Genomic DNA, 72,089 nt, shown 5'->3' with positions numbered 1-72,089 from the left:
AAAAATTAAAAAGAAAAATAAAAAATGTGATGTTTTAAAATGTTGTAGGGAGAGGAAGTTGTGAGAAGATTAATTGTGTCGAAAAGAAGCATGGAGAACATTAATGTTCCTATCACATTTTTTAAGATGATAAAAACTTGTATTAAATTGCTACTAAATTAACGACCTGTTAACCTCAACACGTGAATCCCAAATTAAAATTAAAAGGGGAGACTACATTAAAAGCCAAAAAGGCCGAACATCGAAGCTTAATCTAGGCGACGTAGAATAAAATCAAAATTTAAATTAATTTCGATTCATGTATTCGTATTAATTTCACTTAAACGGACAACACTGGTCTGTTGGACACACTGTTTATTAAAAAGTTAAGTACAGTATTTAAAAACAAAATAAAAAATCTTTAACTACTCTTTATTTACTTCAAATTTTCACATTTTTTTTTGTATAGCTATAAACGGTTTTTTAAGAACCACATTAAAATGTTTATAAAATATGCAAAAGTTCAGCAATTAGGCCGTCTTTCCATTATATGCTTATTAACCATTTGGTCTGTGTTATCCACGCAACATTATGTTCTGATATAATAAACCAGCCTTTATTGATGTAAAGACACAAAAATGTACGGTTTCTGGAAGGGGCCATTATTTTCTCACCTGTAAACTTTATAGAGCAACATACCGGGCTACCAGACGCTGTTTATTGTCTCACAAATAAAGTATATAAAATAACGTAGTGTTTTAGGGTAGTATTCAACAAGTTTGTAACAAGTTTGCAAGGATTAGTCCACAGATTTTACATTAGGCCAAATGAATTTAATATGAAAATCACATCTCAGAAAACTAAAACAATAGTAAAAAGCAAATAACCAATCAGATGTAAAGTAGAAATTGACAGCATCAATAGTAAACAAGGAATAGAAATAAACTACCTTGGAATTACAATGGAGAGCTATGGAGACCTGGACAAAGAACTGAGAGATCAAGTACAAAAAGCAAATAGACTGACTATATAGACTAATACTATAGGGCGAAACAGACACATTAACAATAAGATGAAGTCAAGAATTTATAAAGCCAGTGTAAAATTAAGAATGTCATATGCATTAAAAACAAGACCCGACACAACCACAACACAAAGGCTATTGGAAACGGCGAGTACTGAGTGAAATTACAGGAAATACGCTAGGAGATCGAAAGAGAAATGAAGACATTACAAAAAAATGTAACGTTTAGTCCATAAACGAATGAAAACTAAATAAAAAAAGAATGGAATGACTACCCAAGCAGAATGGGGCAGACCCGTGTGGTCAAAATAGCAAGAGACAAATTACAAATCGGCAGAAAAAGTATCGGATGACCGCGCAAAAGATGGAGTGACAACGTTCCATACAGGTATTAATCTGTCAATTAACAAGTAGAATTGCTTATAAAAAGAAAGAAGAAGAAATAGAAAAATGCAGTGTTAATATGCCTGCTAGCTTGGACCGACTGCCAATTTATAGGTAACAAGTGCTAAAGGTAGGCATGAACAATACTTATTTTTCCTAAGTCTTAGCTTATTTTTATGTATGATTTGGAAAATATTATATAAGGTACTACAAATTAATAATTAATATTTCGAGACTCATTTTTGTTTGCGGTGACTTTAATCAGACGCTTTAAAGCTTCCATAAGAATCATGAAACTTTACTTATTTTCTCACTCATGATTATTATATATGATACTCAGAGATCTAATGCAATAATTTTTGTAAGCAGCCAGATCAATCGGAAGGACAAACATACTCTCAGACTCACACAAACGCTCGCTATATATAGACAACAGTACTTATTTTTCTTAAAGTCTCAATGTTTATTTTTATGTATATTTTAGAAATTGTCAATATGCATATCAACCTGGTAGGCCTACAGAATCAACGGTCGATGATCTAAATAGGCTTATATTTGTCAATAGAGGACAAAGAGATAGCGATGGCCGTTTTTTAGATAATAAAGATACATTTATTAATGTTACCACCAACTCGTTGGTTAAAGCAATAAGTAGACTAGCTACACCTGTGGTAATATGCAGAAGATAAGGGCATCCCTGGAGAATAGGATAGTAATATCCACTTTAAATAAAGCAGTTATCAAAGCAAGAGCAGGTGTAGGCTATCCACAAGGAGAAGTTCTGTCACCTCTACTTTAAGAAACCTTGGTAGATGATCTTAAAAATCTGTCCACAAAAACTATTAGTGTCTAGGAAACGCTGACGATATTGCAAATTTGCCCAGGTTGTACCTAGAAGAATGCAAATAGCCCTAAATGTTGTTGATAACTGGTGTAAAAAAGAAAAACTGACAGGTAATGCTCAAAAAACAGAAGTTATCAACTTTATTACAAAGACAGAATTATGAGGCTAAAACCAGCAGTGCTCAGAGGAACAGAGATTCTATTTGCCTATGAAACAAAATACCAAGATGTCAATTCTTATGTTTACGTATCTTTTAGAAAATATTATTAAAAATTAAGAATGAATTCTGCCAGACTTATTTTTTAGACAGTAACTTTTACCAGATGTTTTAAAACTCAAAAAAAATAACGTGACTTTACTTTTAATCTCAGTCTTGATTTTTATAGATGATAGTCAGTCAGACTAATCGGAAGTGATCGGAAGGTTGTGATATTTACAATGTACTTAAGGCTTAGGTTTTCCCTTTTTCATAACCCTACAAGACTCAGTAATCTCTAAACAATCAGGTATAATAAACTCTCCCAGATATTTAAACATTTTGGATTGTTTGACTTTTTCTTGTTGTATTTTCATATAAGATGGTGTATTCTTGATATTTGTACTAAAGTTAGTTTTAGTGAATGCTATTTTTAGACCAGATTTTGGGCAAATTCATTAAAAGCTGGACAATTCAGCTTTTACTAAATTGACGAGATCAAAATCAGAACTCATAAGAATATTAAAAAAAATGGAAACAATATTGAAAAGGTTCAGACTATGTATAAACGAAAATTAAACAAAACACTTTGAAATGGGAGCAAATGACATAAAGTCCGAAGATAACCTAAGAATAAGTGGCGGAAGTAAAGAATATTGTTTTGAAAAAGTGGATCAATTCGAATACCTTGAAGTGACTGGTGTAAAGCCAGAAAAATACAAAGAAATTGGAATGATGGAAAAGAAATATATTACGCAAGATATAAGGAGGAACAAAGGACAATGACGGCGTATGCAGAAGAAGAACAAAAAGGAGCTAATGGAGTACTACAACCAACCAGACACCATACATAAAGTAAAAGTAAAAAGAGCACGTTGGATGGAACATGTTTACAGGATGTCCATAAACAAACATGCAAAAAAAGTATTAACAGAATGAGCGCGTGGATAGCGCAGACGAGGAAGACCAAGAAAGAAGTGGTTAGAAAAAGTTAAAGCCCATTTAAGAAGACTAAGAATACCGGACTGTGCGAAAAACACGAAAACAGAGATAAGTGGAAAAAAATAGTGAAGAAAATAGAAGCCATGGGCCTCTAGGCCTAAAGAGCTGTTATATATTCATTGACATTATTTGCTCACATGAAGTGCGTGGGCATCTGCTAAAGACAAGTAGTCGCCTTCAGTTTTTTTTGTCCAAGTTGTATTTCATAACTTGAAGGTATAGTTTTTGTCCACGCTATAATAAAGCTCTATAAGACACAATTAACAGTAGAGAAGCAATCAGATCAAATTGGATTTCATATTAATCTGGTAATTTACTCTAAATCGGACTATAAATTTTACCTTAAATATGGAATTTTTTAAAAGGCATCAAATAAGTTTGCATTAGGTAAATGTTTTTTTTTTAAGCAAAATAAGACGAGATTATACTTTCATACAACTAGTAGGCTATTGATTATGTACTTTAGAAAGAAACTACAACTTTAAAGGAATTTTCTTATTTCAGGTAGTCAATGAAATTTCCTCCTGAAATCTGATCTTTTGAAGTTGAAAATAATTTTTTTGACAAAAATATATTTAAAAAACGAAGTAAAAAAAAAACAGGAACAGACGCAATTTTGCTTTTCTGCCCCATAACTTTTTTCCACGGGGATATAGGTTCCGTTGACTAAAAAAAATTATCCTTTCTCTTCAAAATGTCGTTGATAAAAGCCTTTGAGATTTAAAGTGTCGAAGATAAGATTTTTCAAAGTTTGCCACTCACACCATTTTTGGGTCATTTTTCTATTTTTCTCACAAATTGTTCTTAACTCTGCGCGGCACGGGTGCGTGTCTGTGAGACACGCATTGTTAGTTCTAATGCGCGGGCACTTACACTATACAGCGTAGTAGCATATGCGCCATGCCGCAGTTTGATTCTTAAGTCCCTGAGAGTTGGTGCAGTGCATTTTTGTCCACGAGACACTACCCGAGCTTTGCAGTTACAAAATCGGAGAAGCGGTACGTTAACTCAAACTATTACTGTAACTTCTGTTGAGATAAATTTTTATTATTTTAGGTAGTAAATCGTTTTAAAAATGGATCCTTATTTAGTAGAAATAACTAGACTACACAAGTTGTATGATGAAGTAGAAGCCAAGGATGATTTAAAAGAGAAAGGCTTTTCTGACGAAGAAGACGATATCTGTGAAACATTACACCATGAAAGTGACACAGAAGAAGAGCTAGATTTTGAAGATAATCCAGAAATTTCGGCTAGCACTAGCATTTGTAGAGGTAGTAATAGGTATTCTTATTATACATCATAAGATGGTATTACAAAATGGAATAAACATGTGTCAAACCAGCAAGTGCGAATTAGAAGTCACTATATAATGTCACATTTGCCTGGTCCCATAGAAAGTGCGAAAAACGCTAGAACGCCTACATAAACTTTTCATTATTTTTTTAACGATCAGATGATCAACATAATTGTCGAAAATACCAATATTTATATCTCTACACTTGTAACTCGTTACAAAGACTATTATGACGTGAAATAGATGAACGTAACAGAAATGAAAGCTCTCTTTGGATTGCTGCTTTTAGCCGGAGTTTTAAAAGAAGGTAGATTATATCTTAAGGAGTTTTGGTCAACTGACGTAATGGGAGTGAAAATATTTCCGGCTGTGATGTCTTACAGAAGAATGAAATTTTTACTTAATTCACTACGTTTCGATAATATCAACACCCGCAACGAAAGAAAAAAGATTACTAACTTAGCACCGATTCGAGAACTGTGGGAAACGTTTGTTGGCAATTGTAAGAATAATTACAGCTTAAGAGAGTATATCACGGTAGATGATATGCTCTTTGTATTTAGGGGAAGATGTTCGTTTCGCGTTTATATCCCAAACAAACCCGCAAAGTATGGGATTAAGGTATTTGCAATGGTAGACTCAAGAACATTTTATGTGTCAAATTTAGAAATATACGCAGGAAAGCAGCCAGAGGGACCTTTAGCAATTAGTAATAAAACTAAAGCCTTGGTACTCAGGCTTTGCGCTTCGATATTAGGATCAGGTCTCAATTTAACATTTGATAATTGATTTACGACCATATCTCTTGTTAATACACTTCTAGAAGACCATAACATAACTGTAGTTGCTACCATCAGAAAAAACAGTAAGGAAATTCCACTGGAATTTTTAAACGGTAAATTACGACCAGTGAATTCTTCAATGTTTGGTTTTGGGAAAAATATTACCTTAGTATCACATATTCCAAAACAAAGGCAAAGTGGTTTTTGCTGTCTTCTCCCTACATACAGATGATGGAATTGATTCCGAAACTGGTAAAAAAATAAACCTAAAATTATCACATTTTACAACATCACAAAAAGTGGTGTATATTGTGCTGATCAAAAATCAGTTGCCTACAATGTTAGCAGGAACACCAGAAGATGGCCGTTGGTAATATTATATAATATAATAAACATAAACAAGTCACAATATAAAAATAAAGATAAAGAAAGCGAAGGAACGCTGGCTGAAGGAGAAATGCAATGAAATCGAAGAGTGCGACAGAAGATATGACTACCACAACATGCACAAAAAGATCAAAGAATTAACAACTAAAAAGAAAACCAATAGTCCCCACCCGACACTAATAGACGCAGACGGTAACCTTATATCAGATGACTTGAAGCTCATTGACACATGGAAAGATTACGTAGAACGACTTTTTAACGATAAACGCAGAGCGACAGTGGACCAAGATGACGTTATGACTGGACCCGAAATACTAAGGTCTGAAATGGAAAAAGCCATTTCATCGCTAAAAAACGACAAAACACCAGGTCCCGACAACATACAGGGCAAGATCATAAAACTCCTATGCGAAACGGATGACCACTTCCTCGATTTTCTGACGGGCCTTTTTAACACCTTTTACGACAAAGGGGAAATTCCGGAGTAGTGGCTTCGATCGACCTTTGTAGCCATACCTAAAACACCAAGTGCAAAACACTGTAATCAACACCGCTTAATAAGCTTAATAAATCACATTACCAAAGTTTTCACCAAAATCATACACAATAAAATATATAACAAATGCGAAGCAAATATATCGGAGTCACAGTTCGGATTGCGAGGCGCATTGGGCACAAGAGAGGCGATCTTCAGTCTGCAAGTTTTAATTTAAAGATGCAGAGACATGCACAAAGACGTCCACTTGTGCTTCATCGACTTCTCCAAGGTGTTTGACAAGGTCAAACATGATAAACTCATGGAAATGCTCAGGAAGATGCATATTGATGGCAAGGATCTGCGCATAATAACCAGTCTCTATTGGAACCAAAGTGCTGAGATAAAGATGGGCAACTTACACAGTGGGAAGATAGATATTAAAAAGGGTGTACGACAGGGATGCGTCCTCTCGCCGCTCCTGTTCAATATATACTCTAAACAAATCTTCGGAGAAGCACTGGGAGAAGTTTCGGAGGGTATCAAAGTAAACGGAGAGGTAATCAATAATATTAGATATGCTGACGACACAGTTATTATCGCAAATGACTGCAACGAGCTTTAAAGACTCATGCAAAGCATACACACAACAAGTCAAAAATATGGTTTAGAACTCAATACAACCAAAACTAAATGCATGCTCATCAGCAGAAAACAACAACCTCCGATGCAATTGACATTAAACAACCGAAAAATAGAACAAGTGGAGACATACACATACCTTGGAACCACAGTCAACACAAAATGGGACCAGTCAACAGAAATAAGATCTCGAATTGAAAAAGCGCGAAACGCGTTCAACAATATGAAAAAGTGGTTCACAAGCAAAATCTCAATGGAACTAAAATTAAGACTGGTCAAGTGTTATGTCTTCCCGGTCTTGTTCTATGGAGCAGAGGCATGGACCACAACGGAAGCCACCCTGAAGAAACCAGAATCCTTTGAGCTGTGGATATATCGCCGTATTCTTCGGATATCCTGGACAGACCACATCACTAACGTGGAAGTAATGCAGAGAATAGGCAAAAGCAAAGAAATAATCTTCACCGTAAAGAAACGGAAGCTTGAGTACTTCGGACATGTCATGAGGCATACTAAGTACCGGCTGCTAAAGTTAATAGTCCAAGGAAGAATCGACAGTAGGAGAGGACCGGGAAGAAGACGACACTCATGGATGCATAACCTGCGACAATGGTTCGGACTAACATCGACCGAACTGTTAAGAGGTGCCGTAAACAAAGTCAAAATAGCCTTGTTAATAGCCAACGTCCGAAACGGATAGGGCAAAGGAAGGAGAAGAAGAAGAATAAACATTGCCGGCATCAATGGACATGTAGTTTGCAACGCAAAGAATCCCGACGAAAATTTGGCTCAAATATGGCTGAATATTTATCTCAAAAATGTTGGTCTTGATTTAGTTAAAGAAAGCATTAATTGAGCGAAAAACATGCACTTAAAACGAGAAACGCGTGCTATTGCACAGCGTTTAACGAGTTCAGAAGTGGCGATACGACAATCAACTGACGGTATACAACATGGAAGATGCTACTACTGTCGAAATCGGAAAATAAGATATTGTTGCAAAAAACGTAGAAATTGGCTTTGCCTGGAACATGTACAACCCATGTGTCAAGATTGTGTTACACAAAATTTTGAAGTTTGAGAAATATTTGCAAAAATTTACCATTGTCTTTTTTTGAGGTTTGCTTGTATCAGTTCCAAATAAAGAATTGTTGTTTGTTTAAATTGATAAAATATGTTATAAAAGAAAGTAGACAATAAAAATTGCATTATAAAATTTTTTTTTTCTTTTTTTGTAAAATATTTAAATACATAATAATGTGTGTTAGACACCACCCGACCTTTGGTGTAAAACAAATTCACCCGTGCCGCGAAGGGTTAAATTTTTTTCTACGCAGTTTTAGGTATATGCAAAAAAAAGTCCCAGTTCCTTCTACTGTAGAACATTTTAAATATAGTTAATTTTTATTTTATCAAACTTACAATTGCATATACCTATAACTGCATCGAAAAAAGTTATAGAACAATGTTTGCGGAAATATAGGCAAAATGGCCAAAAAATAATGTGAGTAGCAAACTTTAAAAAATCGTATTTAGGACACTCTAAATCCTACGTAATTTTACTAAACAATATTTTGACGAAAAAGGATAGTAGTATTTTTCGCGCGTGTTCCTTTTTTTTGCTCCGTTTTTTTTAATACATTTTCGTAAAACTCTATTTTTTTAAATAAAATAATTATTAGCTTATAGGTACAATATACAAATGTAATCGATCTCTACATTTTTATTTTAAAAATGTTTTTTACAAATTTTATAACGACTGTAAATATCTAATCGTTGCGTATTAAGTATAATAATTATATTTATTATAAAAACTCTTTTATATAGATATGTTGGACTATATTTTCAAAGTATTAATTAAATGCTACCGAAACTAGTAATAATTAAAGTAATTAGTAATATATTATTTTAATTATATTGTACAAAAAATATTTAAATAACAATATTTTTCATTATAGGTTTTCAATGTTGTAATTGATCTTAAAAATTGACTACAGGTCAATCAATCAGTCAAAAAATTATTAATTGTGATGGAAAACAAACAATAAAACCAAATAGGCACGTGTTAAACAAGACTATTTTTTTTAGTTACATTGGACATTCAATTGATATTTTTTAAAAGTAAAACAAATAGAAACAATGGTGAATATTCTGAATTATGATTTAAAAAAATAAATTTAATTGCATAGTAATCCACGTTAATAAATGTATAATAAGCACGTATAAAAATAAGGTTTTTTTTTTCCTCCCTGGTTAATATCTTCTCCTCACATAAATTTGGATCTATTATCAGAAAATAAGAAATAAAGCCATCGTCATCTAATTAATTCTAAATATCAAACCTTAATTCCCAATGTACTTTCTTTAAACAGTTATTCATAGATGGATCTAGAACAGAACGTTGTGTAGCATCTGCCTTTGTAACAAAGGATAAAATAAAGAAATATAAACAAGCGGAGACTCATACTATTTTAACAGGAGAACTCTTTGCAATATATAAAGCCATATGTCACATTACACAATGTCCTAAAACTAACTTCTTAATAATTACTGACTCACTAAGTTCTCTAGAAATCATCTCAAAAATCTATTCTTCCCATCCTGTGGCCAAACCCATTAAACAAGAATAGCACAACCTAAATCACAGAAACATTGCTTTCCTGTGGGTGCCATCTCATATTGGAATCACGGGAAAGGATCTAGCGGATAAGTATGCACGAGAAGCCTTAGAGAATGCAACTATTGAGTTCTATCCAAAAACTCTAGCGATAGATCTCAAATCATATTTCCACAGCAAAATGGTTAACATATGGAATAGCAGATAGCACAAAAATAGGCGAAATTACTTGAGATAAAACCAATATTTCAACCAACGTCTGACCGTTCCCCCAATCGTTTTTCTCAGGTTATCATCACACGACTGCGACTTGGTTATAGTCGCCGTATGCATGGACATCTGATGACAAGGGATCCCCAACCAGAGTCTTATGCTTGTGGGACCGCGCTAACAGTAAAACACCTTTTAAGCCACGTTTACACGATAACAATTGGCGAGACAATTGTCATTCTACAATTATCATCACGTGGTTGCGGATTGTCGGAGGCCAGTCCAGTTGAAGGAGAAGATGTTTATACGGGGCCAACTATTGCCATGGCAGTAGACAGCTAAAAAATGGCCGACTGCTCGTCATCTGTTGTGTCCGGTGAGGGAACTGGCAAAAAACAAGACAGCACTACTGGCCTACACCGTTCACACGGCGCCAATTGTCGCAACAATTGAGATTTCGAGTGGTGGGGGGCTCACTGTGCGCAGCTCATTGTCCTCAGTCTACTCTCGGAGACAACTGAATTTTGGGCCAATTGTGAATGCAGTTGGCAAGGCAATTGGCCTAAAGTGTTTAGACGAAGGCAATAATTTCATGCCAGTCAGTTGTCTTCTGACAATTGTTTCGCCAATTGTCATCGTGTAAACGCGGCTTTAGTGGAGTGCCCGTTACACAGTGCGGAAAGATGTAAATTCTGAATCCCGGAGAATTTGGAGAACTATTCTTAAAGTGCGGTGCCAAAGTGATTATCCAATATCTAAAGCAATAAACTATTTATACAAAATTTAATTGTTACGTTATTCAATTATTGTTGTTACTTTTTCTTTTTTCGCTAATAGCCTTACAGGCTGATGCGAAATTTTAAATAAAAAGAAATAAGATTTTTTCTATATGGATAACAAAGATTATGATACCAGCTATATTATGTACGGAAAATATTTTATACATCGTTTTGAGGTTGGTTAGGGAAAGGTGGGGGAATATCGACTAGTTAAGATAAAACTGTTATATAGTCTGTTTGCTATAGCTTTTACGAATTTTAAACTTATAATATGGCCATTTAGTTCATTTAGTTAACCAATTACTGCTTCAAAAATATTATACAATTACAAATATTTTAAAAAGACATATTTTTGAAACTCAAAAAATTCAGGTAATATCGACCAATCGGGTAATATCGACAATGGAGATGGGTAATATTGATCAAAGATGGACAACTTTAATGGTTATGTTTACTTAGGTTTAAGTATAAAATACATAGTTTTTTATTTTTTTTTTAATAGTTACATTTACAGTTTGAGCAAATATAAAGAGTAGCAGTATCCGCTTCCGTGCAGTCTGCATAAGCCATGAGACCACAGAGACGACATCTTCACCATAATTTATTTGATCCAAACTCCGAACATACTGCTCATAGTTGGATTTCTCGTGTTTAGTGTGCTTTCACGCCATTAGTCTTCTTCTTGACTAATGTTTCTGTTTTTTATCTTAGTAGCTTCAATTGTCCGTTTAACTTTTTCAACCTCATTCTTCTTTTGCTGTTTTTGTTTCTTATTTTCTAATTATTTTTTTCTGTTATTTTAACGGTGTTGATGTTAAAATGGTCGATTGTTGAGTTCGCCTGCTTCTAGTTTTTGTATAACTACTGACTGGTAGTGCTGGTAGAGGGCATAGTTCACTTTAAAGATATACGAGATAAGCTTTCATTTTTTAGCTGCACAGATGTATCGTTATAGTCGCTCAGACCAATGTCTGAAATTTCCTCTAATACTGATTCAGATCAAGAATATTCTGCTGATAGTGCTGCTTTTGGTCTCAATTTTTTTATTTTGTTCTACACTGGGCCCTGGCAGTTCATCTAGGGGAACTGGTGTTGGCGATGGTGTTTGATGTGTACCGGGCAGATAAGACACATTATCTTGATATTGTTCAACTACTGGTATATATATATATATATATATATATATATATATATATATATATATATATATATATATATATATTATTTTTTCTTTACAAAAAACATCGGGATTGAAGGGAAAGATCCCTGTGGTTCGAAAACAACCATTTACAGCCTTCTCAGTAGACGCAGCCCTATTAAAGGCATTTGTAACAAGTTTTGCAATGTCTGTTATCGTTGTATTAATTTGCTCATATTTTTTTTTGTTTTATATACTTGTAACATTCTTGGTAGTAAGCTAAGAATAGAGAAAAAAACGTAATATCTAGAGGCTGGGAGGTGTGTGGTAGCAGTGAAAGGAGATTTATTCCGGTTTCGCGACAAAAATTGTAGGAAACCAGACTTAAATGCGTTGTATAGTTATCTAGCACTAAAAGAACTGGATGGTCTTAAGAAGCATTAACGTGCTGCTGAAAATGTTTCAACCATTCCAAGAAAAGTTATTCCATTATCCACCCTAATTTGGAACATCTGTATATTGCCCCAATAGGACCGCTTTTGTCCAAACCTTCTTTCATCCGATTTTTTCTATAAATAAACATAGGTCGAATATATTAACCTAAGTCCGTAAATGAATAAAACCAGTCTTTTCCACACATTTCCGTTGCCATTTTAAATGGATGTTTCATTTTGTTTTGCTCTGTATATTCAAAAACCATTTGACATATGGTACGGAACTTAAGGCCAAAAAACGCTTTCGACCAGTTCTAAAATTCTAGATACAATATTTTTTTTTTGGTAAAGACAGCTTTTCGTTCTAGTGTAATTCTTTTGGCCTCGAAACGATCTCTTAAATAAAGTATTTTGTCAGCTATATCGCTGAGTGCTTTCCATTACCTTTTCGCCCCATGAGAATCGTGTTGTTTTTCTGTGATAAGCAGACACACACACACACACTCACACACACACACACACACACACACACACACACACACACACACACATGTGATTAACCCTGCCCCTAAAGAACATGTGTATACCATTGTAATTACAATTTTCAAAGTGATTACAATTTGCACTGCATCGCCGTCTTGACTGAGAATCAGCATTCGAATGACTTTTTCCAGCCCAGTGTTCGATCTGTTCTAGCTTTCTGACTATTGTATTATTTTCTTGCAATTTACGACGAATGTGACCTACGTCGCCACCATTCTAACATCTGGTTTCGCATCTCTTCGGCATCGTGTTACGAACTACTTTCCGTACGATTTCTTCCGGAAGTTTATCGTTTCGTTTGTCACTCTCTTCAGAAGTTCGTACTCGATAACTCCGTGAAGCTTGACTAGCTGTTTCGTGCCCCAAGGCAACGGCGAGCGCTTCATCTAAAACTTTCTTTCGGTCTGTCTGTTGACATAAAAGGCATTTCTTAATTTCTATTTTATTTTAATTTAACCCAAGTGTGTTGTAGCAAATCTTATTTATGTTTGAGAACCACTGAGGGAAGGAAGTCAGGCAGGGTCGTTAGTGGGCATTAGTACTTACGCTACCCTCAACACAAAAGATGGATTAGGCTAAGTAGTAAAAAGTGACGTTTATTTTAATACAAGTTTGCAAAGAAGTATGGCATCGATGTTGTGCATTTACCCTGTACAGACTAGTCACATTGGGACAATCTATAAATACATCATACTTTTGCATTTTCTGTGCAATGGTTTATGTTAGGCCACTCAAGCACTAAGTTTACTCTATTAGGGTTTATAAGTTTGGGATAAGCAGAAACACAAAGACATTAGGGTTACAAAATAGTACAAATTAGTACGTATAATTTATGGAATATTTACTTTAACAGAAATATTCGTGAAGAAAAACATAATCCATAAATTTTATCAAAAGTCAATAGATAAGGTAAAACGTATGGTTTAAACTTTTTTAATATTTTATTAAGTAAAACAATTCTTAAAATTATTCTCATTCACCGATAAAAATTGTTAATAAACTATTTAATCCGTGTCTATTTTCTTAAAATTACCATAATAGCCTAGAAGTTCATCATTTTGTAGTTTTTCAGGACGAAGTGCTTCATTTACTTGCATTGTCTCCAATTTGTCAAATCGGTCTTTATACTCAAACATTTTATTTTTCCATAATTCTAAAAAATAAATAAATATTAAAGTATTAAAGTAAATACCAATGTATTATTTTGTCTGACCTTTACACAAGAATCACTAAAATAAGGTGGAGCAAGACTTAAATTACTACACGCCATTACTAAAGTCATGGCGTGTTCTCACTAGACACTGCTAGCTTATCTATATATTGAGAAAAGCAGAAAGTAAACAAGGAAATATTTGTTTGTGGTGCTGAAGGTATTTACTTGTAGCATTATTATGTTATATATTATCTTTGCTGTAAATTATTAACCAGAATTTTAGTTGAAAATACGTTAATTTTCACTTTTCACGTTTCGATTTCAACTTCGGAAATAATTCTCAAAATTCAAATTAAACAAATTATTTCCTTTAATCTGTATATTTTTAATGAAAAAAAGATATAGCAAGGAATTTCTAACTAAAGATATGAATAATAAAGAACAATGTGTTACCAAACACCATATTTTTAGAATCTGAACAGGTAATAAACCTAGCTACAAAATAAATAATGGAAGTCCAGTCCCGATATTAAATAATACGCCTCGCTGTGAATTGTTCTTGACTAATGGGCTGTTATTAATAATCAAAAGTTTTATATTTTACATGTTGTTACCTTACAAACGTCAAATGTTTGTGATTTTTCTTTTAATAATTATTTTATTGTAATTTCTTTTGATTTTATTCAATTATTAACTTTTTATTTTATTTTAACCTTCCGCTACCGGAGGGGGGTACAGATTGTACCCCATATTCGATTTTTCATGAATAATTTTTAAAAATGTTGGAATTTTGTTTAACTGTTCTAGTTACTTCTTCATTGGAATGTGTAAAAGCATATCCAACCATTTGTTTTCAATTTGACATATTTTTACCTATGAAAAGTGCAGCACTGTGCTTGGGGTACAAGTTGTACCCCCTCCGTCAACCGCGGTACAGTTCATTGCGGTCGACGCCACTGACTAAACCAGACGTTTTGCGCACGGCACCAAACCTGTTGTTTGCAATAACACACAAATCAGTCCTGTGGATGACTTAGTGCTAACATACCGTTTCAGTTTATCCATTTGTAATTACACGATTTACCGATATGTCGAAAAAAATAAAGTTAGACCTTCGGAAAGAACAGGATCGTGAAACTGCAGTGCAGTGGTTAGAGGAAAGTGATGATGATTACCTTTCTGAAAGAGATAGTTTATCGGATGATTTAGAATTAGATGATAATTTAAAAGTAGCGGAATATGAGCCTAAAATTCTGCAGGTAATTTTTATTTTTGTTTTATGTACGATATTTCTATCTTGAGTTTATTATATTTTAGCAATCTGAGAGCGACAGTAATGATTCTGATAAACCAGTTTTGGGGGCAGTAGATTCCACATTTATTTCCAAGAATGGTACAGTTTGGAAAAATCGTCCTTTACGACAAACTGCAGTGCAGTGGTTAGAGGAAAGTGATGATGATTACCTTTCTGAAAGAGATAGTTTATCGGATGATTTAGAATTAGATGATAATTTAGAAGTAGCGGAATATGAGCCTAAAATTCTGCAGGTAATTTTTATTTTTGTTTTATGTACGATATTTCTATCTTGAGTTTATTATATTTTAGCAATCTGAGAGCGACAGTAATGATTCTGATAAACCAGTTTTGGGGGCAGTAGATTCCACATTTATTTTCAAGAATGGTACAGTTTGGAAAAATCGTCCTTTACGACAAACTAGATGTCGCACAAAAAACTTGCTCGAAAAACCAGGGCTTACAGAAAAATCTAAAAATGTCGCTAAAATTAGTGATTGCTTTAAATTATTTGTAGATGAGAAAATTGTAGAGATCATCGTCAAATGTACAAACCAGAAAGCGGAGAAATACTTTCAGGATTGGAATGGGAAAAATCCTAATAAAACAAGAACCTGATTGCCCACTGATTCAGTGGAAATTTATGCGGTCTTGGGACTCTTGATTACGCCGAGTGCGCTAAAAGCCAACAGGGAACCAGTGCACTTCTTGTGGTGTCGAAACCCTTTGTACAGTCGATCTATTTTTTCGGCTGCCATGTCACGTGACCGATTTCTAGATTTAATTTCACTTATGCGACTTGATGATTTGAACACTAGAGAAGAACGTAGAAGTTCTGACAAACTAGCAGCTTTTAGGGAAGTGTTTACAAAGTTTGTAGAACACTGTAAAGAAAGTTTTAAGTGCCACTCTCATCTAACTGTTGATGAACAACTTGTAAGTTTTAGAGGTAAGTGTCCATTTAGAGTCTACATTAAATCAAAACCAGCCAAGTATGGCATCAAAATATGGGCTCTAGTTGATGCAACAATCACCTATGCTGCTAACCTTCAGATTTATACTGGAAAAGATGGTAACACACCAGAAAAATACCAGGGCAAAAGAGTAGTACTTGATTTGGTCTTATTTCTAAAAACTGGTTATGGCATCACTACTGATAATTTCTTTACCAGTGTTCCCTTGGCAAAACAACTCCTAGATCGACAAATAACATTATGTGGAACACTTCGAAAAAACAAGCAGGATATCCCTCCAGCCCTACTACCCAATATTTCTAGACAAGAAAAGTCCTCAGTTTTTGCCTTCACTGAGGAAATAACCCTGGCGTCTTACGTTCCTAAAAAGAATAAGGCAGTAATTTAATTTTATTGAGTACAGAACATAACGACGATAAAATTAGAGGAGAAGAGACGGACTATAAGCCAGACATAATCTTGCATTACAATTCTACAAAAGGTGCCGTAGATACTATGGATAAGATGGTAAATGAATATTCTTGTAAAAGAGCCTCTAAGAAATGGCCATTTGTTTTGTTTCAAAATCTTCTAGACATTGCAGGTCTGAATGCATACGTACTGTGGACGACAAAGAATTCCATTCGTGCGTATGAAGCTTCTCACAGACGCAGAGAATTTTTACTAAACCTGGGTCAAGAACTTATAAAGCCCCATGTCGATAGGCGACTACAAAGTCCACAAAAATTCCATAAGCGAATTATAAACGCGATGTACGAATTATGCCCACCGCCACCAAGGGAGAATCGCGAAAACGACGCCACCATCTTGAAATCCTCAGGGCGATGTTTACTTTGTCCACGCAAGAAGGACCGTAAAATCAGAAAAACGTGCAATTCTTGTAAATTCTTTGTTTGTGCTGAACATCAAACAACCACAACAATTCAAATAATAATATGTACAAAATGTAAAGCTAATCAAAAAACAATAATTAATTTTTTCAAGACACCATATATTTTTTTATTGTTACTTATATTGAATAAAAAATACTTGCATTTGTTTTAATTATGTTTTAACTAAAATTATTGCATTATTTTAATATTTAATCTATAAAAATGCATGGGGTACATAATATACCCCCTCCGTCAACTACAAAACAACTTGACCCTTCCGTAGCGAAAGCTTAATATTTTTATTCTAAAAATAGTTGGCGTCCACATTTTTATTCATCCCTTCAGTCAAATTTCTATTATTTACTAAATATTCTGTCGTCTAGCGGCCGGTTTCCGAAACGTTATTCAAATCTCCAATCATATAATCAAGTATCAAATTTGATCAATTGTTAACAAGCGAGAGGTTTCCCAAACGAAAATTATGGTAAAATTACGTGATCACCGATTATAGATTATTTGACATACGATTTTACATGGAAACAGTAGAATCGATTGTAATAGTTTATTATTTCTGTACGAATTGTTCTTTATCTTGCTCTAAATTAAGAAAGTAATGTTGCTGTTTCACTTTACCATCATTCCTGTTTATGTGTAATCTGCATTCTGAAAATCAACAAACAAACATAACCTACCTAACTAATAATTTTGTGTCGTTCGTTAATGTTTACCAATTTGTCATTTATCATCTTTAATTCTTAAACTGAACCTTTGTAACAATATTTTTGGGTTCTTTCTAAACAACAGCTTTTTATAAAACACCTTAGGTTTATGTATCTTACAACGTAACCAAAGATTTTATTTTATTTACTTACAACCATTGGTACATAACCAAAGATTATGGGATTAATCGTCCAAAAATCTCAGATTACCTGACAAGCTAGTATGACAGAAGTTTGACATAGATAAAACGATAATTAGCGTTTCGGAAACCCAAAATACTTCTGACAGGCTGTTAATCATCGATTATTTGCTTGTTAGATTAGTTAATGTGTGTTATGTGATTAAAGTTTGATCGAGGTTTCTGCAACTCAAAATGCATTTAATCGACTGTTAACAGTAGATTACCTAATTTTGATAATGATCAGCCTTTCGGAAACCGGCTGTAAATATCCTATTTAATCTTAACTTTTCATTTTTAATCTTCATTTATTTCAGTTTTAATTCCATTTGTATTTGACTCCAGTCGGTTCTATGTCACAGACATGAAATATATTTATATATTTCTATGCCTCACTCCTATGTACGTGTGTCTGTCAGTTGACAATTCTGCTCTGTCATGTCACACTCTAATTATGAAATTGCATAAATATCTTTTATCTATAAAAGGGTCTTAAGATTTTTTAAAAATCTTCTATTTCTAAAATAATGAATTTATTCCATACTTTTGCACCATACTTGACTAAGTACATGGTTTTGGTTAACCATGTAAAAATAGATATTAGAATAATACATCGTAGCAAAGGGCGAAGATCACAAGATATATTTCCAACAAGATGGATCATAACATGACTTATATTTCATTTTCATTAACTTTAGAATCTGAACTGTTATCTCCAATGTTGATAATTACAGGTTCGATATTAATATTACAGATATTTTGTTTTCTAATAAAGCACTGTTCAATGAATCTGTTAGTATGTTCTATACTCTTCGCCCAGGCGAGATCATTACACTTTTAAATTGCTTACTTATACATACTTAAAACATGTTCATCTCTATATCGATCTCTGCCAATTTATTTCATATTTCAATCTGACCATAATAATTTAATAGCATAAAAATCTGGGTGATACGATAGCAATCTCAGCACTTTGTGTCCATGTTCATGTATCAATTCATCTGCAATATATACTTTCTTGTCCATTCATCTTGGATAATTGTAACAATTCTGGTTTTAACTGATGTTCATCAAAATTAACATTGCATTTTTTTAACCAATATATGTCTGTGTAATACTAAAGCGACGATGGCCAACAGACCAGTAACATTGACACGTGATTCTCTCACTGGAGATGACCATATCAGGTCAGCATCAAGGGGTAGGGCTTAAACTCATCACACAAACTTAAAGAATACATTTTTATTCTGATTGTTAATTTATGTTATACTAAAACGATTTTATTATAACTTATGGTATATTAAGCGTTATTTAAGTTTATGTATGCACAAACTGCCCAGATAATTAAATTACATATTCATGCGCATTCAAGTCACTCAACACAATTTGTTTTGTACAAATATTGTAAGAAGAATTACTTTGACAGGTACTAGAATATCTTGTTTAGTAATATATTAAAGAAAAAACGACAAACATATGTTTAAAAACTTCATGCTAATGTTCTTACGTGTTATATCAGGATACACCAATAAAAACAATAAAACATATTTTAAAAATAAAAAGACTTTTTATTACCTGCCAGTTCATCGCAGGATTTTTGCTTGCCTCCGAAGTCACTCGGTAACACGTCCAATGGAAGATATTCGAGCAATTCATCAAGTGATTTATGACTGTATACCTAGAATAAGATATTATCTCTTAAAAAAACATAAAAAAATGTACGTTATAGATGCTATTTAGAATTTAGCTCTGTTAAAAAATTAAAATTAAAAGGTGTACGTAATATAATATAATACAATATAATATATATATATATATATATATATATATATATATATATATATATATATATATATATATATAGAAAAGAAATTTAATCTTTGCAGATTAGTTAAATAGTAAACTCTTAAATATTGGGGAAATCTGCAAGAAAGACTCTAATGTGTATCAATTGTTTCGCCGAACGAAACTACAGAAACTGCCTACAGAAACTTTTTATTTCAAACGCTTATCCAACACCATTAGTTAATAAGATTTTGTTTAATACTATCCATGACGAAGATATTACACCTTCCTTCGCGACTAACAATGCTGATCCTGATGTCTTAAGTGGGAACCCAGTCTCGAATACTCCTATAAACAAATATTTTTCACTACCATATTTCAGAGATATCACTCCGGGGTTAACAAGGATTCTGAAAAGTGTTGAAAATAGCTTTGGCAATAATAATAACAACATTAAACTTAATGTGGCTTGTAGATCAGCCCTAACAATTAATAATCTTTATTCTAAGATAAAAGATAAGACTCCCATAGATAGGCTTAGTAATATTGTCTACAACATTCCATGTCTCTCTTGCAATAATTCCTACATCGGTCAAACATCTTAATTATTGAAATCACGTATTACACTACACAAAAGTGATTCTCGACTTCACCCTGACCGTTGTGCATTAGCCAAACATGTCCATTCCACTGGTCATCTCATGGACTATACTAACACCACAATTCTCCACCGTGAGAACAATAAATCTAAAAGAGAGTTCATTGAAATGTCTTATATTTTCCTTAACGATTTCTCCATTAATGTTAAGAGTGACATCAAGAATCTAAGCGATATATACCACTTGTTACTTAAATCAGATACCAAGAACAATACTATATCACAGATAACTAACTTGACTGATATATCCATTAACAACTAACATACCTTTATAATTAATTTTCATTAACACAAAAAAATATATAACATTCCCTTGCTTTTCTTAGATACATCTCAATAAGATGCAATAATACATGAACAATATAATATAATTAAATAAAGTAAATCAAAATAATATTTCCCTACACTGGGATTTAAATTCATTCGTTTTTTACCAATGAACCTTAACGACATAAAGATTCATAAGAACAATGAAGTTGTCAGCGCTTGCGTTCTGGCTAAAACAGAACCTTACTTTTAAACTATCTAAAAATCAAAAATTTAGTTATTGCCGACAATTCAAAGAATTACCTCCTTTTAAATGTAGTTACATTGGGTTTTTCGATTAACCTTGGGTAAGCCTTTACGTGTCAAGTTCAAAGCTACCATACATTTCAAACCTTACAAAAAAACTTTTTTTGCACATAGTAACAAAAAACACCACTATGTTACTAGCTAAGTTTTTTAATATTCTAACTCTACAATTCTAAGTTACGGTAAGATCAATAATGTTTTAATAGATAATATATGGTAGCTAATTATAATTTATTCTCTTTCAGCACTGAAGAAGCCAAATTAATTCTCTTTGGCGAAAACGTTCGGCGAAAAAATTGATACACATTAGAGTCTTTCTTGCAGATTTCCCCAATATTTAAGAGTTTACTATATATATATATATATATATATATATATATATATATATATATATATATATATATATATATATATATATAACAACACAGTTTATTAGGGTTGCAGTCAGAAAATTGGCCGGGATGTTAATGAAACACTCTTAGACTTTTTGTCTAGCTCTCGGAATGGTTTTATTCCTTTTTCAAGACAATGTAATAAGAAAAATTGTAAATATTTATAAAATATCACAAATCTTCAGTGCAACTTACTAGTCGTTGAGATTATTTATAAAAGCATAGACACTCAACATTAATAACACACACATAAAATATAAAATAGTGGACAAAATACATTTTAAAATTCTTTAAAATTTAGGTAAAAATAGTAAAAATTTTGTTGTCATCTTTTACTGGTGTGTTTTAACTCTGGCACATAGAGAACAAAAAGAAAAAATCCTATGATTAAAAAGTAATTAGGTGTACTTAATCCCATATTTCTTTTTAAGAAATACTAGAGGCCCATCTTAGGTGATTTTAATTTTTAAACCTGTCTTAATGGTATGCAACATGTTATGCATATAACTGTAATTTGTGTGGGTACGGGTGCAGGTAGATATTAATTTTATTTTGGATGTTTTTCCAGTAAGTAACAATAAATGTTGCTCAGTTTATCTATGTCTGACTTTTTATTGATGCAAGATGTACTCGATTTTATGCCAAGAAAACACGTTTTGAATGGTTCTTTTCCTTTGCCAAAATATATTTATTTTGTTTATATATATATATATATATATATATATATATATATATATATATATATATATATATATATATATAGTTTGTTTATATTGACAGTCACTAATATCCAGTAATTCTTGTATATATATATATATATATATATATATATATATATATATATATATATATATATATATATATATATATATTACGTATATCGGTATATCTATGGAAGGCAACCGTATATATACGTATTTCTGACTATTTGTCGTCTTCACTACGGTGCAGCCAAGTTAGAAGAAGCAGCATATTAACTTAAGAAAGCATCACTACAGCAGCAATGCCATCAATTTGTGGCATTAGAGTTAGAAGACGCTGATGGTTTCCAGGGCAACAACTAACAATAACCACGGAGGAAGCTACAGCTACCTGCGGAGAAGAATGCCAAACGTTGAAACGTTTTACTGGCATTATCCTTTTCCGTTTATTTTGAACGTTTTAACGTAGATGAAATATATGGTTTCAATGTGACAAAGAACACCGCATCGTACAAAAGATGTTGGGCGTGTGCCAAATAATAGTGGCTAACTGGTAGTAACAGTTGGATTAGATACGGTAGTACTGTGAAATGGCCCCCAATATTTTCAGGACTAACTCCACTGGACTATTTGTTGTGAGACACATCAAGAATATAATATAGAACAACGAATGCACAGTAGGGGATAAGATGAAAATTCGAGTACAGTGCCTTTTTTAGCGTTGGATCTGAAATGCTACATTCGACATTCCTTTACTAACCATATACGACTTTGTCTTGAACATAATGGGCAATATTTTTAATATTTCCACTTTCTTATGGTTTTCACTATTTTAGCTTTGTAAATTCAAAGCAAATTCTAAATTTTCGTCAATTTCTAAAAACTTACAATTTAAGTCACATTAGCGTGCATATATTTAATGCCTTAGACTAGAGTTAAAATTAAAACTGCCATAACTTTGGTTTAAGATCACCTAAAGACTTTCTTAAAGTTTAGTTTTTATTATCTGCTTTAATTATTTTGTTGAATTTTAATATTTAAATATAATCAAACAGATGAGACACATCATTAACGATCAGATGTGTTGGATGTGTTGACTTACTTATAAAGCAAAAAGCTCAATTTTTATTTTTCAACAAAAAAATAGTTCAAGGTCAGGGCCAAGAAATTCAATGAGTATACATTGTTGTATACGTATAGAACTATCTTTCTAGCCCAAATTTTCTGCTGATATAGTTAGTTGTTATAAATAATATATCAGATTATTATTTTTAAGATCTACTAAGTGGAATAACTCTTTGCATATCATGAAATTGAACACAATAAATGTTAAATGCAATCTACCCTATGTGGGCAGATGGTTGTAATCATGTAAATAAAAAAATATATCAGATTTTAAAGAACAAATTATTTTTAATAATTTAATTATAATTTAAGTTTAAATGTACTTACCCTATCTGATAACTTTTTCTTTAATACCGATTTAAATAAATTTATTGTGTGGTGATAATATGACGGGGCATAAATAAAATGTATTGAGTGTGTCCTTAAACTGTGCACCCTCTGAAAAAAAAAAACATATATTTATGATATATGATGCAATTTTTGATGCAATTTTGATGTAAGTGAAGAAACCCCTGAAATTGGTTTTTCTTTATGATAACTTCAAGAAACGGTAGGGATGAATCTGTTTACACCTTCATCGTGATCGTGAGCTGGATAATACGATGTATCATCTTTAGACACCAAAGCATCGCTGTAGTGGGGCCAAATTACGAATTTATCATCATTATATCGTAGCCGACATATGAGTTTGAGCATTGCTGCGGATATTACTGGCATCTCGAAATTGTCAATTACTATATATAGTGGGGAGCACATTAGAGATATGGAGAGCTCTTATAAAGAAAATATCGTCCGCTTAACCCTTTAATCAAAATTGTTTCGTCAGAAATATTCGCCCTAACCCTTGTGCCAACCCCCACGCCAACCTACTCCAAAACCATGTCACGATCGACGGTATAAGTCCGCTGTTCCCAGTATCAATAGTGCTTTGATTAGTGATTATTGTAGTAATATCTGGGAACTAGAGAGACTGGGGGCTCAGAAAAATGAAACTGGGAAGTCCTGAAGAAGACACCATAGATGTTCTTCTTCTATCTCCCAAATTCTGAGAAAGGCCAGTTTTGGGCTTTTTCATAAAGCTATTCATTTCACTAGATGAAATCTAGATGTCACAAATATCAATATTTTTAAATCTGGTCATCTTTTTATTCTTTCAATGTACATCCTTTATTATGGGACAGTCTAGACCGTATCATTACACATACAGTCCTAAACACTTTTAAATCTAGGACTAAAACTCAGAAGCTCAAATTAGCGCATCTAATTGCCGAAAAAATTCCAATACCTACAACTTTGAAACCCACTGTAGTGGTTCACAACTTTTCTAATTTCCCTATGTCGACCATTGGTACTAAAGCTTTAGCGACAGGTTTCAATTACTCTGTAACCCCAAGTCACATTCCAATTGAGACAATCATCATCTCTCAAAATGAAGAAGACATCTCTAGTTTTCCTTCCGAATATGGTTAAATAACTAAAAAAACATTGGTAGAGTTCTTAGAAACTCAAAGGATCCTATTAGACAAACCGAGAAAAAAGCCCTGAAAGAACCAAATAATTTTTTTAACATCTGTGCGGTATTTTCTGACCAAACTTAATAAACAGCAAATACCTAAATCTAAGGGCTAACCCTATGGCTTACTCTTATTTTATCTATGCTAATGCACTACAACTAACATGCAATAACTTTACAGCCCTATACTCTGTTTTTTATACTAAACTGTTACACATTTTCAATAACTTAAATGATTTTGTCCTTATGAGTCTTCTCTTTAGTTCAGTGTTGTCAAGCAGCTGGATTGACTCGACATTCACATGACTATGCAGCCTCCGCTTGTGACTTGCTGCTGTTCTTTTTATTATTTCGATCACAGTTTCCATACCCAGGTCCTTGACCCCAGGTCAACAATGTTTCTCAATACTTTGTTTTGAAATCTCTGGATAATATGTAGATTACTAGCTTTGGTACAACCCCAGATTTGGCACCCATGTACCCATACTGGCCTCAGTACTTGCTTGTAGATCGATAATTTATTATGAATTGATAATTTTGAATTTTTTCTAATCAGCCAATACAATTTCTTATATCTAATATCAAGCTCTCCTCTTTTCTTTTTGACATGGACTTTCCAGCGCAGCTTCGCGTCTAGGGTGATGCCCAAGTATTTTGCTGATGTTGCATAAGTAATTTGGGTATCATTTATTCTAACTTTAAAATTTTCTATTTTTTTAGTTAATGTGTGCAGATTTAGTCTCATTTAATTTTATTTGCCATTTTCTGGTCCAGTTATGTATTTTATTTACTGATAGTTGCAATTTATCAGTCGCTTCTTCACAGTGTTTTTTTCTAGCTCTGGAATGTCGCACGTATACAATAGGTACAGCACCGGACCTAAGACACTCCCTTGGGGCACGCCAGCTTTGATTTCCCTTAAGTCGGTGTATACTTCTTCTTGTTTTACTTTGAAATATCTATTTGCAATGTATGATTTCAAGATTTCTGAAAACTGTTTAGGCATGAACATTCTCAGTTTATAGTTTAAACCGTCGTGCCAGACTTTATCAAACGCCTGTGCTACGTCCAAAAAGATTTAAGAGCAGACTTTCTTTTCTTCTAATGTATTTTCTATTATTTTCGTTATTCTGTGAACTTGATCTATAGTGGAATGTTGATTTCTGAAACCAAATTGATGATTTGGTATAAGATTTTTTCTTTCTATTATTGGTTTTATTCTTTTCAATAGAAGTTTTTCAAATAGTTTTGACATCACCGGAAGGAGTGATATTGGTCGATAGGATGTCACTTCATTAGGAGATTTACCTGGTTTGGCGATCATAATCACTTTGGCTACTTTCCAGAGTCTGGAAACATATCTCAATCTAAAAGCAGCATTTATTAGGTATGTCAGCTTAACTATGGCTTTTCTTGGTAGATTTTTTAATAGTTCTCTTGTTATGAGATTATATCCTGGAGCTTTCTTAGGATTTATATTCTCTTTTATCTCTGTTGATACTTCTCTAAGTGATGTCAATGTTATTCTTTCTTCAGTTTGGAATGGTTCTTCCCATCTCAGTTTTTCACCATCATTATCGTTGGGTTTGAACGTGTTTTCTAAATGATCTGCCAATCGTTCTGCTTTCTGTTTGTTACTTCTAGCCGAGTTGCCGTTTCCCAACTTGAGGAGCTCTCTTCATTCTTTTTGATGCCTTCCATAACGAATAATCTGTGTTCTGGTCAGCTGTTAATTAAATTACTTAAAATTTAATTTAATTACTTAAAAAAGAATTAATTGTTGAATTTTATATATTCTGTATCTCCCTTTTTAGTTTTTGTGTAGCATTATTTAGACTAGTTTTGTCTCATGGAGCTCTGTATTGCTGCCATTTTTTTCTTAACTTCGTTTTTTCTACTATGAGTTCTCTGATTTATTTTGAAAAATTGTTCCTTTTTGTTCTAGAAGTTATTGTGGGAGTATTTTCCCAAGCTGCCTGTTGGATATTTTTTATAAAAACTTCTCATTCGTCATCAAGTTGCCTCGTGTTTCTCAATGGAAAAGCAAGATTAATTTTGTGTTCAAGGTTTGTTTTGAAGCTTTCCCAGTCAGTTTTTTATTAGTCAATATTGGATTAAACCCTTTTTTAATCACTGTATCACTCATAGTTAAAATTATCGGTAAGTGATCAGAGTTTATATCTTAGCCGTCATTGATATCCAGATAGTTAGCTGAGATATTTTTGTAAATAAAGAAATCTATCAGGTCTGAAATTTTTTTTCTATCGGTAGGCCAGTATGTTGGTCTACCAGTAGAGATTACTTTACCCTTTTGTTCCTTAACAGCTGACAATAGTTCTTTTCCTTTAGTTGTAGTTAGCCCAGAGCCCCAGTCGGTATTTTTTGCATTAAAGTCGCCACCGATGATGTATCTTTTTCCTAAAATGTTCATAAACTCTTTATGTTGTTCTCTTATGAAGTGTCTAGAAGAACAATATCATCCTCTTCACACAGACTGTTGTAGCTTGTTGCAAGAAGAATATATATGTATATATATATATATATATATATATATATATATATATATATATATATATGTATATGTGTGTATATGTAATTAATAATAATAATAAACGATCTATCGGAATATAAATGCTACGATTTCTGCGCATGAACAAAGTGGAGTTCCAAAATATGCCATACAAGGCGCAATAAAAAGAGAACGAAGCAGGACCAAATCATAGAACAGATAACTTAAAAGTTAATTTTGATATTTTGTTATTATATTAAGCAAGTATATCCGAAAATTAAATCAAATATATTACTCGAATAGAAACTTACCTCTAAAACAAAAGCTACTTGCTTCAAGAACAGAGGAGTTATTTTAGCTACTACACTGAATTTAATATGTGTACAATCGACAATATATATTTCACCCATTGAGAGGTCTTCATGAATTCGTATCTCGTAAAGATTTTTTAAGCCATGAGCTGACATTTTTCTTACATCTCCATTTTCGGAATCTTTATATTGCACTATAGTCAACCTATGTAAGGACGGAGTAAGGACTGGTACGCACACAAAATTTCTGAAAACATATTTATCTATTAGTTAAAATTTTTATTAATTTATATTTAAATTAATTTATTATTTAATTTAATAAAAAAATTATAGTAAAATATAATAAAGTATCTAATAAAATTTTATATTATTCAACATTAACATCTCAAATTAAAAGTAATGATTCTAAATGAATTTCATTGTTTATTGAAAATCGAGCAACACTGTTTTGTGATTTTATTATTTCATCATTTAATCAATGCTATCCACTCCAGTGGTGAAGTTTTAGTAGACATACGTTGGACTTTCCGAGTTTGAATTTATATCAGCCCAAATGCCTGATGAGGCTGAAATAAGCCGAAATGATTCATAACACTTTATTGATACCGACTCTAATGAGTATCAATTGTTTCGCCGAACGTTTTCGCCAAAGAGAATTAATTTGGCTTCTTCAGGGCTGTCAGAGAATAAATTATAATTAGCTACCATATATTATCTACTAAAAACATTATTGATCTTACCGTAACTTAGAATTGTAGAGTTTGCATATTAAAAACCTTTGCTAGTAACAACATAGTGGTGTTTTTTGTTACTATGTGCAAAAAAAGTTTTTTTAACGTTGGAAATATATGGTAGCTTTGAACTTCAAACGCAAAGGTTTACCCAAGGTTAATCGAAAAACCCAATGTAACTACATTTAAAAGGAGGTAATTCTTTGAATGTAGTTACATTGGGTTTTTTGATTAACCCAAGGTTAATGCAACTTTTTTTCATTTTTCTCTTATATTTTTTGAATATGTAATTAAATTAAAAAAAAATATATTGAATATTTACTTACGCAGTTTCATACGCAATATCCACGTCTGAAGTACAAGGATTAATATTTTTATATAAATCAGATACAAGATTAGGGACAGTATAATACATATCCAGGGTCTGCTTTGTTTTCTCGATACTAAATTTGCAGTTTACGAGAAAAAATTCAATCATATTGTCCGCTAAAATCATTTATATTATGTTGATTTTATAAACTTACATGATAGGTTATATTGATCATAAACAAAACTTAAAACATTTATTAGGTAGGAAGTTTTTGTATCATTTAAAATCAAGATTATAAATGGGCCAAACATATATCTTAAAACTTCTAGCACAGAACCATATGGAACATAATTACCATAAATAAAACCATATGGAATCATAAGGAACATAATTTAGGCGAAACACTCTGTTAGTATAGGAAAAAAAAAATTAATAACTACTGAAAACGAAGAACTATCTTAATAAAATCATTCATTTGACAAAGAAGAGTGCAAAATGCTGCTGATTTTAGCACAATAAAAAAATATAAACGAAACTTAAAAAATTACATAAATTTTATTGAAATTAAACAGGTTTTGCATAAATGAAAAAAAATACTGGTTATTTCAAATGGCATGTCATAAATTAAATCACGCATTTCGGGCACAAAAATAAATTGATTAAATCCAACTTACCTTATTACAAAAGTGTACACAAAACAAGTTACAGCCCTTTGAAATTACAAAATAAAAATTGTTTTTTTGCATTATCTTCTAAACTACTTGACATTTTATAATAAAAATGGACAAGTTACTTTCTTATTCTGAAAGCATTTTTCATAAAAAAGAAACAACAAACTCTAAGAGCACAGAAAAAGTTTAAGGTGCAGCTTTTAAGGGGGGTGTGCAGCTCTAAATCCCCACAAACTTTTAAGTACGTTTAAATCAAATGAATTTTGTGGCATCATTAGTTTAATACATGTTTTTTAAAATGTTTTTGCCTCCTATCACTTTTTTCAAAAAATAGTTTTTATTGAGTTAATACGGCCCTTTTCATTAACCTTAAAAAAATTATGTGCAACTAAATAAATGGCTTTAATGAATTAAAAAGTACAAAAAATGTTTATAACCTCTATAAATATGATATTACAATAAATGTTTCAAATGATCTTCATTTTCTTCACTACACATTCGGTATCGTTTTAATAAGGAATAGGTTTTCCTATGCGCTGAAAAATCATATTTTTCTGACGAAATTCTTTGCAGCTTCAAATGATCCTAACTCTCATTTGTTGTTCGTTCTCTATTGTTACAAAATACACTTTCTCTTTCATAAATCCACAAAAGCAAAAGTCCATGGAGTTAAGGCCTGGACTTCTGGGTGGCCAAGAAATAGGTGCGTCACGACCCCTTCCAATCCACCGACCAGGATACTGCCTACAAAGGTATTCCCAGACTTCATTACTGTAATGCGGTGGAGCGCCATCTTGTAGAAACCACATATTTTGCCTTATTGAAATATTCACTTCTTCCAAATACTCTTGTATCATTTGCCAAGAACTGCAAATAATTATCACCATTTAAATTATGGTTAGGAAGAAATACTGGGCCTCTTGGATTGTTATCCACAATTCCTGCCTAAACAGTAACTTTGAAAGTCCTTTGGTGATGAGTCGTTTTTTTGGCGTGAGGATTTTCGTCGACCCAAATGTGCTCGTTATGATGGTTTGTTATTCCATTTTTACTGAAGGTAGCCTTGTCGGTAAACAGAATATTTCTCATAAAATTAACATTTCGAGTGTTTTCCATTAACAACCAATCGCAAAATCCAATCATTTTAGGATAATCTTCAAACAATTACTCTTGAACCATTGTTAAGTGATAGGGTTTAAGCCGCTGATCCTTTAAACATCTCCAAATTCTTAGTTGAGCAGCTATTACCCTTGTACTTGTACCAGGGACTTCTTTAATGATTTCTAAAATGTCTTCATCAGTTGCATCCATTATTGGACGACCACTATTGCCAGCAACTGGCGGTTGGAATGTACCCGTTTAACGTAAACGACGATCAATGGTCAGAAATAATCATCTATGGAGTGTATTTCGATTGGGTTATTTTACTACATAACGCCTTGTGGCTGCTGCACTATTTCCTTGACAGTCACCTACGATATTCTAGATAGTTTATTGAAATCATAATTTATTCTGATCTCCAACTTATCCAAAGTTAAATGCATATCTGCCATTTCTTGAAATATGTAGGCCATTGTAATATTAAAATTTTTAATATTAATCTTATTTACACAATAAATGATAGCTTCAAATTATTAACGCCCAGTTCCACCAACGCGATTTAAGTGAAAATTTGATCTTAAGAAATAATTTTCACTAAAGTCCGTTGAGTTTCGTTCCACCAACTAAAAATATTTACTTAAGTACAAATATTTTTGCTTAAGCTTAAGTCACCTGCTATGACGACTTAAGCAAAAGATTTAACTTCGAGCATGCATTGAAATTTATCTTCTGTCATATATTGACACATAAGTGAGGTTAAATTTCTTCTGTTGATCGTCGATGTTAGGTTAACTCGCATTTTTTCGGTCTAATTTGATTTTTTATTTTTATATTCTTATTTAATCGATAGTATAGTATATCCCAATATCGTAGTATAGTAATCTATAGTATAAAAGTAGTATATAGTATATAATAGTTTATAGTGTATATATAGCGTACGTAGATGTTTTTGTGTTCGTAAGATTTTTATATATTTTTTTTTGTTGTAAGTTCCACCGAAGTGTATAGTTTATCGTGTATATATAGAATATAGTTTGTACCATAGTTTAAACTATTATATTTATTTTGCACTAGCTACAAAATAAAATATCAAAATACACAAGAACACCATTTACATTTACAATAAATATTGAAATGACAATGACATTGAATTAAACACAGCATCAAAAATGACACAAATGTTCTTCTCTTTTTGCTGTTTCTGCATTAATAACAGGTCAACAATTTAAAAATTTCTGACAATTTTGCAAAATTGGTATTTCTGAGAACTTAAGTTTTTTCTTGGTTAAGTTAAGTAAAAACTTGTATGGTGGAACGCAAATTACAACTAAGAAATTTTTTTGACTAAGCAAAACTTAGGTAAGATTTTACTTAGATCTTGTTGATGGAACCGGACGTAAATATTATTGATGGAATTGTTTGTAATTATTGTATCCGTAGAAACAAATTATTGTAATTTAATGGTCAACTAGGAAAAAACTAGTTTTTTGAAAAAGCGATGAGAGGCAAAAAAGTTTTAAAAATAATGTGTTAAACTAATGATGCCATAAAATTCATTTGATTTGAACGCACTCAAAAGTTTGGGGGGATTTAGGGCTGCACACTGCACACCCACCTGAAAATTTTTTTGTACGCTTAGATTTTGTTGTTTCTTTTGTATGAAAAATGTCTTCAGAACAAGAAAGTACGTGTCCATTTTTATTATAAAATGTATATATAAAAAGTGTAAAATATAAAAAGTATTTTAGGAGATAATGCAAAAAACAATTTTTATTTTGTAACTTCAAAGGGCTATAACTTTTTTTATGTACACTTTTGTACTAAGGTAAGTTGGTTGCAGTCAAATTATTTTTGTCCCCGGAATCCGTGATTTAATTTATGACATACCTTTTTGAAAAACCTTGTATAGTAGGAATTGATTTCTTATGGTCAAAGGAGTGGATACAAACTTACGTTAAACTTTGAAAACTAGCTACACAAGAAGCAAAAATATTTTGTCAATACATTTTTTTTAATAATAATTAGCTAATTATAATCTATTTTCAGAAAAAAAAGTAATTTTTTCTTATTTTGAGTGTGGGACGCCAAACCAATAGGGAAGAACAGAAGAGGAAGACCCATTAAAGAATGGAACAGTGACATCTCGCAGATACTGCAGAGTAAGGGTAAGACTTGGCAGGAAGCAACACAGATGGCATCCAATAGGAAGGAATTCGTTAAGAGCTAGGACACCTCAGAAGACTGTCAAATATTGTAATTTAATGAATTGTATTTTAAACGGCCCAACACCGAAAGGTACAAATGGGTCTACTGATTAAGTAAAGTTAGTAAAAAGTTTTCTTATTTTATAAACAATATTATTAAACTACACCGATTGACAGATGCCAGATTTTAATTCTAAAGCTTTAAATTTAAAATGTTTACTTACTTGGAATCTCTGGCAGATGTTTTTGTGTTTTTAGCCATTCTTTTATAATTTGAATATCTTTAATAACATCACTTTCGGTTTTTTCCCAAACTTTTCGTATTTTATTTCGATCGGTGATCAAGAGATCATTCGGAGGCATTTCAAGAGATGTGTTACGTGCTAATGGTTCAATAAGAATAACTTTTCGTTAATGTATCAAGGTGCAAAACGTATTTAAAAATGGACGTGAGAGATCTATTATTTAAATCACACTGAAATACATTACATCATTATATAAAAAACACTGACAGTGGTGGGCAAGGATATTTTTAATCGATTAAGTTATTATAAAAAATAAATACTCAATTAAAGCTTTTAATCAGAATTTGATTACTACTAAAGTCATACATACATTTTTGTGAAAGATGTAACAAGACATAAATAATTTAAATACAAGTAGTTAATTATTAATAACTAAGATAAATAAGATACGTGAATTTATATATAAGTTTGTTTAATTGAGTATTTATATTCCTGGTTCAAAAACTAGCCGTTTATTGTTAAAACGCTTTTATAAAATATTGTTATTATCGGAGTGGCGTTAAGTAGCATAGACAGTTATTAACCCGGCGTTCCCCAGGTGAAAAATGTGTGTACAATAACAAAAGTGGGGTATTATTCTTCTTCTTGCAGTATCGTCTTCTATCGGAGGTTGGCTACCATCACAGCAATCTTTACTTTGTTGGCTGCAGCTCTGAACAACTGTATTGAACTGCACCCATACCACTCCCTTAAATTTCGCAACCAGGAAATCCTCCTACGTCCCACATTTCTCTTTTCCGAGATTTTTCCTTGGATTATGAGTCTAAGCCGACAGTACTTTTCTCCTCTCATTATGTTTCCCAGATATTCCAGTTTTTTCGTTTGTATGGTTTTTATGACTTTGCATTCCTGTTTCATCTTCAGCAGAACATCTTAATTTGTTACTCTTTCTGTCCATGGTATTTTCCACATTCTCCTGTAACACCCCATCTCGAATGCCTCAATGTTTTTGATGTTTGTCCTTTTCAGTGTCCAGGCTTCCATGCCGTACAGCAGAACGGAGAAAACATAGTACCTTAACATTCTCGTTCTTAAGTTTATATTTATGTCCCGGCTACATAGGAACTTGTTCATTTTGACAAACGATTGTCTCGCTATGTCTATTCGCCTCTTGATTTCTCTTGTCTGGTCATTAGTATCAGTAAAGCAAACCCCTAAATATTTGTAGGACGTAACTCTTTCAACTGACTGTATGGTTAAATTCACATTGGTGTATAGCTTCTTTGTTACAATCATGAATTTAGTCTTTTTGATGTTCAGTTTTAGACCATACTTATTTTTATGGGTGTTTATGATTTCCATCAAAAACTGTAAATTTGCTAGGTTATCTGTTACTATTAGCGTGGCATCAGCGTATCGCATATTGTTAATTAACTCTCCGTTAATGTTCATACCAATGTTTTGCTCTAGGAGCGCTTCCTGCCATATTGTTTCGCTATATATATTGAATAATAGTGGAGAAAGCACACAACCCTAATGCACACCTCGACGAATCTCAATTTCTTCGGTGTACTCATTATCAACTTTGATTTTTGCTGTTTGTCCCCAGTACAACCTGGATATGATGTAAATGTCGCGACTGTCGATGTTTTGCTTCTTAGGATTTCATACAGCTTTTGGTGTCCGACTTTATCAAAGGCCTTCTCAAAATCTATGAAACCTACGTAGAGGTCTTGGTTTACATCCAAACATCTTTGCATTAACACACTCAGACCAAACAAAGCTTCCCGTGTTCCCAGTCCACCTCTGAATCCAAACTGTGTGGCGCTTATATCCTCTTCTAATTTATTAAATTCTCTTTTGTGAATTATTTTTAAAAATACTTTTAGTGTGTGGCTCATCAATGCTATAGTTCTGTGGTCTGAACACTCTCTGGCGTTATTCGTCTTTGGGATTGTGACAAAAGTAGAGGAGAGCCATTTCTTGGGTATGATGCCTGTATAAATTGTGTTAAAGAGGTTCACCATTATTTCGAGTACGTCGTCGTCTATTAGTTTCAACAATTCTACAGGAATTTCATCTGGTCCTGCAGCTTTGCCCCCTTTTGTGTTCCTTATAGCATATTCTACCTCGCTTTTTAGGATTTCAGGCCCTGTTGTGTCGTTTGTAGGTTCTGTTGTGTCGTCTGTAAATGGGTATTATTGAACCCATTTAAAATTAATTGGAAAAACTCAACAAACATTTCGAACACGAATTTATTTTTTTAAATATCTTATTTGACTATCTAAGTTTTCATAATAAATAACAGCAGTTTTTGGGCAGCTCACAAAAAGTGAGCTGCCCAGATGCCTAAAGAGAAAGGTATTTGATCAGTGCGTCCTTCCAGTCTTGACGTACGGAGTAGAAACACTTACCTTAACAAAATCAGCAGCTACCAAACTGAGAGTCACGCAGAGAAGAATGGAGCGGTCCATGTTAGGAATAACTCTGCGAGACAGAATAACCAACGAAGACATCAGGAGAAGAACTGGAGTGACTGACATCATCGAGAAGATAGCCAGACTAAAATGGAGATGAGCAGGACACATAGCCAGAATGACAGATGGGAGATGGACAAAGAGGTTATTGGAATGGAGGCCAAGGAAAGACAAGAGAAGCGTCGGTCGACCACCTACAAGATGGACTGACTGGCGGGATTCACTCCCTGCCTCTCGACGCGTTAGTGTTCTGAGCTGTTGGACGTGAATCCCTGTCCTGGCATTTGGTTTTCACCTCTGGCTGCGTTGAGTAGTTGAGTTACTGTGACCAAATGCCCATCTTGGTAGTTAGTATTCGCCTCTGGTTGCGTTGAGTAACTGAGTTACCGTTGCTAACTACCCATCTTCTTGTCTTTTGTTTCTTTTTCTTTTTTGTTCTCCTGAAGAAGCTACATACAATTGTAGCGAAACGTCGAGATGAACCCACTTTTGGGTCAATCACAAATGACACGGTCCAAACCCGGAAGACGAACAAACTATAAGATAACAATGCAGTTGTGGCAGAGTCTAGATCCCATAGAATAAATCCAATTATTAGCGTAAAAAGATTTTCAAGGACAGAGAAAAAAATTATTGTAATCAGTGGTCCATCCATTAAAACAAAATATAACCGATTTATGGGAGGTACTGATTTGCAAGATGAGAATCTTTCAAGATATAGGATAAGTATGAAACGTAAAAAGTGGTGGTGGGCAATATTTACTTGATTGTTATATGGGTCTATCCAGGAAATATTTACATAAAGACGGAATCCATATCTCAACTAAATTTTAGGAGACAAGTGGTACAAGTATAGTTTCACAAATGCGATGCTTCCCCTAAAGCGCTGGAAAACCAGCAATATCACGTTCTACTGTGACATTTAAGGGACGGTCAGATGATCTACAATATTATAGTCGTAGACATTTACTTGTGCCTAATGTGTTTTTGCAAAAATTGTGCAAAAGAATGCCAAGACCATCGGATAACAAGTTTAATGAGTCATACGCTTAAAATATTTTTAAAAATTATACACCGGGGAATACACAACAAACTTGAGCGAGGACCGAGCTGGGAACGAGGGAAGCCCTGTTCGCTATGAATGTACTTGTGCAAAGGTACATGGATGTTAATCAGCCAGTATATATGTATTTCTTGAAATACAACACAGCCTTCAATAAGGTCAGACCTAACCGTCTTATCAAATTACTTGAAAAGAAAAACTTAGATATGAGAGACATCAGGATCATTAGCACTATCTATTATAATCAGACTGCTGTGGTAAAAGAGAAAAACGTCTTTTCAAATAAAATACGTATTGAGGAGGACGTCAGGCAGGGCTGTGTCCTGTCTCCTAATCTGTTTAATTTGTATTCAGAGAAAATATTCCAGGAAGCACTAGAAGAACTAACTATGGGAATAAAAGTAAATGGCCGACCAATCAATAATATACGGTTTGCCGACGACACTATTTTATTAGCGGAATGTCTTGAGGATTTACAACAAATGGTTGACAGAGCGGTAGAAGTCAGTGAAGAAAACGGACTGTCCCTAAAAACAAAAAAGACACAATTTATGGTAATTACAAAAGCCCAACAGCGCCAAGAAAAGATAACAATACATAAAAAACAAATTAAAAAAGTTGAAAAATATAAATTTCTGGGTACAATAATTAACGAAAATAATGAGTACACAGAAGAGATTAAGGCAAGAATAGGACAGGCAAGAAATTCTTTCAATGAACTAAAAAAGTACTCTGCAGCAGGGACATTTAAATTTTTTTAAAGATAAGGCTTCTGAAATGCTACGTGTTCTCCGTATTATTTTATGGGTTGGAGACTTGGACATTAAAGAAAGATGTTTCGGACAGATTAGAAGTCTTCGAGTTATGGGCCTACAGAAGGATATTAAGAATAAGTTGGGTAGATAGAGTCACGAACGTCGAGGTATTGAGAAGAATGGAAAAAAATAAAGAGGTTTTAAATACGATTTAAGTCAAAAAACTGCAATATCTGGGACATGACAGGAGAGGCGAGCATTATAACTTGTTGCAATTAATAATGCAAGTAAGAATACAGGGTAGAAGGAGTCGCAGAAGAAGACGCATCTCCTAGTTAAACAATTTCAGAGCTTGGTTTAACTGCACTTCTGCTGACCTCTTTAAAGTTCATTCGTTTAGCAAATTCCCATCTGTCAACATAAGCACGTGTTGACATTCACCGTCTCATTCGTTAAGAGGCTATTAAATATAATTTATTGCCTTAAGCCAGACAGATTCTCATGTTACAGATCCAAACTTGACAGCATGTTTAAATTCAAATTGTATCGTGTTGATTTTTAAGTTAATATATTGTGTTATATTTATGTTATAGTTATTGTTAAGTTATTTACTGGTCGTGTTATTTTTTAACGTTTAGTTTAATCGTGATTTAATGATTAAATTTCAAGAAATTCTTACACTAACAGTTTTAAAAGTAAATATTTTTAAAAATCATATGATACACATCAGTACGACCCTGTTTGGCTTTCAGGTCCTTCTATTGACAATTGGGAATTTGTAAAATAAATACGGTTTAGAGCAGCGGTATCGAAAGTGCAAATTGCCATGATGGTTGCCAACCTTCTTAGAGGAGATGGCACATGAAGAAGAAGAATGTGTTTTTATTATTACTAAAGAATAATAATACAATAATAAGGTTATATTTCTAAGATACGACAGTGACAGTATCTAAATAATAAGTATTTATCCTTCAAAATACACTGCTCAATTTTCTACAAAACACCGTTTAAGAGTCGTATCAGTTTTTTAGAAACCAACTTTAAATTTGACAAAAAAAACTTTTAATTTTTTTGACTGTAATAAAAAAATTACAATATTCAAGCATAAAAGCAATCGATCTACTTCTAATTCTAATTGGTACTTATAATTTTAATATATAGCTGTTCTATCAATTTTATTCTTATTAAACCACACCAGCTTCGGATTTTATTTTTTCAGGTCACAAACTTTAATATTAAACTCACATTCTACTTCATGCATTTCTTTATTCCTTCCCTACCTGTGTCAGTGAATTAAAGGGTGATTTCAATATCCACACTCTTTCATAACCATTGGTGCACAAACATCTCTTCGCGAATAAAATTTATGCCGCCAACAAGATTTGAAACCTTTACATACCTGCATGAATGAATGTAAGGGGGCTTTTTATAGGCATGAGCTTTTATTTGGCTTTCATTTTGTTTCTCATATTTTAAATGATTTTTGACCCAAAAAGTTAAACACTGCTTTATCTCAAAATTAAGTGAAGCTGTAATTACATTTTTAAAATTTCACAGAAGTAAAAGAAACAAAATTGAGGGTTTAAACTCGTCGATTTATATATCAGCAATACTTGAGTGTTTGAAGACTTTATTTACTTATGTTCCCCTAAATATTATAAAAACTATCTAAAAATCTACCAAAACAACAAAATGGAAGTCAGATTGACAACAAACTTACATAACCTATAGAAACTGGCAGCTGAATAAGACAAGACATATTGAGTCGAGCTTCGGTTTATTCATGGATGAAATCACCAAAAGTGTTAACAAAGAAGATACCGAATGGGAAACAAAGAAATAAAAATACTCTGCTACGCAGACGATGCAGTATTGATAGCCTAAGCTGAAGATAGTCTGTAAAAACTGGTCCACAGATTTAACATAAGAGCAAAAGAATTTAATATGAAAATCTCATCTCAAGAAACTAAAATAATAGTAATCAGCAAAGAACCAACCAGATGTAAAATAGAAATTGATGGCAATGTTATTGAACAAGTAATGGAAATAAAATAACATAATAGTCTCCCGTTTTATACCGCTCGCGGCTTTGGGAGTATAGCAGGGTAGTCTGCTATATCTAGGGCCTACGGTATACAAGGAAGGTAACATGGCCAGTGCTACGCTTCAACCGCCTATTATTGCCCCTGGTTTTACCCAAGGTATTCATTTTATTCAGGCTGAGTCGACGTGGAGCCTACAAACATTTTTAAAAATGTCTAGTTGTTCTTGCCGGCGGTAGGATTCGAACTCCGGACCACCGGCATGCGAGGCAAGCATCCTACCGCTTGCGCTACGCAGGCAAATAAAATACCTTGGAATTATAATGTTCAGCTATGGAGGACTGGACAAAGAAGTGAGAGATCAAGTATAAAAAGCAAATGGACTGACAGGATACCTTAATATGACGAAACAGATACATTAATATTGAGATGAAGTCAAGAATCTATAAACCCAGTGTAAACTCTGCCACTAAAGTTCATTCGTTTAGCAAATTCCCATGTGTCAACATAAGCACGTGTTGATATTCGCCGTCTTATTCGTCAAGAGGCTATTAAATATAATTTATTGCCTTAAGCCAGACAGATTCTCATGTTACAGATCCAAACTTGCCAGCATGTTTAAATTCAAATTGTATCGTATTGATTTTTAAGTTATTATATTGTTTTATATTTATGTTATAGTTATTGTTAAGTTATTTACTGGTCGTGCTATTTTTTAAAGTTTAGTTTAATTGTGATTCAATGATTAGATTTTAAGAAATTCTTACACTAATAGTTTCAAAAGTAAATTTTTTTAAAAATCATATGAAACACATCAGTACGACCCTGTTTGGCTTTCACGTGCTTCTATTGGCAATTGGGAATATGTAAAATGAATGTAGTTTATTAAAACAATTCAATTTCAAGTTATTAACGACACCTTTTTTTATGTTACTTTTAAACCTTTTTGTCCTAGATTAAATGTACATGACTCTAATTTTTGTTTATGTATGTAACTTTTTATGATTCAAATTTACACATATAATACTTTGTGCTCTTTAAAAATTTGTTACAATTAAAAATAAACTATTTAAAAATAAGTTAGCAAATAAATGTGAAATACGGCGATACCATGTAATTTTCCGTGTCACCACCGAAATACATGAAAATTTGGATTTAGATTCTACTTGCGCTCCATTGTTGTTTTGACCCTCATCCCCTAGATCAGTTTTAATAACACCAATGTCATGAATGAGTACCTTGTCTCCATTGATTTGTAAGAAAATTTAAATTTACTTTGCACTAAAGGCGCGTTTTCACGGGTCGATCTGGATTTAACGATTTAGGTCGATTATGAAATCAAAAGTAAATTGAATATGTAAACCATAAATTGACTTGGCCGTTCGGCGGAGTGAGTCGATTCGACGGAAGTAGAAAGACTGTCTACTTTTGACGGGCGATTGTCGCCGAATCGATGTCGAACGACTGGAATCGAATGTGTAAACACCTGGTCGAACGGAAACACAACATACCGAAAGCCGAGTAAAGTACTTCTAGCGTGTGTAAAGTTGTTGTTTTTAGTACGACAAGCTGTAATTTTGGAAAAAAATGACTGAAAAATGGTCAGATGCAGATATGGCAAGATTTTTGGATGCTTATCAAAACTATAATGTATTATGGAATCCACAAACCAAGCTTTATCGCAATCTACAAGCGAGGCGAGAGGCATTACAAGCAATTCTACAACATATGAATAAACCCAATATATTAGAACAACATACAATCGTGAATTGAGCAAAGTATTGAAATCACTAAAGAGTGGCTCTGGACCTGACGACTTATATATACCAGTTCTAATTTGGCTTAAACATGCTGATAGTTTTCTGGGAACAGTAACGATGGGAGGCAGAAAAAGCCAATCAAACATGGTAGGTAGATAATATTTTTTTTTATTTTTAAAAACATTCATTTTGTTGTACTAGTCCTTAATACATCATTTACACATAGCTGTCTCCAGTGGCTAGAAATCGAAGAGCTATTTGCAATTTTAGCCCTGCTGGTAATTCTACAACATATGAATAAACCCAATATATTAGAACAACATACAATCGTGAATTGAGCAAAGTATTGAAATCACTAAAGAGTGGCTCTGGACCTGATGACTTATATGTACCGGTTCTAATTTGGATGGTGGATTTGGATTGTGGATCTTCCACAATCATTTCTTGGAGCAGGATTAGTGATGCAACATGTGTATTTCGTCTCACAATCCACGGTCGGATCCACCACGTTCGTTTTTTTTTTTTTTTGTTTGATTTAGCGATTTCTTCCCAAATTGCACAACAAATTAATTGCACACCTACATTAATCATTTCACGTGACACTATTTTGTACCACAATTAATTTAACATTCATTGCCTGTCGTGTAAACCTTTTTGCTTTCCACACAGATCGAATTATGCTCGAACGATCCAAATCGTTCAACCTAGATCGACCCGCGTTTTCACGGGTCGATCTGGATTGAACGATTTAGGTCGATTATGAAGTCGAAAGCAAATTGAATATGTAAACCATAAATCGACTTGGCCGTTCGGCGGAGTGAGTCGACTCGACGGAAGTAGAAAGACTGTCTACTTTTGACGGGCGATTGTCGCCGAATCGATGTCGAACGACTGGAATCAAATGTGTAAACACCTAGTCGAACGGAAACACAACGTACCGAAAGCCGAGTAAAGTACTTTTAGCGTGTATAAAGTTGTTGTTTTTAGTACGACAAGCTGTAATTCTGAGAAAAAAATGACTGAAAAATGGTCAGATGACATGGCAAGATTTTTGGATGCTTATCAAAACTATAATGTATTATGGAATCCACAAACCGAGCTTTATCGCAATCTACAAGCGAGGCGAGAGGCATTGCAAGCAATTCTACAACATATGAATAAACCCAATATATTAGAACAACATACAATCGTGAATTGAGCAAAGTATTGAAATCACTAAAGAGTGGCTCTGGATCTGACGACTTATATGTACAGGTTCTAATTTGGCTTAAACATACTGATAGTTTTCTGGGAACAGTAACGATGGGAGGCAGAAAAAGCCAATCAAACATGGTAGGTAGATAATATTTTTTTTTATTTTTAAAAACATTCATTTTGTTATACTAGTCCTTAATAAATAATTTACACATAGCTGTCTCCAGTGGCTAGAAATCGAAGAGCTATTTGCAATTTCAGCCCTGCTGGTTTTGCTTCACGCATATTTGTATCGTTTTTTTGACTTGTCTCAGCAGTTTTTTTTTAAAGTTGAGCATTATCCATTCTTAGATGATTTCTATAAGCCTCTGGATCTTCCACAACCATTTCTTGGAGCAGGATTTGTGATGCACCATCGGTATTTCGTCTCACAATTCACGGGTCCGCCACGTTCGTTTTTTTCTTTTTGTTTGATTTAGCGATTTCTTCCCAAATTGCACAACAAATTAATTGCACATCTACATTAATCATTTCACGTGACGCCATTTTGTACCACAATTAATTCAACATTCATATCCTGTCGTGTAAACCTTTTTGCTTTCAACACAGATTGAATTATGCTCGAACGATCCAAATCGTTCAACCTAGATTGACCCGTGAAAACGCTCCTTTACCCTCCACTTTAAAATTGGACTTGAGCAGTAGTTGCTTTTTATTATTTTGGGATGAAAAGGATCCTTATTAGAAACAAAAATCATATAATTGTTAAATCAAGCAATTTGGAGTTATTTAATTATACAGTGACATTTAATTTAAATTTTTTTACTATTTTTGTTTTTTGATAAAATACTTACTTGTAGTTTGAGTTAATTGACAAATCCTTCATGGCGTTTACTTTAAAAGATAAACATTTTCACTAGCGAATTACTTAAATAGTATTGACTATTTATCATATTTATCATATATTAAACATCTTTATAGAACAAAAGTTGCCAAAAATTAGTCATTTTATTTACTTCTGGGCTTGTAATAATAATTAAAAAATAATTTGGTTTTATTTTTAATAAAATGTGCTGACTGCAATACAAACTAGTAAATAAGGGGCACATTGCAGGTTAAAAAGCGATGGGGGCTGTTTATGTGTGTTCAATATGCCTTCATAATGCTGAATTTAAATTATTTGCTTTATTAGACCACAGCAATAGCCTTGTAAACGTAAAAAAACTTTTTTAAAATTTAAAATAATTTAAAAAAAAATAGTAATATTTATAACCGAAAAAGCCAAATATTATGTATATGTAATTGCGTAACTAAATGTAAATATCAAGGTTATAATGTGGAACTGTATTGAAATGTTCTGTCTGTGAGAGTTTCACAAAGCATATTATGCGGATTGGCATTTTTTATTGTATTAAAATGATAATATTATAAAAATTCCTCCCACCTTCTTTTTAATCTTACCTTGTTTTCTTAATTTAGACTAACGTTATGTAATTCTTGAAAAAAATTTAGAACACATTATATTGTTGTTACTTCTATTTAAACTATGCGGAGTGATAAAAATGGTAAATACTTTCGAATGTTTATTCGAATTCATTAATTTTTTACTTATCAACATATCTTGCCATGAACAAACATATCTTGCCATGAACAAGTGATAACATTTTCAGGTTTATTATCTAAGTTTTCGTGGAGGCTGCATGAATGATTTGGTGATAAAGAAGCATTCAGTTTTCCTGAGTTTACGGCGCCATAAAGGGTACCCCTGTCGTCGCAGCAAGAGTGGACCTATGAAATTATCCACTTTGCTGTACGCTCTACTTAGGGGCTTCATGTATAATGTATGAAGTACCCCTAAGCATTTATCCATATTAACTTTTGGATATTGTGGATTTTTTCCAAGTCTTGATAAAGACTCCTTAGATGAGTAATTAGGTAAACCATCGTTGGAAATAAAACAACTTCTGATGTGTGATAAAGACTATCTACAGAGTCTTAACGGTTTTTGCGGCAGCAAATGGAGCGGAGCCCCGACCGGCGACCTCCTAGAGCGTACGTGCTCTAGGTAAGGCCATGGTCTAGACTGATTCGAGAGCTGAAAACTGTCTGTCGCCAAGGTAACCAATTACCAAAGTAACAAAGATTGTTACTTTGGCCGGCCAACCACAGCGCTCGTTATTAACTGCGCTGTCATTGGCCTCTCGACGGAAGTGTGCTGAAAATTCTCAAACACGATGTGTATAAAAGAGCAGCACATCTTCCGAACGGGATCCAGTCGTCATACACTACTAGCCCCGTAAGACCTTGTTGGTTCGGTGCGCTACCAAGCTACCTTTGATTTTTATTAAATAACCAATATCCTGCTATCGTCGAAGACGTCCAAAATTGAAGAATAATACCTAATAATGGTTATCCAATTTAGAAGTTAAATCATCAAGTGTACGAGAACCGGCGTGTCGACTACAAAACGCTTCCTGACAGTAGAACACGACTTTCTGAGATAGAAAAGACATTGGTCTTAGAACTATCTCAAATCGTGTCGAACTGACCACAGCGTTATTTGGGCCTGTCACGGTAAAGAGCGAATAAAAGCCCCGACGGGGACTTGTAATTGCTTTTCCGATCAGGTTGAGCTGCAATAACACTTCGTCTCCAAAACCTTATGTAAATAGTAACTATAAGAATTACTGTTAACAAAAAGGTAGCTATACGAAGCGACTGGCAGCAGGAAGAGTCGACATTGCCGGCATTCTTGTACCTCTCTCGAGGAGAGGGAACGCGGCTACACGAAGCGAGAAGGCCGACATCTTTGTGGAACTTGAGATATACACCACGCATCAGAAGTCTAATACATATTAAGTCAGTGTAAGAATATTTTGTCTGTAAGAAAGCTCGAACTGTTAGAGAATTCTGATTGCCGGTGTCCCCTCACCTACCACAAAGGCTCGGCAGAACTTCTTGCCCGTAGTGGCCGGTATCTCAATCAAATACGAAGATGGACTCTCGAAACTTGAGATCCTCTTTGAGAGCGGCGGTCGTAGATCATCCAGAAACCCCTGAAAACCAGGAGGACGCTAGTGCCGTACGACAATATTAGTATTTATATGGCATTTTTAGATCTCTCGGCCAATAGAAATATAAAAGGATGTAAAAGGCGGGGCGATGCGCATCAGGGTGCGTATTAGTCCACGACTAAGGCACCAGGATGACACCCCCCGTTAACATAGGCAAAATCGTTCACTCCCAGAATTTAATTTTTAATTTTTTTACGTTCTATGTGATTAAAAAATAGGTCTAAGCGCAATTTTTACTTGCAACCCCCTTTTCCCACCAAATCAAAAGCGTTAATGTTTTGTTTTTATTTTTCTTAAGTGAAATGCAATCAATTTAACAATATAAAAAAATTGGTACAAATAGTTGAGGCTTTCACAAAACTAGTCTATTTTTTACAGATCTGTAGGTTGAGTATACATAATCTAAAAATGTATTTTTAGATTATGTGTACTTAATGAGGTTGGATTGTTGGTCTTTGAATTTTACAGAGAAATATCTATTTGGTATGTAGGATTTAAGTAGGAGGAAATAGTTACTGGATAGTGCTATTTTTACTTTGTAAAGCAGACCTCTGAGCCAAACTTTGTCAAACGCTTGTGAGATGTCTAGAAATACAGCGCTGCAGTATTTCTTTTCTTCAAGACTTTTTGATATTACAAAATAATTACCCATGTATTGTTTTTCTTTATTTTAATGCCGTGGTTCATAAGTTTATAGCTCAAAATAATATCTTTATTTGCGCAATTTATTTGCACTTCTCAGAGCACCACTGTCACACACACCCTCCATTTTCGACCAGTCAACAACAAATGAACGCAGTGACGTGCGCGCGAGGCTGCAGTGGAGCAGGGGGAAAGTCGGATAGCTGTTGACTGTTCCTACTAGTGTATGCCCTGCAACCGCTTGCAAGCTGTTGACAGCACAATTGCATTTCATCGTGCTGTTGACAGCTTCAAGCGTACGCGACTGCTCAAGCTGTCCTGTGTATGGCAGCGAATATAAGATTATAGTTCACCGCGCAGTCGATCTCAACTACTTGATGCTATCCGTGTACGGCTGACCAAACTGTTCAGACATACCAGCCAGATGTACCTGGTATGAGTGGATGGCTTTAAAACAATCCTTTTATTTTTACTTATATCCAACTAACAATTATTGTAACGTCTATGTAAAATTTCAAATGTTTAGTTTGAATAGTTTAGTAGTAATATAAATTATTTTTACTATTTGTATGTGTATCATAAAATGTTTGCCAAATTTTCAGGTGATAACATGCTACAACAACTTGGATCGCAAATGCGATTATGCCAGGAGACTCGAACGGTTTTAGACTGATTGAAAACTAGTTTGAGTCTACCACAAAACAGTTCATAGCGCAATCGGTTTCAGACCATAGATAGAGTTTATATGAGACGTTTCAGAGTTTATATGATAGATTTATTTTGTTCAGGTTCTTTTCACACAACGTTGTATACTTTTAATCTATATTTTGTTGCCATTGACCATAAAATCTAAATTAACATTTTTCTAGAATAAGTCAATGTTTCACTATAATAATCTTGATGTTTTTTTGTACAATCTAATTTGACTCTTTTCAAAATCTATATTCTCGTTTAGTATTTTCATTTGTACATAGGTATAATCAGAAATATAATTAAAAGATGACTTACGATTAAAAGAAAACAAATCACTACAAGTCAGTTATTTTTAACAGAAGTGTGGTGCAATAATAATTATTTATTCTGGATTTTCCATTTAGCATTTTTTAACTACGTACTTAATTGCACCGCCAACTATAACAAGGTTTTCGCTATTTGAATTAGGTGAAAAAATATTATTTCATTAGCAGTCGATGCCACTATACATCGTTATATACCGTTATTTTTTGCAAGTGAAATTTCCGGCTTGATCTAGCAAAGAATATAATTTATGTATGGTATCATTATAGTTTCAAGGCTATACAATAAACAACAAAAAATATCGAAAACCTTTTTTATATACAACAAAAGAAATAATTCAAATAAACCTGTTCATCGTGACGTTATTTGTTGTGTTATGTTTATTTTAAAGATTAAAAAGTAATGTGGATTTTTTATTAATAAACTACAAGAAGTTAGTGCAAATACAGTAAGTATTATATTTTTCATTTCAGTATGCTAGTTCTTTTCAACGTTTTCTACATTTAACCCATCACAGCCTGAATTAATTTTTTTGTTAAACTGGTTTTTTTTTACCAAGTTTAGTTTAGGAAAAATACAACTAAGCAGATAAACCGATTAAATTTTATTTGTTTATCGAATATATGACATTACAACCTGTGACCATGTGGTAACACTAGGTCAAAATACTATAAAAATATTATAAGATTTACTCTTTATAAAATATGGCAAAGCATTCAATGCGGAGTCAAATATCGCATTTCTCATACTGCGTACGTCCTACTGAGCAGCACCCTACTTCTGCGCACCACCTTCGTTTTTTGTTAAGAACAGGTATAATGAGATGGTTAATACCATCGTACCTATGTTGTTAGAGATTCTGTTAAAATATAGACTATTTCTACTTGTTTTTGGTCTACCAGGTCTAATGGGCAGGTTTCTGAATTTGGTAAGGCAACTAGTCGCGATTTCACGTCGAAAATTCAAATTAGTTGTCGGTCTTCCTAAGCACTAATAAAGTATCCGAGCACTTATAAAGTACGAATTTTACACTGCAGCATTAATTACCCTGGTAAGTATAGACCAATACCATTTCTTACTACGAATACTTATACGGTATCTTGTTAAATCCTCATCCATTCTATCAGTGCCTCCCATAAACTTGTTATACATTCCAACAATATGTGGGCGAGGAACGTCGACAACTTTTTTTTCAGAATGTGGATAACGTTTTACTTGTTAAATAGGATGCACACCATATGAAGTTGATGCCATTGTTACGACGGCGTTATCCATCCATCTTGTCAACATAATATCATCTTCCTTGTCAATTACAACATCTTGTGGTGTTCTGTTCTCTCTTATTGTTCTTGTTATTCATATCGTTTTTCTTTTAAATACACCATTAAATTGAGTAAATCCAGTAAAAAGGTTATCTATATAGATTTGGTAAGGCAGCTTTTGTTGTGGCAAAGTTTACAACATCGAGACAAGGAGAGCGGCTTCCTTTCCAAATGCAAGTTGATAAAAGTCGTTCGAATTTGTACTTTTCCCTTGATAGATTTCAAAATTTACAAGGTAACTAGTTCGGAGTTAAGGCACCATACTTTATAACCGAATCTTATCGGTTTTCCCCTAATGATTTGTTTACAATTATGGAGACCATAATATTTCACTATCGACTCATCATAATTCATATTTTCAGTTGGTTGATAATATTTACGAAAAGAACTCTGTAATTTAATTGTTTCCACATTTTATCATTTAAATCCATTTGCGTATTATTAGCACAGTGCGTGAAACCTATTATTTGGATAAACCTGTCGACCTGCGACGCCGACAAACAACTCAAATAATTTTATAGGTGAGTAGTCTGCTTTGGGAAAGTCGGATGTTTTTACAAAATCTCCATCGATCCATGTGTACTTTTAGTATACTTTTTTCAATTTAGTGATTTCAAAAAACTGGTATTAGGTTCTGTATCAAGTGATGACGTACGTGGTGTTTTCTCGGCTTCCATATCATTAAAAACACTATTGTCGTCTGGTGCACCATCAAAATAACCCAGCTCGGCTTCTGCTAATAATTGTCTTCGGAACAGGTTATCTACAAATTCACCATTATCCTCGCTAGCCGAATCTTCATCAGTCAAGACATTTGGATTATATATATATATATATATATATATATATATATATATATATATATATATATGTATATATATATCTTCTTCTTCAGGTTCCTTCTCCTATCGGAGATTGGAAATCATCATCGCTATCTTAATTTTATTGGCCGCGCTTCTGAATAATTCTAATGAGCTGCAACCGAACCACTCTCTCAAATTTCTTAGCCAGGATATTTTGCGTCGTCCTGGGTTTCTCTTCCCTTGTATCTTCCCTTGCATAATTAATCTAAGTAATACGTACTTCTCGCCCCTCATTATATGACCCAGATATTGAATCTTTCTAATTTTAACAGTTTTTATGACTTCACATTCTTTCTTCATTCTTTGTAACACCTCTATATTCGTTACTTTTTCAGTCCACGATATTCTGTGGATTCTCCTGTAGCACCACATCTCAAAGGAGTTTAATTTTTTGATTTCAGACTGTTTTATTGTCCACGCTTCCATGCCGATTTACGATTATAGTAAGGTAGAAACAACGTAACAACGTAGCATTCTTGTGCGGATCTCTAGATTAAGGTTACGGTTGCAAAGTTCTTCAATATATTGTGTTAAAGAGGTTCACCATTATTTTAAGTGCGTCGTCGTCTATTAGTTTCAACAATTCTACAGGAATTTCATCTGGTCCTGCAGCTTTACCCCCTTTTGTGTTCCTTATAGCATATTCTACCTCGCTTTTTAGGATTTTAGGCCCTGTTGTGTCGTCTCTAGGTTCTGCCACTGCTATTTCTGGTCTTTCGTCTGCAAAAAGTTCTTCAATGTATTCTGTCCACCTTGCCAGTTTTTCATTTAAATCTGTAATTATTTTACCTTTTTTGTCCTTTACTATGGATGCTTGTTTCACTTTTTTACCTGTTATTTCCTTGATCTTTTTATGCATGTTAAAGCTATCGGGAACTTTTAACGGTGCATAAATGTTTTCGATTATATCATTAATTTACTCCTACTAAAAATACTGTTGAATTAAGTATGAATCCTTGGGGTTTACCATTTTCCAAACTATAAATATTTGAAAAAAATATTTGTTATTTTCATAGGTTTTAAACCTTTTTTGATGAAGACAAGGCAGTGACCTTAAAAACTCCATTTATAAAGTTGTCTTAAGATGTTTTACTTCATTCTAGGCGTGTTGCCATTTTTTTAGCAGTAGATAATTTCTATTTTTTGTATATTTTATTGCCATAATAACATATCCCAGAAATTTCAAAACTCATTTACGTAAATTTGAAATTGCGTTTTGCAACATTTTTTTATTAGTTCACTGAAAAAGAATAAAATATGTATTTATAAAGCGACCTTGAAAAATATTAACATTCTGTTAAATGTAAAATTCGAAGTACTATTTTTAAATGCAAGCATTCAGATATTTCTTATTAATCACAGCATACGCAATAATTATCAGTTATTACCAAAACATTAATTAATAACTAGAAATTCATAACACAAATTCATTTATTAGTCGTCTAAAGCGTGTGAAATTTAATTGGAACTGTGTCACTTCATCCACAATAATAACAATTTGAATCAAATAACATATTAATTTAAGGTGAGTTTTTGTATAATTTAGTTACTAAAATCTCATTAGTACAATTTAATTAAGAAGGTTAATTTGATAACAAATACCCAACAAAAGTAATTCTATTTAAAAATATCATATTTGAATTAATTATAAATGTTAATTATTGTATATAAGTTACTATATTTTACCATATGCATACTACAAAATTACAAATGTTTTAAGAATTATATTTTTTTCATAAATATGACATTGTATCATAATTTGAGCTTGCTGGAAAAGATACCCTCTTATCTCCTTATGATCCCTTTATTTTTTCAAATAACCCTCATCCCTCTTTTCTTATTTTTTATTTGGATTCACCTTTTTGTGCTGATTTTAAAAATGTATATTACATTTGGCTTCAAGTGATTAGTTTATGAGATAGAAAATTATTTGTCACACTTTAATTGACTGTAAAAAATAGATTGTAGCATAATTTAAATTTTTTAAATATTTAACCGTACTGTTTGTAGTACCTTCAAAAGCTAAGGAACAAAAAACTTGAGTTTGATTAAATATTTTCGATATTTGGACATTTATTTTAATCGGTTACTAGTTCTACTTCTTCTTCACGTACCATCTCCGCCACGGAGGTTGGCAATCATCATGGCTATTCTGATCTTAGATGCTGCTGCTCTGAATAGTTCAATTGATGTGCATCCGTACCATTCCCTCAAGTGACGCAACCATGAGATTCTTCTTCTTCCTACACTTCTCTTGCCCTGAATTCTCCCTTGTATAATTAATTGAAGTAGGTCGTATCTCTCATTACGCATAGCATGCCCCAGGTATTGCAGCTTTCGTGTCTTGATGGTTTCCAATACTTCCATTCTGTTGTTGATTCTTCTCATGACTTCGTTGTTTGTTACATGCTCGGTCCATGATATCTTCAGTATTCTTCTATACACCCACATTTCAAATGTTTCCAACTTTTTAGCAGTCGACGCGTTAAGTTTCCATGCTTCTATCCCATAAAGCAGAGTCGAGAAAATATATCACCTTGCCAGCCTAACTCTCAAGTCCAATTTTAGTTCTCTTTCACAAAGTACCTTTCTCATTTTATTGAAGTTTGTACGTGCTTTCTCTATCCGAACTTTGATTTCTGTGGAGTAATCGTTTTCGTGATTAATTATTGGGCCAAGATAGTGGTAGTTTTCAACTTGTTATTACCGTTAATTGTCAGGCTTTCACCAATAGTTTGGGTTTTTGATATCCTCATAAATTTGGTTTTCTTGGTGTTTATTGATAATCCATATTCTTCTCCATACTCAAGTATCTTGTTCATTAGCTTTTGGAGGTCTTGGAGGTTGTCTGTTATTATGATAGTATCGTCCGCATATCTAATGTTGTTAATTGGTGTTCCATTGACCTTGATTCCTGCTGTTTCTCCCTTCACAGCTCTTTTCATAATTTCTTCAGAGTATGCATTGAATAGTAGTGGTGACAATACACACCCCTGTCGCACTCTTCTTTTAACTTCGAACTCTTCTGATGTGTGTTCATTAATGCGTACGTGTGCCTGCTGTTTATAGTTATATAACATATAGTTATATAGATTTGTTATAATTCGAAGGTCATTGTGTTGTAGTTGTTTTGCTTTGAGGATGTCCATTAGCTCTTTGTGGCGGACTTTGTCGAAAGCTTTGTTGTAGTCTATGAAACAGATGTACATATCTTGGTTCACATCCAAGCATCTCTGGATTAGTACGTTGAATGCAAATAGAGCGAGTACCTACCCCATTACGGAATCCAAATTGAGTTTCTTCAATATCCATATCAAGTGTTTTGTAAATGCGTTTATGAATGATCTTTAAAAACAATTTAAGTGTGTGAGACATCAGGCTTATGGTACGGTGGTCGGTGCATTTTTTAGCATTTTTCTTTTTTGGGAGACAAATAAATGTTGAGGTCAACCATTCGTTGGGTGTGTTAACCGATTGATAAATTTTATTAAAAAGCTTTAAGAGGACATCAATGTACTCATTTTCTATTATTTTAAGGATATCAATAGGCAGTTGATCTGGCCCCGGGCTTTTTCCGTTTCTGGTGTTCTTTAGTGCATACAGTATTTCTTCCTTTGTAATTTCTACACTTGTTTCTCTGTCCTCAAAAGACAAGTCTTGTGCGTTTCCTCTTTCGTCGTCGAAGAGCTCTTTCATATACTCTTCCCATCGTTTTAGCTTTTCGTCAGTCGTTATCATAGTTTTTCCATTTTTATCTAAAAGAGTTGTGTTGTGGTTTCTTTTTTGCAGTCCTGCCATTTCTTTAACCTTTTTATGTATGTTGAATAGGTCGTATTTGTTCTGAAGATCCTCTATCTCTTTACATTTTTCCTCATAGTAAGTTTGTTTTGTCTCTCTTATCTTTTTTCTGATTTCGTTGTTAAGGATTTTGTAATTGTGACTGTCTTTCTTCTTGGCTTGTCTTGGTTATTCCACCATGCCGAGTATCTTGTCGTTCATCCAATTGTCTTTCTTTCGTGTCGGTTCTTTTAATATCTCTGCATGGAGCGAGGAGGTAGTTTTTTAGTGTTTCCCATTGTTTGTTTATCTCGTAAGTGGTAGTATCTAATTTATCAAAGTTTTCGTATATTTTAATCATTATATAGTCGATTTGGTTTCTTACAACTTTTTCCGGTTTATCTGCTGGTTAGCGCCATGTATATAACCGTCTCATTGGTAATTTAAAGAACGTGTTTGTGATTATTAGACTTTGTTCTTGGCAGAATTGTATTAGACGATCGCCTCTATCGTTACGTTCCCCTAGTCCTTGGTCTCATATTACTGTTCCAGCTCTTCCTTTGCCGACTTTTGCATTGAAATCGCCCATAACTACCGTGATTTCCCTGTTCTTTGTCATTTTCAGTGCATCTTCAATTTGTTGGTAGAATGTTTCTACTTCATCTTCTGTTGCATCCGTCGTTGGCGCACTTGGTGCGCGTTGGTTACTAGTTAATGACAATTTATTATAACTTGTAACAGAGTATTTAGATACGTGTGCAATTTGATCGCTGAAATGGCTTACATTTTATAAGAAAGAATCAAAATTGTAGATTTATACTACAAAAATAACAATTGTGCAAGAAATGCTGCTAGAAGTTTTAATGAAACTCACCATAATAGGCATGCAACTTATAAGTATGACTGTGTTTGCAATAAAAAACATAACTGACAGGGACCCGTAAATAACGAAACAATCCATTTTGGATCAAGTTAACTTAGAGGCTGAGCAATCACAGTCACTGTCAAGAATAAGCAGAGCAATCGGTGTTTCACCTTCTACAGCCTTTCGAATCCTCCATAAAATTAAGTTCCAGTCATTTAAAACTAAATTAGTACAATAATTAAATGAAGATTTTGATTGTCGTCTGGAATTTTGTTGATTATTGACACAATGCATCATTAACAATCCCCAATTGTAAAGTAATATTTTTTCCTTTTCGAATGAATGCTCATTTTTATTAAATGGCTTGATGAACAGACAATTGCCGCTACTGGGCTAAGAGTGATCCACATATTATGCGTGAATTTCACACACATCATTTTCAAAGGCTAACAGATGATCACATTATCGGACCCTTCTTTATCACTGGAAACTTAAATGGTGCATCATATCTTGAGTTACTTAAGCACGTGGTTGATTGAATTAGGACAATACTAGATAATTATGATAAACCTGCCAAAGATTTGATTATATTTTAACACCATGAAGATCCTAGACTTTATCTTATGAGAATATTTTAAATCAGAATCTCCAGATGATTTATGACAAAGAATATAGGATTAATGTTGACAATTAAATGCAGACGTTTAAAGCATTGTCAGAGAAGAATTTCAAAAAAAGATTGTACAATGGAAGTGAGTAGCATTAAAACAAATTGTAAAAATTTTTGGTAGTTAAATCTTTATTCTAAATGTTTCTAATAAAATTGTTAAAAAACAATTTTTTTTTCAATCCAGTTTTCTTGCTTTTGTATTTATTCTTCTAATAAATTAATCACTTTCAGTATCATATGTTATACATTTTTGAAGTCAGTACAAAAATGAGAATCCAAATATCAAATAAAAACAGGTGGAAGTAATGTCAAAAAAATAAGAAATGAAACGTGTGTTAATCATCATCATCATCAGTGGCATTACACCTCGTTATGAGCCAAAGCTTTCTTGAGAACAATCTTCCATTCGCCCCTGTCTCTGGCAACTCTTCTCCATGCTTTAAGTCCGATGGATTTTAGATCATCCTCTATGTTATCTTGATACCTAAGTTTTAGTCTTCCTCTGGCTCGTCTTCCCACTGGTCATCGTCGAAAATTTTTCTGATCGTAGCATATTCATCTTGCCTAATTACATGTCCTATCCATCGAAGGCGTGCTAATTTAATACATTTTACAACGTTAGGTTCCCCAAAACTTCTGTATAACTCAAAGTTTTAGCCCCTACGCCACAAACCCTGTTCTTGGACTTCTCCATATATTTTCCTTAGAATTTTCCTCTCGAAACGTTTAGGCAATTCTTGGTCGATCTGTGTGACCACGTTTCTGACCCGTATGTTAGCACTGGCCTTATTAGTGTTTTATATATGGTAACTTTAATTTTTCTGGGTAGTTTTGGGGCCATCTGCTTCCTCAAGCTATAATAGCACTTATTGGCAAGCACTATTCTTCTTTTAATTTCTTCGCTGACATTGTTGTCTTTGGTCAGCAGCGAGCCCAGGTAGACGAAGGTGTCCACACCTTCCAGTTCCAGATCATCAATTAATAGTCTAGGTATATAGTTGCCTGATCTAGTACAATACATATACCTGGTTTTCTGTGCGTTTATTTTTAATCCCATTCTCAGTGCAGATGTCCCTAGTGATCTAAATGCTTCGATTAGAGATTCTGTGGACCTAGCAATAATGTCTATGTCATCTGCATATCCGACCACTTATACAGATTTATTAAAGATGGTGCCATTCGTATCAATGTGGCACTCTAGAATTACTTTTTCTAGTGCAAGGTTAAATCAGAGACACAACAGTCCATCTCCCTATCTCAGTCCATTTTTACAATTGAAGGGTATTGAAAAGTCACTTTGGATTCTGACTACACTCTCTACGCCTGTGAGTGTAACTTCCGTTAGTTGAACAAGATGAAGCGGCATTTAAAATTCCACCATAGCCTGTAGAAGTTTTTGTCTGTTGACTGAGTCGTATGCGGCTTTGAAATCCACGACTATGTGGTGGGTGTCAACTCCGAACTCAAGCGTTTTCTCAAGTTTCTACCTGACTGTGAAGATTTGATCCGTTGTTCGCACGACTGTCGCTAAGCAGTTCTTCAAAATGATTCGCCCACCTGTTTAGTATCTGTTCTTTGTCACTAATTATGGAACCATCTCTGTCTTTACGTGCTGTTATTCTGGGTTTGAATTCTTTTCTGCAGCTATTTATCTTCTGGTAGAATTTTCGTGAGTCTTTTCTATTGTGCTGGTTAACAATCTCGTTTAGAGCGTTTTCGTGTGGCTATTTCTTTTTCCTTCTAAAGGTCCTTTTTTATTTTTCTCTAAGATTTTCATAGTCTTTCAGGTTTGATCTCATTCTGCGCTGCTGAAGTCTCTTATATGCTTCATTTTTCTGTTGGTTAATGGATCTATATTCTTCGTCAAACCAATCTTCGTTTATTTTAGCCTGGTTAGGTGTTAAAAAGCCTTTAGTTGCTGTATGGATAGCTTCCATGCATTTGGTCCAGTGTCCAGTGTCCAGTGATTTTAGCACATCAGTATTATACTTCGTAGATTTTGTGCTCTGGCCCTTCTTAGCGTTTAATATATGAGCCCTGAGTTTTCTTCTTAGAAGGTAGTGGTCAAAGTCTATATTAGCACCTCTACATGCTCTTACATCTAGTACGTCCGGGAAATGTCGACTATCAGTTAGTACATGGTCAATTTGGTTTTTGTTTGACCGTCTGGTGATTCCCATGTGGCTTTGTGGATATTTTTGTGAGGAAAACATGTACTTACTACCACCATTCCCAATGATGCTGCGAGTTCAATCAGGCGTAAACCATTTTGGTTGCTGACAGCATGAAGACTATGCTCGCCGATCGTAAGTCGGTAAATAGTCTCTTGGTCGACTTTAGCGTTAAAATCACCAATAATAATTTTTATGTCGTTGTTCTGACATTGTCTGTAAGTGCTTTCCAGTTTCTCGTAAAATATGTCCTCCTCGTCTTCTTTATCTTCAGTGAGAGCATGAATATTGATAATGCTGTAATTAAAGAACCTGCTTTGAATTCGGATTCTACATATCTTTGGACTTATTGGATCGAAAGCTATGACTTTTCTGCCTTTCTCAGCAAGCTTAAATATGACATATTGTATCCCCTTCAAATATTAATTGACGTGTTTTTGAGCTTTTCCTAAAAATTATAAGTTCAAAAGTTATTTAAGTTGGATATTTTTATCTGAAAAGCACTGTATAAGGCTTGTTGGTTAAAATAATAAATATATTATATACTATATTATATTAATCTTTGATTGCAATTTACCTTTAAGTCTTAGCTTCAAAATTTTTCATTACAATATTGTTACCATAAAATCTGAAATAATTATTAAAAAAAATAAATATAATCAGAACTAAAAAAAAATGTAGTGTAAAACTATAAACAATGGTAAACGAGAAGAAACAATTCAACTAATTAATATAAGTTACCAACGGATCTACCCATAAAAAGTAATGACACTAATAAATAAACAACAACAACGGAAAAGGCATCGAGCGTGAAAAGATTCATTCATAAATTATTTAGTAGGTTAAAAAAATGTTCCGATGTAAATTACAAGGACAGCCCAAATAAAAATATTTGGACAAATCCGAGTTGTAGTCCTTTAAGTTTAGTAATTCTTTAATAGTTGCTGGGTTAGATTTATTAAGTAATATTTATTTGGGAAATAGATTTTATTCTGCCATTGAAATTAACGTTTCGGCAGGTAAACCTTGCCTTTGTCAAAAGATTCTAAAATACACACGATTAAGAAAAAAAGTTGTTGTAAACTTAGTTGTAAAATATATATAAAAAAAAACTTAAAACCAAAACGTAAAGCGAGACACTGAGATTAAAAATGACACAGAGTAAAAAGTAATTTATCTCATACCTCATGGTTTACTGTCATTAATATATAATTATTTTTACATGGGCGTATCGTTGGTATTTTCGAAAAAGGTTAAGTGGAGATATTTTTTTTATTATGACACAATCTTTAGCAATTAAAACACAAATAAAGTTCTATTTGCTGACTGCGAAGCAAGGGGCTCCTATTGCCCTGGTGAGGTCTTCTCAAGTCACAAGACCACTTTAACCGTTTTTCAGGTCAGCTGGCCAGTTCATTTTGAGTCCCCTATTGACTTGGTGTTCTAGCAGAGGTTGGAGTAAGGGATTACTATGTGATTCCAGTGCTTCATGGTGCTTCGTGCTATATTTAATGATTACATCCTGTACGAACGGGATTCTTAGGTCTTCATGAAGTGTTAGGTTTGACACATACCAATCAGCTATCGTTCGGAGTATTTTTGATTGGCATCTTTGAATTATGGCTATGTTTGACTTTCTCGCACATCCCCAGAGTTGGATTCCATACGTCCAGAAAGGTTTTATGACGGTTTTGTGTACAAGGATTTTGTTTTCAAGGCCCAGTTTCGATTTCCTGCCTACTAACCAGTTTAGATCTTTCATTTTTAGGTCAATTTGTTTGAGCTTCTTAAGAAGATGTTCTTTCCAGGTGAGTTTTGAGTCAAGATGTATTCCTAGGTATTTACTGAAATTACGTGAAACTTTGTTTCATTCATTTTAATTATCCACTTGTAAGACCATGTCTCGATTTCATTCAGTTGTACCTGTAGAATGTTGGATGCTATAATTGGATTTTCTTCGGCTGCAAGGATGACAGCTTCATCTGCAAACGAGCCAGTGATTATTTCATTATTGGAGGGTAGATCTGCTGTGTATAGCACATATAATATTGATCCAAGAACGCAAGAACGCTGCTCTGTGGAACACCAGATTTTATAGGAAAATTATTGAAATTACTTTGATTCACTCTTGTTCGGAATTCTCCACCACTCAGATAGGATTTTAACAGTTTCAGGTACGTGATGGGTAAATATTTCTTGATTTTAAAAATCAGGTCTATGTGCCAAACCTTATCAAAAGCTTGACTAACATCTAGAAAAGCAGCTGTGCATTAGCGTTTGCTTTTCATTACAGAATTTATGGTGTGTACTATCCTATGAACCTGCTGTATTGTCTAGTGTTTTTTTCAAAAGCCAAATTGGTGGTTGAGTATCCATTCCTCCGTATTGGGGTCTGAGTAAATTTTTTGTAACAGTAAACTTTCAAGTATTTTGGATACGACTGGTAGTAGGGTTGTTGGCCTATATGATGAAGCCTCGTTTGAATTTTTTCCTGCTTTTGGGATTAGTATTATTTCAGTGGTTTTAAAGAGCTTTGGCCAGTAGTTTAATCGTAGAATAGCATTAAAGATAAGAGTAATCAGTATGATTCCTTTATCTGGTAGTTCCTTCATCATCTTGGGTGTTATTTTATCCAACACAGGAGCTTTTCTAATGTTTAAATATTGGGTATCTTGTTGAACTTCATTTTTGGTTAGTGGTCTATTACTGGTATGCTCTCTGGAATGTTATTTATGTCCCTTTTAATTTCAATATCTGAAGCGTCGTTGGTGGGATTAAATACTTGAGCTATTTGCTCGGCAAATAGCGTTATTTTTTCTTCATCACTTCTGGCCCACTGTAGTGTTAGTCCTTGTTCGTTTTTAATTAGAGGTATGGGAGTCTTGGGTTTTTTGGAGTTTTTGATCGGTTTCCATATTGAGTTATCGTACCGGTTTAGATTTGTTGTGTAGTTTGTAAATGACAGTTTTTGTGCCTCTTTAAGTTTGGATTTTGGTTGATTGCTTAGCCTGTTTAATGTAGTCTTGTCTACTAGGGCATGGGTTTGGTGCCATTTGGTCCTAGCTTTTCTTTTCTTTTCTGAACGCTCATTAGTTATCAAGTTTATTCATATATAAGAAAACGTCCTTAGTTAAAGTGATAGTAGTAATATTTAATCTGTATCAGTAGTTGTGTTTGTAGCGTTTCGTAGACCAGTGTATCGGGGCTATTTCAATAAAGAACTTGCGCTAAAACTTTGGCTAGATATTAAGTAATTACAAGACTTAGTACGCTCTAAATGATAGCAATATCGCCATCCTAATTTGTTGAACAAATGTCCGTTTAATTCTACCATCAGTAAAAGAAACATCTTTTGATCAATATAAGTTTATATTGAAAAACAGACGTTTAAGTTCGGCTATATCGCAGTCAACCTAGGAACGTATACGTGATTTTGATCAAGGTATATTTAACAATATTTCCTGAACAAAGCCCCAAGATCATAGGTTACAAATAACTTGTAAGCGTCTATAGGATTTTTTATTTCGTTAACGTTAAGTGTAAGTCACGTAAATAGAATGAGAACTGCTTCTTTGACTTATCTCTTTTGATCGTCTGTTTCTTCTATGATCATTGATACATCAGCTATGTTTACATATCTGAGATTTGTCAAAGTCTCTGTTCTTGATGTATGTTTCACGCTTGTTTATCCTGACACTTAGTGATCTTAAGAAGTATCTTTGTAGACGCCTTTTTTCGATCGATCTTTCTTGTGTGTCGTTGGGTTTAATCATTGATTACAAACCACCCACTAGATAGCTCACCTCGTGGTAACCGAAAGACGTATCAACAACTAGATGGCGTTACTCGAAAACCGTAACGAGATTTCTCATTCTCTCTCTGACTTGCGAGGAGGTAGGAGTAGTGTCAGGGCCGAACTTACCCTATAGGTGTATTATCTGTGACAAGGGTTGTGACAAGTTATAGCGGAATTTTATAAAAAAAAAGGACTCACAATTTAGATAAAATGGCCTCTGTAACGCATAAGTCTGTTTACGCGGGATGTTTTGAAAGAAACGGTGGAACAAATAATAATATATCTTTCTTTAAATTTCCCCTGAAAGAGGTAGAGCGCACAAAAATTTGTCAAAAAAAGTGCGGGAATATTGATATTATACTGATGGATATCAGTGACCTGAAACAAAGGGTAATTTGCCTATGTTTGAATTGAAACTGAAACCTATGTGACTTCTTCTTCTTAACATGCCATACACCAAAGTGCGTAGGCGACTATCTCATTACTAGAATTCTGTTCTTGGCGGCGTGACACAGCTCGCCTGTATTGTGTATTCCTGTCCATTCTTTAATATTTCTTAACCAGGATAATTGTTTGCGGCCGGCTCCACTCCTACCTTCGATCTTCCCTTGTAGGATTAATATTTTAGTCCCTATGTGACTAAGCATATTTTATTAACTACTAATTGGCTTGAAAGCTGTGAAGACCATAAACGAAAAATTATAAAATTCTTGGTAAAAATCAAGTTTAGTTTCTATATACAGTAGATATTAACAAGTATTTTATAATATCAGTATGTCTTAAAACCTTGGAATCATATGGAAAACTTTTTTATTCAGTTTAGGGAAAAATGTAGTATTGATAAAAACTTGCATGCCCTAAAACTCAAATTGAAAGGATCAGATGTCAAATATTCAGAGTCGTATACCAAGTTTGTTAAAAAAGAGTTATACCTTCATTTTTATAGCACTTTCATATAAATATGAACGTGGTTTTTAATTGTTCTCGACTTTTAATATTAAAATGTTTCGATATTGTCAATAATGAAAGTGCTTTTTGAGAACAAAAAATAATAAATATTTTTTTTTCCTAAAATTTTAATTTTACAATCTTAGTTTGAAAACAAGTAACATTCAAATATACTTATTTACTTTGTTTTGAAATATGATCTAATTATTGTGATGTTTTAAACTTTCTAATCCTGTCCGTTTATCAGCTTTTACCTATTGTTCCTAAGCAGATGGCCCTCATCTATTTATATGTTGGAAATTCCCTCTCATTTTATCAAAATATGTACTTACATGATTTATTTTTAACGTTGGTAGTTTGTGGTATTTTGTCAAAGACAAAATCTATTGCATTTGGTACTCACCACTACTTGCTTTTAAAACCACGATGACGTAATTCCAGAAAGTCATCAGAAAATTTTTAAATGTAAAAAGTATGCGATCGAACAGTAGATTGCTACCATCAGAACAAAATTTATATATTCTTCTTGTCGAAGTTCCTTCTCCTATCGAAGGCATACATATAGAAAAACATAGGAAAGAATAAAAGTAATTCTAAGCAACTTTTGTTATATAAAATTTTTTCACTAAGTTAATAGTTTTCGAGTTATTTGTGAGTAAATATGTTCATTTTTTAACCAAAAAAAAAACCAAATTTTTAAATGGTTTTTTGCAAATAATTCAAAAAGTAAGTATGTATTTTATCGAAAAAAAAGCGTTTCCAGCAAAAATATAGCTTCTAAAAAGAGAAAAAAAAATGGTATATGTATGAACTCTCTAAACCCAGTAGAAGCAAAGTTGTAACTAATGAAGAATAGGTTCATATCTGTCAAATTTCAAAGCGAATATTTCAACGTGAAATAACCAAAAATGGTACACTTTTTAGGGAAACCTCAGTACAACTTTTTTAAAGTGTTCAAAAATATTCATTTTTGTTTTTTAATAAGTTTTTAGCATCAAAAGTAAGCGTTACGCTCAAAATAAGTTGGTCTCTTTTTTTGGTCAAAAAAACTAGCATTTAAATCAAATTAATCGTTACCGCTTCACAAATTACTTTACTTATGTATTATTTATAATGATTTGTAAGTTTCATTTGTTCAAAGGGCTTATTTAACAATTTTTTTTAATTATGAAAAAAATGCTTTTTTTCAAAATAACTTAAAATTTAAAACTCTTTTAAAATCTAAAACTAAATTTACTCTTAAAAAGAGTAAAAAAATGTAGGTTTTGCTTTTCTGAAACTTGCTTACTTTTGATGCTATAAACTTAACAAAAATAAACTTTTAAACACTTTAAAAAAAGTTGTAATGAGTTTTCTTCGAAAAGTGCTTCATTTTTTTATTATTTCACGTTGAAATATTCAACATGGAATTTGACGAATAAGAACCTATTTTCAATAACTCGTAAAGTATTGACTTGGTAAAAAAACTCTATAGAACAAAAGTTCCTTAGAATTACTGATTTTAGACACTTCCGAACTTATCTTGAACATATATTTTTTCACTCCCGAGAAGGGGTGATACTGAACCATAGTGCAAAAGCATCATCTTTTTTTCTTTGACATCTTAGCTAAGCGTAAGCCAAATTTCATGTCAATCCAAGAGATTCTTTAAAATTAGGAGGTTTTGAAATATTTTACCGTGAGTGAATAAACTAAATCTGGAAATAAATTCTGTATATTAGCTTGAAATATTTTAGTTTGCATCAATTCTGGAAGTTAATTTGTTTGAAAACTGACAAAAAAGTAATTTAAATGAGATGTAATTTATCACTGCTAATTTTATTATGTATTTTACATTTTGTTATTTTTTGTAGTGTATTGATAAATAAATAATTTTGAGAAGACCTCTATTGTTTTCATTAATCAATTTTTAGCGTTTTTTCTGAAGTAAAATGGGAATTCCATAATATAAATTACAAGCACGTTAAAATTATTTGTGAAAATGCTGAATGCCATCCTTATATTGTCATCTATTGCACTAGACAATGGCCGGAGCAGGCAACTCAAATTTATTTTTCAATTTTGGCAAATATTTCAATTAATGTCGCCACCATACAGTCAGGTAGTACTTGGGCGTAAGGGGCAAAGAGGTGTAAGTGGGCGGAGTTTAACACTGAATTCGTTTTTACCTTAGAGTGAGGTATCGATGGGTGGTTTATAATCAATGGTTTAATTAAGGACAGGATAGAACTCAGTGTGTTGGATGTTTTAAATGTTTTTGTGTTGTGATATTGTACTTGTTTTTTATCCGTTACCCATCAGAAACGTGGAAATTGTGTTATCTATAGTTTCTTCTGAAGTTTTGTGAAAATTTGTTATATAATTATTAAAAACTCATTATTGGGAGGTTTTTGAGGTCAATGAGTATGAATACGACACCAGCAAGAGTCTCGGGAATAACTCGCGAATCAGTTGCGTCAATTTTTGTCAGCGAAGTGGATAATATATACGAAAATTTATAAACAGTAGATTTACTATTTAATTTAAATAAGCCATAAATCAACACTAATTAATTAGTAAAATCTGACTGTTTTTACACCAAAAAAAATTTAAAATTAAAGAATGTTTTTATATAATTTTGTTAATCGTACGTATTAATTTTTTTTTATTTTTTTAGAACCATGATTTTAAGGATAATCATTATAACATGTTTCATCTCAATGATTTATCCGGCAAGAATTATCACAAGACATGATCCAGTACCAGACGAGTCAACATGTATATGCCACCACGGTTATACTACTGAAAAACATCCAAAAGATAATAAATTTTACTGTAAAGGTATCCTACACGATGGAAAAACAGCTTGTGTAAACCTTGAGCGACCCCATTGTAAGTGTACATTAATCAAAGGTTTTGTCATTCAAGACATATATGGATACTGGTGTGTAAAAGTGAAACCTGGGTTTGTTGAAGAAATCAGATGGGACTGTGAAAATAAAAAAGAGTGGGATAGCTTTTTTGAGGTATATCCGGAGGAACGACCTAGTGCAGATAGTCAACTTTAGCGGATTGTTTTTAAAAAATTATAGATTGATTAATATTAACATTAAACACAATTCAAATATTGGTCCTTGATAATTTTATTACAATTTCAATATCAAATGTCTAATGTGTATTATACGATGTATCGTTCGAGCCTATTCGCTCCGTGCGTGACCATGGTAGGGGTACTTTGAAACGATGCCAGCGTGCGTAGCGGCGAAATATGACAAAATTGGCTCTACCTTTTTACGCATAAATTTTATCAAACATGTGTGCAAATACATATTGCGTATTTAATTGTGCTAATAATAGAAAAATAGTAAGTGTAGTTTTTATAGGTTCCCAAAGATTACATATAAATTAGAGAACAGAAAAAGATGGATCCGTGCTATTAATATGAAAAAGTAAATATCACATAACTTCATTTTTATGCAATTGAAATAGGAAAAATTTAAATAATTTACTTTAAATGATATTTTATAAGGCTTCAAGCTAACTGCAGAGTGCCTGATGACTTTAGCTTTTATATTATAACTTTTACTATTACTGTTTTTAAATAACTCTTTCACGTGAAAAACTTGATTTGCCAGTACTAGATTTTTCCCTTTCTTTTCCGTTTGTGGTTGAAAATATATATTATGATGAATTTTGAGAAACCCAGTTTTAAATACTACATTTATTTTGTACATAAATTAAAAAAATATAATTAAAAAGTTAATTATTAATAATTGTCAATTTCGCATGTATTTAACAATGTCAAACATATGTCATATGTTTAACCTGAAAATTGGTAGGTCCAAAACTGTCAGATGAAGGCAGTAGGTGTCGCGTCAGTCACGCACGGAGCGAATATGATCGGAAAATGATTTAGAACAAAAAGCCAGTCTGTTAATTCTAAGAAAAGTTTATTTATAAAAAGTTATAAATAGTTATAAATAAAAATATTTTATTAAAAGTCATTAAAATTGATCGGATTATTATATATAAACCAATAGAAAATTCACAAAAATGACATGGAACATAACTGCGCCATAATAGTTCTATATTTTCCTTACACAGTCATTCATTACAAGTTGACAAGATGTCGTCATTACTTCACAAACAAATTTCTGCTTCTTCTTCTTCTTTTTATTCATGTCCCTGTCGGTTTTTTAATGTGCTTCCATTAAATTGTCGTTTCATCGTTTTTGTGGTCTTCCTACTGATTATCTTCCTATTGGGGAACCACCTCTCGCTGTCTTTACTACTTTATCTGTTGTCATTTAGCTTATATAAGCGATCCATTTTACTCTTCTCTTTCTTACCCATTGCTTGATGTGCTCCAACTCGAATTTACGTCGTAAATTTGTACTTCTATTATAGGGCAGCTGGTGGTGCCATGCAGAAAAGTAGAAACACACGCTGATATGGTATTCATTGATCTTGATTAAGCATATGATACAGTAACTCGTACGATTCTGTGGTAGGCACTTAATAAGAAGGAAATTCCCGGTAAATAAGGGAAGATTTTACAAGATATATAAATGGAAGTAATACTTAGTGTTAAGTGAGATGTGGGAGAGACTGATAAATTTCATGTGAAAGTATGATTTTATTAGATTTTATTACTTTGTCTTCATTTATTCTTAATTAGTGTTGAATTAGGATACAGGTAAACGACAGGATGACATTCGCTGATATTTAATATATTCTGACGAGTAGTAAATAGCTCTTAACGAAAAGATTTATTACTAATAAGGATAGAAACAGAGTATTTGGAATGTTTACATAAAGATAAAGTTACAAATAATATTATAATTTTGAATAGTAAAATTATTGCAAAAAGTAATAATTTTAGATACCAACGATCAGTAATATAGAATAATAGAGTAAAATACATGGATATGCATGCAGTAGAGTTAAGTCCTTCAAGCCATCCTGCAAGGAAAAATATTTGGAAAACGAGGTCCAGGAAGAAGAAAAACATCTTGGTTAAAGAATCTCAGATTCTGGTTCAAAACAACATCTGTGCAGATTTTCCGCGCTGCTGCAGATAAAAAAAAGATTGCCATGGTGATCGCCACCATTCGTAACGGATAGGCAAATCAAGAAGAAAAAGAGTTAAGACGAGATGAGTGCAGAGGAAGGAAGCGAGTGATGTGTTCTGTCACAAAAATATTCCAATGAAACGTTAATCACCCAATTATAAAGAATTGAAAGTTCGTAAAAGTAGTAAGAGAGAAAGTCCAAAGAAGACTTGGAGGAAAATGCCTGGGCAGGATATATTCGTGAAGCGGATTAATGTTATATCCAAAATAGGGATAAAGTTTCTAGGAAAAACCAGTTTTAATTACCTCTTTAGTCAATTAATAAGAGTAACCTCTTTAGTCAATTCTAGTTTTACCTAGAACTCTCTAGGTAAACTCTAGAAAAACTGAACTCTCTAGGAAAAACCAGTTTTAATAAGCTCTTTAGTCAATCAATAAGAGTAACCTCTTTAGTCAATTCTAGTATTACCTAGTAAAAACTAGAAATATCAACTATTATTAGTTAATTCTCTAGTTGAAACTAAATATATTTCAGTTAAAACTAGCTTTTGGTAAAGTTTTCAGTAATTTTCAGATTCAACCAAAACTCGGTAAATAATTTGCTACCCCGGTTGTTTGCAAATAATTTCTAAAACGTAAAATACTGGACAAGGTAAAATAGCTAGTTTAAATGGTGCATTTACTTGAGCACAAATAAATCTGAATGCCTGTACAATAGTAAAAACAAAACACTAATAAACTATCCAAAAGTTCTTTCAATTTAAGAATAAAAAAAGTTTTGTGAAATTATTTGTTTCTGCAGGGCTGGCTATCGTGACATTTAGGGTTGCATAACTTGCCCTGCTTCTTACACGAGCATATAGATGTGTTGCAAGTCTTCTTGCATACGCAACGTGGAAATCCTTGACCTTTCCCTACGGCAGCAGTTCAAACTCCTTTCTTTAGATTTGTCTAATTCCGATTTAAAAAAGAAATAAAACGTCCAGGCATAAGCAAGTAGACTGAGTACAAAACTATAGAAGCTACTCTTGCAAATTTAATGTTTAACATTCAATATTCAATAATAATTATGGGAAGTAAATTAAAGAAACAATTTTTTTTTCGCTAAATCCTCTAAAATATTTTATAGCCTTTGTTTTTGTTTATCTAGATGTCTGTTTTTTTACTGTTATTAATTTAAATATTTATAATCAACACCATGTTAGAAGAACTGGACAGAGTTTGCAGAGAAATCGTTTTAAAAATAAATATCCCCAAAAAAAAAATACATTATGAACCTCGTGTCCAGTAACAATTTAAAACTTAATAAAGACGAAGTAGAACTTGTTTATAAATACATATCTCTTGGATACAAAATAAGAATAGGCAAGGACAGCCAAACAGGTAAGGTATAAAAAAATAGCACATAGATGGGCATTACATGAAGCTTGAAAAACTTATTTAAAGACAGAAACATGCTAATTAATCTGAAGCAGAAACTCTTTGACTAGTATGACCTACCAGTGATGACCTACAGTGCGAAAACACTGTTTCTAACAAAAAATAATGCTTTCAATGTAATGCACGCGGAAGAATGGAGCGCTTAATGATAATAGAAATAATTAAAGACAAGATCACAAACGAAGACCTAGGAAACAAAACCAGAGTTACATGATGTTGTAAAGAGAGCTTGCAAATTGAAATAAAGATGGGCTTTCCACGTTAAAGGATAAAGGAGGAAAGGTGGATATGCAAGTTAATGGGGACCGAATGGAGACCAAAAACATATAAATAAAACAGAGGAAGGCTACTTACATGATGGCAAGGCGATCTGCGAAAATGGCAAAAAATTGGATGCATACTTCACAAGACCGTTAACTCTGGATACAAGCAGAGAGGTCTATGTCCTTAAATAAAAAATGTAGCTAAGATAATTTTGAACAAAAATATTTATTAGCATTTTTTATGTAGAATGAACCGTTCTCTCAGAAACAATGCTTAAAGCGATTGGCAATTTTTAATGTCCAATGGCAATGTTCAATAAAATTTGTCAGTTCGACGGTAAAAATTCGACATCTTTTGATCCACGTGTCTTATAGACAGAAAATCAAGAGGCATCTTAAAGATAAAGAGTGTAGCTTCTGTACGCAATTTTTGTATTTTGCCGCAAATAAACTGAGTTTTCATAAAGTCGTTAAATAAATAAACGTGACGCGATTTTTTCCAATTTTACTGATTCTTATGAGATCAATATAATTTATCCCTTTTATTAACCGGCCACAGTGGATTTTCGATAAATAGACCTAATATTTAAAACAGTAACCTGAAATTTTAGTCTTAAGTTTTGACAACAAATGTGAGACATTTGAAATATGCTTAAAAAACTCTGAATTTAAACTTTTAGATTACAGACGACCTAAAACAATATTTAAAATTGCTCTTTTTCAGCTACATCGGTACGTTTTTCAAAACTACACCCTAAATATAAAAGTTTAAATTCACCGTTTTTACGCTTTATTATATAGGTATATATATTATTGATATACCATTTTTCAAAGTTAAACACTTGCACGTCACGAATTATACAAAGTGACGTCACTTGTATTTAAAATTTCCAGAACGTCAACCTTAGAGTTCAAATATTTCTAACACAGCCAATAATACGAAACCCATACGGAACTGCTCGATCTTTTATAGGCGTCAACATTGTGTAATAATCAGAAAAATGTAATCATCATAATATTGAAAATTTTAGAATTATATTGATTAAATAACCAAAAACATTTGTTATTATGAATAATATAAATTTTATGAAATAACTCTTCAAGTCTAATATTGCACAAAATAATAATTTTAATTAAATAGATGAGATAATTGTACGCTACTGATACCGGAATACTTCAAATTTTATTGACAGTTAAGCGTGTGTCAAAGGTGTATAAAGTGTTGCCGCTTTTTTAGAGTAATAATTTTGTTTATGTTTTGATTTCTTACACAATTTGATCATAATATAATATATATTAGTAAATTATATTTATAAATACATATTAAATACATATTAAATTTACATATTAAATTTAGAATAATAGCTTTAAAAACTAATTATTGTTGTGTATTGTGATTGTGCTATGTCAAAACAAATAACAATTTTGAACAAGAAATAATGGCGGGACGTCTTTACTATTACAGCCCTAAAAGAGGTAAGTTTAAAATTTAGAATATATAATTTTGTATTAAAATGTTTTTTTATGTATTTTAGTGTGTTGCAGTAGTCTTAAAACTAAGAGTATTTACTGTTAATATAATAGTTTGACAAATAGTTGACATTTTAAAAATTCCTCACTTACTAACTATTCTGATGTGTTGGCAACGCTGTAGGGTTCTTACGTCGTAAATCTTGAATGACGTGCAAGCATTTTTATGTAAAAAATGCTATATGCAGTTCGCACATATTGAAAAATCATGTTGTGAAAAAATTAATACTGTTTAATAAATATATAATAAACTAATATAACAACTTTCAAAGTTTTGCAAGCATAGCTTAGTTTTTATTTTGCTTTGGTTTTTCCTCAGGATGTTCTTGATAAAAAGTCTCCCATTCTGCTTTATTTTCACACTCCCACCTTCTATCTTCTTTTCCGTCGATAAATCGACCACACCAAGTACCTTAAAAATAGATTTTAATTACTAAAACGGCATTAAAGTATTTAACAAAACTTAAAAAGATTTTAATAAATAATGGTATTTTAAAAATAATAAAATTTTTATTAAAAGAATTATTATAATTAAATGTGTTTCTGTTAATATAAAATATAATAATTGTTTACATGTGTTATAAATAATAACCATATTGTAAAAATTTTTTTTCAAAATATTATTCATATGCTCAAATTTAAATTAACTCTACAATATATTCTTTTCTCTCTCTCTCTCTCTCTCTCTCTCTCTCTCTCTCTCTCTCTCTCTTGTTACAAAAATATTCTATTGTTATAAATTAAAGGTGGTATAGTCGGACCAGCTCTTTAAGATTTGGTTTAAATCCAATATATACCCGGAGAGTGGGGTGGGTAAAATGTTAGGGCCCAATTTATCGAATAATGCCGCTTATCAGACCATTAGCCATAACCCAGCGGAGGTGTTGTTGTCACCTGTCAAGAACTATACTTTATGTTTATAGTTTAAATTTTTATTCAATAGTGAGGTTAATTGTAATATAATTTAATGCTTAGGGCAAAGAATATGGATTATTACAATGATTTGAATAACCCCAGCGTATATATATATATATATATATATATATATATATATATATATATATATATATATATATACCTTAGGTGCACACTACTTTGTCAGCGGTAAGTTTTTAACCTAATATTATATCACACCGTCTGTATTTTGTGGTAATTTATTCCTACTAAGTTTCTAACACTAACTTAACTAAATTAAATATACCTTGTAATCTATACCCCTAATTAGTAACTAAATATCTAACTTTACTTGTGATCTAACTTAATCTAATTATACTATAAACTACTAATTATAATTTAAGGTTACTGTTATTTCAGATATTAATAGTTTCAATTATCTAAACGTCTGGTGGAAGAGAAGGTTATTATAAATACATCAGTTGTATGTAACCACAGATAAACTATTTGAATATGTGACTAGTATTATCCCAAATATGGTAAGGTAGACAAGATGGTTGCAGGAAAGGTAAAATGGTTAATTCTCACCAAGTTTATTGTCCACTTTCCTTCTTAGGGTCTATAACTTGGTCTTCTTTATATCCAATAACCCTACAATCAGCTTCTTGAAGTTGTAGATTCAAACGACGAACAGCTTGTATGGAAGCCAATAAAAAGTAAACACCAAATAGAAGATTTGAAGGAGGAGAAGAATATAAAATAAATGTATAAGGTCTGAAAGTAAAAGAATAGTCTTAGAAAGTGTTTAAGTTGTGACTCATGGAATAATAGGTCTTAGATAGGACTTACCGTTGATGTAAGGTGACCTTAATGTAAAATAATTCTCAATCAAGAATTTAATCCGCTATAAGCGCTTATTTTACAAATAGAATTTATTCCCGATCCTGTTGAGGTGAAATTGAGTTTTAAATCCAGAAATTTCCTGTATATTCAGTACCCTTGGCACACGTGAACCCAAAAATCTCAACTTTTTTCCTCAAAAAAAAACAACTCAAAAAACCACAAATCCAACTTTTAAACGAACTGATGACAAGATATCCTGTCTCCAATCTATTAGGACCAACAATTTAAAGTACAACTTTTATAAATTGACCTTTAGAAATTGATGCCAAATAACCTGTCAGAAGAGGTTAAATGTCATGTCACTCAAGATAAGCATACCCTGCAATTAACCTAACATGTGACAGTTTTGATAAAGAAAACATTTGGTAAGAAAACAATAACCTAAAGAAGAACAATTTAAAAGATACATGAAGATACTACCAGAAGAGAAATCAAGCCCTTTATGAAACTATATAACTAAGTAAGTTTTTATAAAATAAATTCAAAGCCAATTTATTGTCTATTCTATTTTTAGTTTCATCGACCACATAAGGAAAATAAACAAAGGAAATATTAAATCTGTAACACCCTCTCTCTCTCTCTCTCTCTCTCTCTCTCTCTCTCTCTCTCTCTCTCTCTCTCTCTCTCTCTCTCTGTCTCTCTCTCTCTCTCTCTCTCTCTCTCTCTCTCTCTCTCTCTCTCTCTCAACTTTACTTGAAGAATATGAAACAACTAGTTTGAGCAAATGATACTCATTCACAATACTATTCACTATACTATTCACAAAAGCATTATTTGTAGAGTAACACAAGGTTCAGTATTGGATCCTCTACTTTTCCT

At 32.9% G+C, this 72,089-nt stretch overlaps 1 protein-coding gene and 2 long non-coding RNA genes across 3 annotated transcripts in view; 1 reads left to right on the top strand and 2 right to left on the bottom strand.

Annotated features, from left to right (window-relative positions):
- Positions 1–13,652: 13,652 nt before the first annotated feature.
- Positions 13,653–32,955, bottom strand: LOC140446028 (retinol-binding protein pinta-like). Its single transcript, XM_072538530.1, has 6 exons — positions 32,733–32,955; positions 28,549–28,708; positions 27,492–27,738; positions 23,486–23,596; positions 19,500–19,602; positions 13,653–13,886 (listed from the first exon to the last, which is right to left on the bottom strand). Exons 1-6 carry the CDS (start codon positions 32,869–32,871, stop codon positions 13,738–13,740), a joined length of 909 nt encoding a protein of 302 aa, XP_072394631.1. The 5' UTR covers positions 32,872–32,955; the 3' UTR covers positions 13,653–13,737.
- Positions 32,956–50,273: 17,318 nt separating this feature from the next.
- LOC140446027 (uncharacterized) lies at positions 50,274–64,298 on the top strand. Its single transcript, XR_011951457.1, has 2 exons — positions 50,274–50,487; positions 63,846–64,298. It is a non-coding gene; the product is annotated as an uncharacterized lncRNA (long non-coding RNA).
- Positions 64,299–69,684: 5,386 nt separating this feature from the next.
- LOC140446026 (uncharacterized) overlaps positions 69,685–72,089 on the bottom strand; it is an 11,132-nt gene continuing 8,727 nt past the window's right edge. The window contains exon 3 of the long non-coding RNA XR_011951456.1: positions 69,685–69,885. This is a non-coding gene — a long non-coding RNA (uncharacterized lncRNA). The remainder of the gene's footprint in view (positions 69,886–72,089) is intronic.

The sequence above is a fragment of the Diabrotica undecimpunctata genome, chromosome 7 (genome assembly GCF_040954645.1).
Source record: "Diabrotica undecimpunctata isolate CICGRU chromosome 7, icDiaUnde3, whole genome shotgun sequence".
In the NCBI taxonomy this organism is placed as follows: Eukaryota; Metazoa; Arthropoda; class Insecta; order Coleoptera; family Chrysomelidae; genus Diabrotica; species Diabrotica undecimpunctata.
The sequence above is the reverse complement of the archived record's forward strand: the minus strand, read 5'-3'. Positions and strand labels throughout refer to the sequence as shown.

What these genes read in the sequence shown, in the direction of transcription:
- LOC140446028 (XM_072538530.1), bottom strand. Translation starts at nt 32,871, where the DNA reads ATGCCTCCGAATGATCTCTTGATCACCGATCGAAATAAAATACGAAAA. An exon ending in GATATTGCGTATGAAACTGC is followed by an intron (nt 27,739 to 28,548) that starts GTAAGTAAATAT and finishes ATATGTTTTCAG; the next exon opens with AAATTTTGTGTGCGTACCAG. An exon ending in ATCCTGCGATGAACTGGCAG is followed by an intron (nt 13,887 to 19,499) that starts GTAATAAAAAGT and finishes TTTATTTTTTAG; the next exon opens with AATTATGGAAAAATAAAATG.